Genomic DNA, 68,490 nt, shown 5'->3' with positions numbered 1-68,490 from the left:
TCTCTGATCGGCACCCCTCGGCGTCCCTCTCTCCTGTCTTATCGGCACCCCTCCCTGATTGGCTTGGCATCCCTCTCTGATCCACCACTTGCCGGCCTCCATGGCTGATAGGAATTGGTGCAGGGCGGCATGCAGCGGTGCAGGGCGGCAGGGCGGAGGGAGCAGGCCCTCCGCTAGGCGCAGGACAACAGCATGCACTCCACCTAGAAGATGAATGGGATCCATAGTTACCTGTGGCAGCGGCGGCCAGTTTTCCTCGTCGGCGATGGCGCGAACGAGGTCTCCTCGCGCGGCGCGAAGAAAGGCGGGAGAAGAGGCGGCGACGAAAAATCACCCGCGAGAAGCCGATCGGGAGTCACCGAGGAGTGCGTATCTTTACGCACAAAGATGGACAATATGCCAATTGTTAAGAGATGGGGAATTAGAATATGGAACTATTGGAGAGAGTTTTTTTCTTTTTTTCCAAAGAAATAAAGATGGGGAAGAGGGATAGGGAACTCTTGGAGATGCTTAGCTTTTTGGCCTCTTGAACCCCAAGTATTTGGCGCCACTTTGAACTAGGTGCTAACCTGACCAAGGCATGTTATGATCCATAGCTGTTTTGTCATTGGCTTTCTTTACTAAATCAGTAAATTGTTTAAGTGGTTAATAATCAATGAACTTACTGAATGTAAATGGAATTTTTCCAAGTAGGGACGTTGTCTGATGCATAATTTGTCACTGTTTCCGTTTTTCCTTCTTAAGTGTTCATGTGTATATAATACATCAAGGAAACCGATGGTCTCGGTCTCGTCACCAATACACTGGACGAGCCTCCTCTGCAGTATTGTAGGGGACTTGCCCCGCTAACATGTGACTCCAGCGCGGTGGGTCCCGTATATCAGTGGCACCGACCAACACAATCATCCTTCAAACAACTCTTCTAGCAGCTCCTCAAATTCAAGGGGAGTGCTCGTGTGGGGTCTGTTGCCCTTTTCTCTCGCCGTCCTCTCCGCCATGTACTTGTTGTAACCTGAGATGACTTTCTCAATGACGGCTTCGCGCAATCTCTTCCTAAGCTCAGGGTTTGCAACCTTCCACATCCTTTGCATGGCATATGTTCTCTTGAATTCCAATTCAAATCTTACTATTACTAATTGGAGGCTCCTCTGGAGCTTTCACATGAAGCCACCTAGGATCCTACGGGGACACTCTGAAAAAATAGAGAAATTCTATAAATTCTCAAAAAAATCAGAAACATCCAGCCATCAATCCAACTACTCTAATTATAATAAACATCGGATCCGTTATCTTTCCTAATAAATTACCCACCTCTGCCATTATGAAAATAGACTAAAATAATCCCCCTAAACATGTATCTAAATTACCCACCTCTGCCATTATAAAAACAATATAAAGTAACCCCTAATATTTGTGAAAATTATCCACATATACCATTATAAAAATAATACAAATACCACCCTAAATTTGCATATAAATTATCCAATTATATCATTATTATTACAAGTTTAATTACTCATAAATCTGAATCTAAATTATATAATTATAGTAATATATTAAAATGCATCAATATAAAATTCTAAAGTACTATTATATCATTATTAATATATTATTTTTGTTATTATTTATATAAAAATACTATCCACGATATATGTCACCATATATTCATGTATGATGGAAGAGATAAGAATATCAATTCACAAACAAATAGTTCAACTAAATATGTATTTGAATGCATATGGAGGTGTGATGCAAAGTGAAATCTATTGTGACTAGATAATGATAAATATATGTTTTAGAGTATGTGTTAGAATATTTAATAGATGAAAAGGGTGTGAGATAGATAATTATAATTATTGACTCTATTTTTATATTAATTATAATTAGCCCGTGCGGGAGCTCAGGTTGATAGACTAGTTTATCTAGTGCCCCGCCACATTTCAGGAAGCCGAGAGGGATGTCACGGTACAAGCAAGACATCACCGGCTCCCAAGAGGCATTGAGGTAAGCTTCTATGAAGCTATGGATCTTGATAAGGCCATCCAGGTTCGAATCCCTCTCTATTTTTGCCTGAATACTTTGATTAGGCTGACTAACACAATCCTCCATTGGGGGGAGTCTTTCCCCCTCCCTGGAACCTCTAGACCTCTTAATCTTGTAATCTTCAAACAACGGCAGGAGCAAGGATGAAACCTTCTCTGAAATGAAGCTGCAATTGTTCATCAAGAATATGTACCGCAATCCGGGGTCGGAGATGAAATTGGACGCCTTCTCGAGCTGCTTCTCCGAGGATGAGATCATGTTCTTGATGAGGTCGGCAACCGAGCTTGAACTTGAGCAGTAATCATCATGTTCTGACAAGAACATTCTGAAGCGCTGCTGCTGGTCCTGGAGGACCAAATTGAGCGCTCCTTCGTTTCGCCATAGCAGCATCACGTAGTTCATCATCAGCCTGGTGAGAAAATTGTAAAAATGGGACTCGAAACAATGCGCTTCGCAAATTTGCTATTCTAAACATCATCATCGTAAAAATAGGACTCCAAACATCAACCACTTGATTATACTGCCATTTGATGTATTTTCTCCCTTTTCTTTTTCTTTTTCATGTATTTGGAGTGTATAATGTCATTTTTACCCTTCACTCATTCATGGATTAAAACTTTTCTCCTGCTGCCTTGCTGCCTTGACGGGCAGGCTTGGCTGGCTGCCGCCGCCGCCCTGGCAGGCAGGCAGGCAGGCTGGCTGGTGCCACCGCCGACTGGGCGTGCAGGCAGGCCGCCGCCCCGGCCTCGGCAGGCAGGCTAGCTAGCGCTGCAGTTGCCTGGGCAGGCAGGCCGCCGCCCAGGAGCTCGCTCAGCCCGGGGCTAAGGCCGGCCACGACTGCGGCGCAAGAGGCAGGGGGGCGGTGCAGGCTTCTCGGGCCGGGGCTCCTCCATGGCGCCGGCCCTAGCTCGCAGGCGATAGAAGACGACACACAGGAGATAGAGATGTGATCGGGAAAAGAAACGAACTGACGTGTGTTGCAGCAAAAAAACTGAGGGGCAAAAGGGATAATACACACCTCAAATACATGAAAAAGAAAAAAGAAAAGAGAGAAAATACACCAAATGGCAGTATAATCAAACGGTTGATGTTTGGAGTCCTATTTTTACGATGATGATGTTTGGAATGACAAATTTGCGAAGCGCATTGTTTCAAGTTCCATTTTTACAATTTTCTCCAGCCTGGTGCCCTCGTGGACGCCACCCGCCTCAGCCGGCGAGACTCTCCAGCAGTCGTCCGCCATGAAGGAAGGTCTGACCTTCTCCACCATGCTCCACACGGCGTCGCTCAGCTTGCTCCTCTTCCGCAGGAAGACGCCGTTCATGTCGTCGAACATGGATGTGGTGCCGAGCGCCTCTTTGAACAGGGCCAGGACGGCCGGCGAGTCATCCACGACGCAGGTGTACACCTGCAGCATCCCCGGGAGCATCTCCGCCGCCGCCTGGTCGTCGTTTAGAGCAGCGTCGGCGACGGCGTCCACGAAGTCAAGCATCCTGAGGACGCTCGCCTCCGCGAACCGCACGAGCTGGGCCGCCTCCTGCTCGCGCTCCGCCGCTTTCCCTGTGGCCAGCAGGAGGAAGTACCTGACGGCCTTCCTGACGCCGCCGGCGGCGGCCGGCCACTTGGTGCGTAGCTCCAGCTGCGTGATGCAGAGCACCTGCACCATGGTCTTGAGAGCTTTGATCCAGCTCTCCATCAGATCGAGGAGGGAGGCGCAGCCATCCTCCATGTGCGGCCGCAGCTTGTCTCCTTCCCTGGCGTGGAGAACCCACTCCACGTCCAGCTCCGAGAACCAGCTCCCCAGAAGGAGCTCGACGGGGCCGGGGCCATGGCCTCCGCAGTGCGCCGACGACGAGCCGCCGGTGGCGCCGAACGCTCGGACGAGGCCCTTCATGTAACCGTCGTGGACCATCCGCAGCGCGATGGCGCGGAGCTCCTCGGCTCCATCGAGGCCATCGGGGCAGCCGGAGAAGCACAGGTCGCCGTCAGAGGAGAAGGACAAGGACACGGGCGAGCAGCGAGCCGACTCATCCAAGGCCGGACTGGAGGCCGAGCTAGCGCTCGACGACCAGCAGTAGGCCCCTTCTCCCGCCGCAGCGTCGCTGCTCGCGGGGAAGAACCGCAGCGCCGGCCTGCACCGGCCGCCGGGGACGGAGGCTGTCCGGATCGAATCACGGTAGGTGCGCAGGTGCCGGGAGACAACCGGCGAGAGCATGCTAGCCGTGCCGCCGCCACCACCGCGCTGCGTCATCTGCGATTCGATCGGTGTGCGGTGAGCAGAGCTCGATGCCTCGATGACTCGAGTGATGACTTGGCTCTAGGTCCCGTTTGGTTCCTTGATTCCGAACCAGAAAGCCGAGAAGAGAATCTTGATACATGAAGTACTAGATAAATTCTATTTGCAAAACTTCTTCACAGATGGATATAACTTTTCGCGATGAATCTAATGACGATAATTGATTGATTATTGGCTATAGTGATACTACAGCAACCATCCTCTAATTATATTTTTTATAATTTATTCCAGACGACGCCAATCTTCCCTTTCCGAGAGGTCAAAAGCAATCGCGTTCCGCGGATTAATCTCCCCGCATCGATCGACAAAAGCCAACCTCAAGCTAGCACGTATGGTTCGACGAAGCTTCGTGGGCTCGTGGCCACTGGCCAGGCCGGGGGACAGTCCAGGCATCCATGCATCGAGCCATCAACGTCTGAGGCGAGTGCAGCATCGACGACAGCGACGATGATGGCGTCGGGGAAAAGCGTGGCGATTCAGTTCTCTAACTTCGCTAGGTGATGACCGATCCTGCTGCGCTAGTTACAAGTAGAATCAGACATGCACAGAGTCAGATGTTGCTACAGCGGCCAGATGGATGTTGGATTTGGAACAATGAATATACTGTATAATTTTAACCCAATTCTATAGTGTGCTGCTGCAGCGGGTTAGAGTGGTATTGTATTACCAACGACAAGTCTACAACATGCACCTCTAAAGGTCCATAAAAAATTCTGCTAAAACAACAGATGCACCTAGAGCATGCTGCTAACGTGACATATTGTAAAATATAGAGAAAAAATCAATTTACACCTTCGAACTATCGCAAAAATTCTATAAAATTGGATAACAAGGACCATCTAAATATCAAAACCGGGCAAATTTAATCTTTAGGGTGATTTTTAAGATAGTTTTATATTTTAAAAAAATTAAAAAATCTAATTAGATTTACAAATTAAAACTAATTTATTTTAAATTAAATCAAAAAAATATGATATTAGTTCCAATATTTTTTAAAAATTATAATATAAAACTAATAGGTATAGCTATAAGCCATTCGTAAGGCACGATCCATTTGGCCATTTATACTACAAATTGTTTTATGCATAACTATTCATGATGGTTGGTCTAAGTATCGGATACATATTAGTACCCATGAGTTAATTTGTAGAGATTTATATAATCGAGTCGTGGATGGAGAGGATTAGTCCAACTCGTATACGAGATGGACTACGGCCCATCTATCAATAAAAAAATTTAGATGGAAATCTTACTCGTTTTAGTAATAAAAGTATAGATATAGATATAGATTAAACAACAAGAACAAAGAAGGAACCAATGTTCAAGGTTGCATCTAACATCTTCCGATCCATTGATCCCTGCTCCATCGATGTACAATTTCTGCTGAACAGCTTGACGCAAACAAAAACGGCAGTGTAACGCAACTAAAAACTCATGCAAACAATCTTGAGAACTACATCGATCTTGCATATGTCCCACGTGTTAACCGCCTGCAGCTAGTTAATCGATCTTGCATATGTCCCACGTTAACCGCCTGCATGCAGCTAGTAATAACTGGTGCTAGTAATAACTGGTGCTAGCTAGTGCGATGGAGGATCAGAAATCGTCGTCGTCGTCGCAGCTCCGGCGGCGGCGGGTGTCGACGCCCTCGTTGACGCTCTCGCAGGCGTCGATCCACTCGCTGTAGACGTCGATGGGCTCCGTGAGCGCGTTGGCGGAGGTGGAGTAGGACTCCTTGCAGATGCCGCACGAGACCACGGCGATCAGGTGCTTGAGGTCGATGGTGCACTCCACGCTGGCCCTGTTGTTGCAGAAGGGGCAGTCGAACGCCGTGTCCAGCTTCGAAGCCTTCTTCGGCGGCGCCGCCTTCGCCTTCCGCGACTTCCTCTTCGCCATCCCGCCGACGAGACGACGGCGACGGCGATGCCGCCCTAGCAGCGGAGGCGGCGAGCAGATGGACGTGACCGTGAGTAGAAAGAGCTGTACGGTATCACGCTGCGCGATGGCGTGATGATCGGCCTGGGGGGCCTTATAAAGGGGTCGAGGAGGGCCCACGTGTCGGTGGTCTAGTCACCGACCTTCGCGTCCTGACCCGACTGGGATTCAGAGTTGGAAATACTCCCTCCAACTCTAAAATAATTGCAATTATAGGGTTCAAATTTTGTTTCATAAAAATATTAACTTTGACCTACCTACCACAAAAGATAAGATAATTTTTAGAACATTTTTATAAAAGACAATTAACACCTCATCTACTCATCACAAAAAATGTATTTTTGTAATTTTACACATAACATTGGTTTGCATACTCGGTTCTAGAATTGCATTTATTTTAGGACGAATGGAGTATTAATACGGCCTGTTCCGAAGTCTGATCTAGTATTAATACGGCCTGTTCCGAAGTTTGATCTGTACGCGCGGTATGCCATCCTGTTGTCCTGAACGGACGTACTCCCTCCGTCCCAAAATAAATACATTTCTAAGATCGAACACAGAAACTAATGTATGATGTGAAATTACCAAAATACCCTTTATTTTTTGTGAGAAGAGTCCGAATATTGTCTTGTCTTTTCTATAAGAAGATTCCGGATACTCTTGTCTTTTATGGAAGATGAGTTAAAGTAGCAATTTTTATGGGACAAATTTCAAACTCTAGATGTGCAATTATTTTGGGACGGAAGGAGTACGAGATTTTTTCGGAAGAACTTTATATTTTTTTGAAATGAAAGGAAAACGGACGGTCGATATTGGCTCAGTAACTCGGACTTGGACCTGGGTGGCTGGGTGCGTGCCCTCGGCGCCTCGGCGGCGCCCCTCATGCTGCACCGCCCCGCCCGCGCGCCTCGAGCTCGAAGTTGTACCAGCCGCCGCAGCACGCCGGGACGGCGCAGCGGCAGAAGCCGAAACCGCGCCGGCCTGCGCACCATCCACCCGACGTGGGCTTCGGCCAGCCGCGCTCGCGCAGGCGCCGCTGCTGCCGTGCTGCGCCGGTTTCCGGGCTTCGCCGGGGAAGCAGGTAGGCAGGTAGCTCCGCGCGGCCCGCGAGGGTGCGCGTTTTTTTTTATTTTTTTATTTTTTATTTCCGTTTTTTACAAAAATATATTTTCGATTTCCGGCCGCCCCGCTGCCGCGGGCGGCGGCCGGGACCTGGCCGCCCGGCTGCCAGGCGGTAGGGGCTTATCTAAAAAAAGAGAAAAAAATTGCGGACAGGTCCCTGGGAACCGGCCGCCCGGCCGCCGGCCTGGCTGGGGGGGGGGGGGCGGCCGGCCCCCTCTATATAAGAGTGTTGGCTGCCCCTCCCCCCTCATTTGCCTTGCTAAAAATTCAGAAATAAGAAAAGAGAGGGATGGAGGGAGAGGAGGGGTGAGGGAGAGGCAAAGCGGCGAAGCCCTGTCGGATTTTCACGCCGGCGACTTTAGGTAACTAAAATTTTCCACATTTTATAAATAGATTATGTTGTAATTATTTTTTTGAAACAGTAGATTACCAATCAGTTCAATTATTGTTAGGAGTGATTAGTGGTACATTTAGGTGCATTTACTTATAGTGATTAGCATTGATATAGTACATTAAGTGTTAGATTTAGTATTAGAAAATACTAGAAAATTGTTAGAGAAGTATTAGAAAATACAAGATAATATTAGAAAATTGTAGAAAATGTTAGAAAATTGTAGAAAATATTAGAAAATTGTAGAGAATGTTAGAAAATTATAAAAAATTATAGAAACTATTTTGTTTAAATAGTAGATTAGCAATCATTTTAATTATTATTAGGATTGATTAGTGGTACATTTAGGTGTAGTTAATTATAGTGATTAGCGTTGATATAGTACATTAGCAATCTAATTAATTAATCTTAAAAATTGCAAGATAATATTAGAAAATTTCTAAAATGTTACAAAATATTAGAAATTATTATTAATGGTTAGAAAATCTTATAAATTATTTAGGAAATATAAGGAAATATTAGAAATATTTAGATGTGTGTGATTGTATTGTATTGTTTTGATCTTACGTGGTGGTATGGCCGGGGTTACTCCTGCGTTGCTGGACCCAACAATAGACTCGGGTCACCAGTCCTTCCTTACGAAGGTTCAGCACCAAGAACTAAACGTACTGCTTCCACGTCCACCTGCAGAGTTGGTTGCTGTAGACCCACGATGGGTGCCCAGGTGATATGTCGCATATTTTCTGTTTTTATCCGTTATACATTTCGTTATATAATGTATTAACATTTGAGCACTGTATGATGCAGGCTGAGCGAGGCAGGTCTTCTCACAGTGGCTCGTCTTGCTGAGAGTGCTTTGGTGAAGCTAGACAGGTCTCTACTTTCAGCTCTCATTGACAGATGGAGACCTGAGACACACACGTGGGGGTACGGCTACTAGGACTACCTATTGCTAGTCACATGCTGTATCGTTGTGTTTGTTGTGTTTTTCTAAATTAACTAAGACATGTTAGCTTAGTTCAGAATCTGTTTACCGTAGTTGCAATGGGTTCTGCCATGCCACTGCATGTCTGATGTGTGTTTCATTAATGTTGTATTATGATATAATTCCTATGGCTTATATTGTGTAATGCAGTTTTTAGTTCTTAATTCTTACCGTTATATTTGATGTGTAGTTCACATTATTCTAGTCTCCTTAAAATGTCCGAAAATATTAAAGGCAAGTTCGAAGATTCACTAAATTACTTGTGCGTGCGTGGCACCTCGGCGCTGTGATCTGTGGCGCCAAGACGTGTTATCTCGGCGCCACATATTACAGCGCCCACCCCCAGGGTCTATTTCTGCAAAAAGTTACAAAAAAGACACATATGCGAAATTATTTCGCGAAAAAGGCTAAATTGCAAAAAAAAAAAATCCGGCCGCCCCGCAGCCGGGCGGCCTCGGAGGCTGGCCGCCCAATTGCCGGGCGGCCGGTTCCCAGGGACCTGTCTGCAATTTGTTTTCCTCTTTTTTTTTTGCAGGTAAGCCCCTGCCGCCCGGCAGCCGGGCGGCCAGGTCCCGGTCGCCCGGCAGCGGGGCGGCAGGGTATATTTCTGTAAATTTCCAAATCGAAAATATATTTTTTGTAAAAAACGGAAATAAAAAATAAAAAAATAAAAAAAATGCCGAGGGGGCGGCCCGAGTTTGTCGCTGTTGTTTCGCGCGCTGAGCTGGGCCTCGTCGGTGGGACATGACAGAAGAGGCCCGTTCCTTGGGGGGCGGCCGTGCGCCCCGCATGGGGGCCCGGCGGTGGGTGTGAGTGCGCGTGCGCGTGCGCGTGCGGGAGGCCCACCACTGCTCATCGGCTGTGCCGCCCCACGGAGGAAAATATTTGGCAGTTGGGTAGCACCAACCTGGTCCAAGTATCCAACCTGGTCCAAGTGTCCAACTTCTCCACTCGAGAAGTACGGAAGGTGGGGGTGCCGTGTACTGGACCAGTGGGGATGAATCTCTTCTGCAGTACTACAGGGAGACTCTTCCACTGACCTGTGGCCTCCTGAACCATAGGGCCCGCAAGTCAGTGGCACCGAGTCTTTCTGCAGTATTGCAGAGGAACCGGTTCCGACCGGTGGACAGGGGCAAAGCACGCTTTCAAATTCAAAGCAAGGGCATGATCGCCGTTATTGCCGCCACATTTGGTCTGCCAGGACTCCTCATTTCAGTGAACATAGGGTGGTGCGTCACAACGTTGTAACCGGGAAATCTAGCAGTCTCCGCCAGTTTTTTTTTCTTTCCTGAACACGCAAAAACTTTGGGTATCTAGATTTTGTAGTGAAGTGGAAAGATGTGGGGGTTTTTTTCTAGTACGATTTGTGCACGTCATCGACACTCACGTCCCGAATTCCGGGCGAATTTACGAAATATAAAAATCCAACAACATAAATAGCCTCCAAATCGCACACTACGCATGTGGCAGTAGCATCGTTGTCACATGATGAACGCAAGCAAATATGCTTAATTGATTATTCTCCCGGATCATCTTCTTGTTTTCCAGCTAGAGAAACCAAACAATCAATCACCCCCCCGATCCCCCTCAACTTGAGGAGCCATGGCCATCCACCAAAGCAGAGCTCCCTCTAGGCCCCGATGGCCGGGTGGCAGTACGCCCCGCTGACCCACCCGTCGGCGATCTTCTTGTAGGCCGCCTCCGTGAGGTGGATGCCGTCCCAGCTGAGCGACGCCGCCGGGTTGCCGCACGCCGACGCGCCGGCCATCCCGCACCGCGCGCCGTTCTGGTAGTTGTACTTGCCGCCGCCGGCGCCGCAGCAGGCCTGGAGGTTGGTGCTGAAGCCGTAGCTGCCGGGGCTCCGGACCATGTCGTAGACGTGGCTGTAGAAGTCGGCGTACATGATCCGGGCGCCGGGGTACCGGCCCTGCAGGCTCGTCACCTTGCTCTGGAGCAGCTGGTTGTGTTGGGCGGACAGCGCGTTGAAGCGCTTGAGGCAGCCGTACTGGTCGTAGTCGCCGGCGTTGGAGGTCTGGTACAGCGTCAGGTAGATGGGGAAGCACCCCACGGGGAGGACCCCCGGGACCACCACGTTCGCGGCGCCCAGGGCGATGAGCTGCTCCACGCCCTTGCCGATGGCGTCCACGATGGTGCCGCTCTGCCCGCTTGCCTGCTCCGGGGAGTAGCCGCCGAAGGTCATGGCGTTGTAGTCGTTGCCGCCGAACTCGCCGAGCACGAACAGGGACTTGGACAGGTACGACTTGCAGGCTGCCAATCCAAGGCAGGGACAAGTTATTAGATTGTTCATCGTTAATGGCTGGCCTGGCGGCCTGGCCGGCCGGCCGGCCACCTCATCGTCGCCCTCCCTGGAAGGGTGGATGGACCACGCATTCACGCAGGGGGGGTTAAACGGCGAGGAGCAGAGGGCGGCGGCGGCGTTGATGGCGTACCCTGTGTGGAGCCGCAGATGGAGGGCATGAGCTGCTTGAACCACTGGATCTGGGTGTTGAGGGGCCCGTTGTTCCAGATCTTGTCGGCGATGCCCAGCGACTGGAAGAAGCCCGAGTCCATGGTCGTCGCGCCGATGATCGCCATGTTCGCGCCCTTCTTGAAGTCGGCGCCGCCCTGCTTCGACGGCTTCAGCAGCGGCAGCCCGTACTTCTCGGCTGCACGGCAACAGCAAGCAACAACACCGGATCAGCATGTGACGTCACGTTTGCCGATCTCCACTGACAGAGGAGGAGGTCAGGAGCAGAGCAAGGTGCTCTGTTTTTTTTTGGAGGGAAACGATGGTTTTGAAAAAAGGTGGACATGTCAAAATTAAAGGCCGACGAAGCAGTACCGAGGAAGTCGACGACGAGGCGGCCGTCGGAGCAGCGGCAGGTGGCGCGGCCGAAGAAGGTCTCGCCGTAGGGCGGCTGGGTGAGGGTCAGGCCGGCGGGGGCCCCGTTCACGCAGAGGTTGCCGGTGTCGGACATGGAGTCGCCGAAGCTGAAGATGGCGTTGAACTTCTGGCCGGACACGGCCAGGAAGGCGGAGGAGACGGCGAGGAACGCGACGACGAGCCGAGCCGCCGCCATTGCTGGTGTCTAGGCGAGTGCTCTGAGCTCTGCGATCGCTCGGCTGATGAGGAGGCTCGCAGGGCTCCGCTGCTTATATAGAGGGCGGCCATGGCGTGGGTTGGGATGTAGCTGTTGCGCCATTAGACCACCTCGTGTCAGTCTCCCTCGGCGGGCTTAACAACTACCACTCTACTGCTACCACTCGGTTGTTGTGCCTGCGGGCATGGCCTGCTTTTCTACTTTTTTTTTCTTTTTTTTTCTTCTTGGAGGAAACTTGTGCTGCTTTTCTTCTCTCTTTTTCTTTTTTTTCTTCCTTATGTTAAATCATATCAAACGTCAAATTCTGCTCTGCTTTTGGTAACTGCTCTCATGTGTTTTGAGATGTATCTTTTGTTGACAAGAGAAGTTTGTACACTCATGACACTAGATGTTGAGATGAGATGGCCCAAGTGGTTGGAGCTCTTGTCGTACGCCCGCCGAAACACCACCCGGGTTTGAGTCATTTTCGGCTTGGCAGGAGGATATCTTGTTCTTCCCCTATCATTCTATCAAATATCATACATTTTTTATTAAACCTTTATTAAAATAAACAAACTTGCAAATTTCATATATTTTCCATGGCCAGCTGCGATGGATGGGTGCTACAAGAAAGACTAGTCCACTGTGCATGAAAATGTGGGTTAGATATTTTCCTCCTGTCCCTAATCCTAATATGTTGCCCAATGAAAGCTAAATGATTAGTGCATGGGCGCGCGCACAGTGTATTGTTCGAGTTGGACCAGCCGGGTTTGATGCTTGTCTAGCTAGTAGGGGCGTTTCATTATTGAGACTAACACCTTTGGCTTTACCCTAATGATCTTCCACTAACTTTCTATAATCTATGCAACTGACACCTCATACAACTTGGTTCAACTTTGCTGTGAACCTTGATTCTGGACTTCTTTTCAAATAAAGCATACTACACAGCTTGGGAATCATCCTTTTTACAAATATCATCATAAACTCTGAAATGAAAACTGTAACCTCCCTGTTCTTCCTGGGCATTCATTCCCCCCCCCCCCCCCCCCCCCCCCAACAATGCCAAAAACAGTTACTAGCTACTCACAAATGGTGTGGCTCTTTCTGTTGTTTTAACGCAACTGACAGCCTGATTTTCCGATACCTTGATTAGGTAACCGTAGTCTGCCATGGAGATAGCATCGTCGTGTTCGTATTTCACGGTTTCATACCATTTCCCTATAGCCAAAGCAGTAGTTGTTAGGGTTTATGGCCAAAAAAGTTGTGCTTGTTATAGAGGAGGAAAAAAAAGCAGAGTTGGCTAGCGACTACTGCTACAACTACGTCCATCAAGCCAGCTGAACAGCACCGGGGTCTGCCCGTGCTCGTGCTTGTGTTGTGTCAACCAGACGTTACCCTTGTTGCTTTCTCATCCGGCTTTCCCGGTTCAGGCAACAAGTAGCAGGTCAAGCAGCGTTGTCAGCAACAGGGAGGTGGCCAGCATCTTGGGCAGCACAGCATGCATCTGCCAACACTACTACATGATGCATTTGATATGACTTTACAGTTAAGAAAAAAAACCATTGAAATCGTTGGTTACATTTGTGGTAGTGCCTGATCAATCTCCGTGACACCTACACCCGAACGTCAAAAGCTAGGGCTCACCAACTCCAACAGCATGGAGGAGGGAAGCGACACGCACTAGCCACTGCTCGTAGCGGCCGGCCTGGGCGGATGCCATGTCAATTCGTCAGCGAACTTGGCACCAGGCAGGCCACGCCGATGCGGTTGCAGTTGCGAGTCCGTTATTATCCAGAGAGAGTGAGAGAAAGCTGAAGCTTAACTGTAACCAAATTAACGGATTATTTAGCACATCGTTGTCATCAGAAGACTGTTTGATTCTTCAGAGAATTTCAGTATGAACCACCATCTTCAGTCATCAGTCATCAGTCACAGACTCACAGTGCTGTGACTTCTCTGTCAGCCTCACGAATCTTCAAATAAATGAAAATGGAGAGCATGATCTGTATCCAGATTTAGTCTCGGCAACTACCAGATAGGAGTATCTTTTACAATAAATTCAGCAACTTGGAGTTTGCTTTTAACAAGATTATCCGCATGGCTGACTGGCTCATCATCCGTGCAGAGAGTCAGAGACCGACGTCAAAGCACACGTCTTTTAAGTTTGACAGCTCGATCAGGTTCCGTGCTAGCTCCTTCCTTCATCCGCCGCGCACATTCCAAGAAAGAAAGCTTTGCATGCACATCATCGCAGGATCCACATCTACTCCTAAACAATCGCCTACTGTACTTGATTTAATCGGTTGCAACCTCTGGCATCGATAATTGGAGGCTGTACGTGCATTTGCGCACCAATCAAGTCACCAAACGATCAAGAACCCTCCCCAACAACTCGAGCTAGCCGCCGCTGCAGGGCACGGAGCAGGTGGCATTTCCTCCTCCTCCTCCTCCTCCTCCTCCCCTCCATGATTTGCAAGAGGACAGGGCGCTCAGGTAGGACCCTGCGTGGACTAACGCGCGAACGCCGAAGGAGCCTCCGGCGGTCGTTGTCGACTAGCGGCGACGTGACGCCGTGACGGCGATGCTGTGTCTTGCAAGCGAGAACGCGAGCGAACCTTCCAACGCAAACTCCGGCGAGCCGCGAGCTAACGCCCGGATTCGTTTCGCTTTCTCTTCTAACGCGCGCCCGGATTATTCGAGCTGGCCTTGGAGTGTCCGGGAAGCAACCTCGCCTGTTTGGTGTGCGAGCTGTGTGGCGAATGATTTTTTCTGGTTCGTGATTTAACGGGGTTTAACTTCTGAATTGTTGTTCAGAGTACCTAATGGCTAATGCTTTGCTTGCCGCAATAATTCAGTTTAAATGCTGTGGTAGTTCAGTAAGCATGTCGGTCCTCTATCTTGTTTTTTTTTTCGAGCAGTTGTCCTGTATCTTTAGTTGCATCAAATTCTTCAGGTAAATTATTACTGAAAATCTTTGTTCATTAAAACTGTATGTAGTTCTGAAGATTCAGCGCTACAACACCTCAGTCAGATAGCATCAGACTATCAGATGCCTGTTTCTAATATTCTTTCTTAAAAGGACACGTCAGGTGTTGCCGACCCATTTTTCGCACCAAACATGCACGAACACGAGGAGCCAGTTTTGTACATTTTTTTTTCTCCACACGTGTATCATTGGCTAATCCTATCGGTTAACCTGTTGGCGTCATGAAAACATTGGCACTTGATTGCGCGCAACCGATGACCAAGAGTCCAAGACTGCAGGGCGGGAGGCTACTACTACTGGCTGCAACCTGAATCGTGGGAGATCCAGCTTCTGAATGTGCCATCAGAACAAACAAAAACAGTTACAACGAGTACGATATAGAAGAAGATGCCGGGAGACGGTTTGCACGTCAGCTCAGGCCTCAGGGCTTTGCTGTTTGACTGCAAGCCTACAACCAACACTTAATCTACCAATAAACAACTAGCTGGACTGCTGGAGTGCTGGTGATTTGTGTCAGCTTCAACGCTGATCGACCCGGCCGTACAGCACTGACGTCGAGCGCTTGCGATTACACGCGCTTTTTTCATGTGGAGATCAGCTTGGACTCGAATATAGAGTATTGGTCTCGGTCACGGAAAGCTCCCTTTCCCAACGGCCCTTCTTCTCGGTCTGTTCTTATCCGTAGCCGTTGCTGAATGGCTGCGTGTGCCTAATCCCACGTCGGCGTCGGCGTGCGGAAACGTGCCCTCGTCAGAGAAAACCAAACGTATATCCCCTTCCTCTCACAAGATACTCTCGGTCTCCGTGCTCCGTGGAGCAACGTTTCGGGACGGGATGTTGCCGACGGGAAAGGGGAGCTCGTGAGTGGTCAACGGCACGTCAACACCTGCCGCGTCAGCCTAACTTTCCTGATTTGAATGGACACCCTCGCCCACACAAATTGACACTGAACAGTAAACCTTTTTTTTGCGGGTACTGAACAGTAAACTTTCTTATTTCTTTCTTCATCTGAATCGGAGAAGCATGTCATTAACCAAAAATGACTAGACCCAATTAGTTGTTACTCCCTCCGTTCTTAAATATATGACACTATTGATTTTTTTTTAATTATTCGTCTTTTCTACAAATATTTATGCAAATAGCCAAATCTTCAAGTTAGATTCAAGAGAGTACTCTTGATAATAGATGTAAATGTACTCATTTCACTTCATTTAACTAACTGATTATTTAAATAATATTAGTCAAAGTTGAAGAAAAAAAATTAATGATGTCATATAAAAAAGAACGGAGGGAGTACTGACGACTAGCCCCAGTTTCGGACAGCAGTTGGAAGTTGGAACCCGCCGGATCAGCGCGCGGCGAGATCAGCGGTCCTGACGTCGCCGGTCTTCACCGTACCCTGGCCGTCCGATCCCGCATCCCACGGCTCCGCGCCGTCATAAAGGCGCCGCCTCCGAAGCAGCTCTCCGCTCGTCTCCGTGTAGCGAAGCTCAGCCAGGTGGCTCGCCGGCCGTGCTCCCTGGCCTCTGCTGCCGGGCGTTGTAGTTCAGTCCTGCTCCTTCGCTCCAAGTCCACGCGAATTCAACCGGAGCTCGAAATGCTGCCCACGACTACTCGCAACGCAAGCCATCCACAACCCTGCCCACGAATACGCGATCTTTGTACAGAGCAGTGAGCAGGGTGCGACTCCTTTGGGTGCTCCGAACTCTGAAGCCTGTTCCTGAACGTCTGAACCTCCAGGGTCTGCGTTGCGTTGGGTGGCAATGCCACCCATCATCATTGGCATGCAAGGTTAGTGCAAGCTGAGACTCGACCCGTACGTCATTGGCTTGTCTTCAGGTCAGCAGTCGGTCATCTGGTGGGAAGGTAGCCCACGGTGTCGTTTATGCAAGTAATATTTTTTTTCAAAGCGAGGGAATGACCCATTTCCATTTCAGGCAAAACGGAAATACCAGAGTGCATACAAGCAGCGGCGGAGCCAAGGGCGTTCTGGAGGTACTCCAGCCCCCCTACTCCTATGCAACCCATGGAGCTCCTCCAAAATCTCATTTACAATTTTCAACCATGAATCAAGAGGAGAAAGAGAAAAATGAGAAAGAAGAAGAAGAAGAAAAAGAGAGATGGAAGAAAGAAGAAGATGAAGATGAGCCATCCCTAAATCCAAATTATAGATTCGCCACTGCATACAAGATAGTGAAACAATTATGCAAGTAATATTGATGCGAGACACTTTCATTGTGTGATGTGATTTCCACTTTTGATCAGGTTACAGGCTAACAAAAACTAAATGGCTATGTATCTGCTCTGCTCGGATAATCCATTCCATTATCTTTAGAAGAAGAAAAAAACTGTGTCCGCCTGGTGCCAATCAATCATGTCCTCGTACTGTACCAGGACCAGGAGCGAGCCCGCACGCTCGCACGCTCTGAATCCACCGGCGATGTGGGTTGCGACTTGCGAGCGCGTAGGCGAGCTGGAGTTTTCCGCGGGGTGGTTAGCGGCGCGGCCCTTGCTTTTCCGTGCACACGTAGCCATCAGCTTTGTTGGTTCGTTTAGTTAGTTGTCTGGCTTCCTCTCCCTACGTGGGCGTGTCCATGACTTTACATGCATATCCTATTCCAGAGAAGTGGTATAAATATTTAAACTAAAAAAAATTGGAAATGCACATAAAAATTATCCACTTGTATCCATACGTGTATATTAGGGGTGCCAATTGGTAACTATTAGGTGCTCCAACAATCCTTTTTAGTTCAAAATTATGTACTAATTCTTCAAAACCATATCTCAATTTGAAAAACTAGTAAAAAATTTTGAACTAAAAAAGGTTGGAGGTGCACCTAAGAGTCACTCATTTACACACCTAGTGTATATATAAGCTTTTGATGTGCGTGATGTCCCTAGTCTCTTCTTGCTTGAGATGTCGAGCAGCCCCATGGCTCCTGTCGGATCAACTCGCGATATGCGCTCATATTGAACCGTTTTTTCAAAAAAAAATGGAACATATGACTATATGAGTTGAATACTCGATAGTGCAAAAATGTAAGACTTCCATATTGCATAATCTGTAGTACAGTATGGATATAGTAGGTACATTCTGCTTGTGCAAATACTTGTTTTTTCTTTCTAAAACTAGGGAATATGTATGTGCCACAAGCACGTATTTAATTTTTCTTCCATCAAGCAATGATGTTATTTTTCTTCTTTCCAAAAATAATACACATCTTTTTTTTTCTTCCATAAAACAATGATGTCAATTAATATCCTTCCAAAACCATCAAGCAATGATGCCATTTACTTCTAAAAATAATACACATCTTTTTTTCCTTTCATAAACAATGATGCCAATTATTATCATTCCAAAAGAAATAATGACGTGAATTATGGGTTAATATATGTGCAAAGAAAAGTATGTGTATACTAAAGAAAAGTAATACGTTAATACACGTCTTTCTTTTTCTTCCATAAACAATGATGTCAATTATTATCCTTCCAAAAAAATGATGTGAATTATGGGTCAATGAATATGCGAAGAAAAGTATGTGTGTGCTAAAGAAAAGTAATATGTGGGCACAAGAGGTGGGTATAAGAAATTACTGGTGCAAAAAGTAATAGGATTTTGGTGGAAAACATTGACGAAATCAATCTCCTCCTCCCTTTCGTCAAACCTTTTGGCCTGACAGGTGGGGCCACCGTGAGGGGTCCGGTAGGCCTTATCTTGGTGAGAATTATTTTCAATTATTTCAACTTTTATAATATAGAAAAAAGGTAAATCTTAGTCCCCTGATCACATTCCTCATCGTCACTAGTTGGGCTGCAGGCTTTCAACTTTTCCCACTACTCCCGCTCCGCCGACGTCGTCCTCCGCGGCTACAGCGGCTACAACACGCGCTGGGCCGCGCGGGTGGCGGGCCGCGCCGTGGCCACCGTCGCCGGCGCCGTCGCCGCCGTCACCGTCTGCTTCGGCGCCAACGACGCCGCGCTGCCCGACCGCGCCAGCGCGGCGCAGCACGTGCCCGTCGGCGAGTACAGGGACAACCTCCGCGCCATCTGCGCGATGCTGCAGCGGCGCTGGCCCGGGGTCGTCGTCATCCTCGTCACGCCGCCGCCCGTCGACGAGGACGGCCGCCGCCGGTGAGCTCTACCAGCCAGCCAATGCATTCGCAACGGGTATCGTCAAAACTCTCTGACGAATGACGACGCCACACGATCGGGACGGAACCGGTAATGCAGGTATCCGTACGCGCACGACTACTCCGGCCTGCCGGAGCGCACCAACGCGGCGGCGGGGGTGTACGCGCGGGCGTGCGTGGAGGTGGCGCGGCAGTGCGGGGTCAGGGCCATGCAGGGGCGTCCCGACCAAAATGGGGGCCCAATGCGAAATGCTAAGATGAGGCTCTAATGGTCTAGTAAAATCAAACAACAGTAATAAGTAACATATAAATAGGATATTTCAAAAATTATATCGTAGCTATTTTTCACTTGAAGAACTTTATTTTTCGGTAACTCTTTGAAATAAAATCTTCAATGATGCGCACAAGAATCATATTTGTTTCTTTTTACGCTTTTGATAGAATCATATTTCCTATGCTGTTTTGCTGACGACATGACTTGCATTTGCAATGGAAAGAACAAAATTAATAGATGTATTTTAATCATCAAGACATCAACATAATTAAACGAGGAATGAAGAAAATAACACTGAATTAAATCTTACTCTTGGGCTGGCCTTCCGCCTTGGCGAGTGCCTCTGCAGGTGCAGCCAATTGCAAATGCAAGCAACGATCAGGATGGAACACACCTGCGATGGAATTGGATTTGAATGTAGATGGGCGTTGGGCGGTTTGGGCTCTGGACGAGACACGAGTCCTACTCAGTACTCACTTGTCACCGACGCCGCCGGCCGCCATGTTGCTTGTCAGGGGTGATGCCTTCTGCGATGGCGATGCCGATGGGCGAGGAAGCCGAAGCTTTAGGGTTTCGCGTCGTGTGTGTCGAGAGAATTGGAGTGCTACCGATCGGTTCAACTTCTATCAATTTGGGTCTCGTTTCCTATAAAATGGACTGCAAACTCATAGAATTGAAGCCTCCTATACTACTATATACTAAGATGTACTTCATATTTTGGGGGTCCTTCAAATTTAGGGGCCCTGTGCGGTCGCACAGCCCGCACGGGCCCAAGGACGCCCTGGGGCCATCGACATCTGGTCCAGGATGCAGAAGTTCCCCGGCTGGGAGAAGTCCTTCCTCAGGTACGCGCCCGTGAACTCTGCTCTGTTCCGTCGCGTCCGGCCGGCCGGCGAGCCGAGCAGCCGGCAAACACGATGGAGAACTCAAATTCTTTTCCGCCATTTTTCTCCTGGGACGGCAGGGACGGGCTGCACCTGACTCCGCGCGGGAACCGGGTGCTGTTCGAGGAGGTGGTGTTCGCGCTCAAGGACGCCAACCTCAGCCTGGAGGCGCTGCCGGCCGACCTGCCGCTCTTCGGCGACATGGACCCCGACAACCCGGCCAAGTCGTTCGAGGACCAAGACGAGTCGGCCGAGAGCGCTGACGAGGAGATGGCAAACTGCAGTTTCGAGACTGGCAATTAGCGCGTCAGCACAATTAATGTTGGGAACAGGGTTCTTTTCTAATGTGGCGTGTCCTGTTGCTCCCGAGTGGCCGAGCTCAAGCAGGCGATGTCTAGAATCGTAATCCAATTCATGCAACTGTATTTTGTTGTAATAAGTTTTTTTTTCAGGTTCATTCTTTTAACCAAAAAAGATGTCCAATAAATGCCCACGGGTTTGTTCCTCGGATGATTCTTTTTTGATAAATCCTCTCAGTTAGTTGCTTGGTATGATCCATGAACTTTGTCAATACGTGGCAAAATTTTATTTGGCCTCTTTGTGCCAAAAAAAAAAGAAGAAACCAAAAATGAAATTGGGCTTCAGGAAGAAGAATCTGGAAGAGTAGCTCTTGCTTCCTGTGTCTGTGTGCCTCCATCCCAGCCACCAGGCCGGCCCATCCCATCCGCCTCTGTTCCAAACGGCCCAAACGTAAAGCTCCCTAGGCTGCTGATTCGCGCACGTGCCGCGCACCGGATGCCGAGTCTCCAAGATCGAACCCGAGCTCGTGACGTGCTCCCAGAATCGCGGCCTGTCTCTGCCGCCGAACGGGCGCTGTTGCTTGCACGCAACGCCCGCCATGGCCGTTCTCCGGTTGCTGCGGTCTAAAGACCACGCCCGACCTCAGTACGAGAATGGGTGAAAATACTTCAAAAAACTATATGATTTGCTTATCCTCAAAAGAAGACCACGCCCAACCTTAACACGATAATTTTCTAAGCACAAGAACTGTTTATTAGGATTTAATGCATTTATTCATAGTTAAAAATATAAGAGCAAGTTAGACAGAAACGAAATATCCCAAACTTTTTTCCATAGCATCTATGTGGCGATGTAACACTACAGTAAATGTTTGAAGCTCAGAATATTTGTAGAACATCATGTGAATAACTAACTAAGTGCATAAAGCAAGATCTAGCAATAACTACAGGTCCTGATGGATTTCCAGTTGAATTTTACCAAGTCTTCTGGAATGCCTTATGGCTCCCTTCTCAGATTTTCATAGAGAAGATTTAAACCTCTACAGTTTGAATTTTGAGATTATTACTCTAATTCCCAAAATCCAAGATGCTACCAAAATTCAGCAATACAGACCAATTTGTGTCCTTAATGTCAGCTTTACAATTTTTACCAAAGTTACCACGAATAGACTGAATAAAGTAGCTAAGATTGTGGTGAGTCCAACGCAGACTGCCTTTATGCCAGGCAGGAATATCATGGAAGGAGTAGTTATACTACACGAAACTATCCATGAGGTTACATACGAAAAAGCGAAATGGGGTCATTTTCAAAATTGATTTTGAAAAGGCCTATGGTAAAGTGAAATGGTCCTTCCTTCAGCAAACTCTACGCAAGAAAGGTTTTTCTCCGAAATAGTGCATATGGATTGAAGGAATGGTGACCGGTGGAAGTGTGGGGATCAAAGTTAATGATGAAATTTGGTCCTTACTTCCAAACTAAGCGAGAGCTCCGTCAGGGAGATCCTATGTCGCCTATCTTATTTAACATCATTGCTGATATGCTAGCTCTACTTATTAACAGAGCAAAAGCCGATGGTCAAATAAGAAGTGTCATCTCTCATCTTTTAGATGATGGTTTGTCAATTTTGCAATATGCGGATGACACCATTATCTTTCTTGACCATGACCTGGAACAAGCAAAGAATCTAAAACTTTTGCTTTGTGCTTTCCAGCAATTATCAGGGCTAAAGATCAATTTCCACAAGAGTGAAATCTTCTGCTATGGTGCGGCTAAGGAGATGGAGGAGTCCTATACCGATCTCTTTGGTTGTAATGCAAGTGAATACCTTTTTAGATATCTAGGGATTCCAATGCACCATAGGCAACTCCTTAATTCTGAATGGAGAAAAGTTGAAGAACGTTTTCAGAAAAAGCTCTCTTGCTGGAAAGCTAAGTACCTTTCTTATGGTGGACGTTATCTTTCTAAACTCGGTACTTAGCAGTCTACTCATGTTTATGATGTCCTTTTTTGAAATCCCTAAAGGGGTACTAAAAAATCTTGACCATTTTAAATCAAGATTTTTTTTGCAAGGATCTTCTGAGAAACATAAGTATAGACTTGCAAAATGGGACATTTTGTGTCGTCCTAAGGACCAAGGGGGACTAGGTATCTTAGATTTACAATTGCAAAATAAATGCTTATTGGCTAAGTGGTTGGTAGATTTGCTTAACACTGATGGCATGTGACAAACTTTACTAACAAATAAATATCTAAGGTCTAAGTCCCTCACTCAAGTAAAGGCCAAACCTTACGACTCCCATTTCTGGAGGGGTCTTATGCATATCAAAGATGAGGTGTTTGCCAAAGGTTCCTTCGATATTAAAGATGGGAGCAAAACTCGGTTCTGGAATGATACTTGGGTAGGGGATTTGTCTTTCAAAGTTAAATATCCATCCCTTTATAATATTGTGCGTGATCCTCATGCAACTGTGACAAGAGTAATGGCCACGAGTCCCCTCAATGTTCCTTTCAGGGGGCTTTGGTGGATAACAAACTTGTGGAATGGCATAATATAATCTGGTGGCACAGATTGCTTATGTTGAAATGGTGGAGGGTTCAGATACTTTTAGATGGAACTTAACCAAATCTGGGTTATATTTTGTTCAATCATTGTATTTGCATCTTATTGACACACAACCATCTTGTCAACATAAGATGATCTGGACGTTAAAGATTTCTCTAAAGATTAAGATTTTACTTTGGTATCTACAAAAGGGAGTTGTTTTAACTAAAGATAATCTCGCTAGGAAAAACTGGAAAGGAAGCCAAAAATGTTGTGGCTGTAATAGTGATGAGACTATCCAATATCTCTTCCTCGATTGTCTTTATGCGAGTATGGTTTGGAGGATTATATTTTTTTGCTACTGGTATGAATCCACCTAGATCAATAAGCCATATGTTTGGCACCTGGCTTACTAATCAACATAAAAAGACTAGAAATTTGATTTGGATTGGGGTCGCTGCTGAATGCTGGGCCATTTGGCGATGTCGAAATGATATTATTTTTAACAAAATCAAAGTTAATTCGATTTTGCAGGTTATCTTCAGGGGAATGTACTGGTTATGTTTCTGGGCGCAGCTACAGCGTGATGAGCAAGCCAAGAACACACTCTCCTTGATAAGCAAAAATATTGAGATGATTGCTTTGGAGCTGTCCAATGGAGGGTGGAAGCATATATATCGTTTGCTATAGTTCTTTTGTCTGTCTTAGAGTCTGGTCTTGCTCTTTTTGTGTTTTTGGCAAACTCTGTAATAATTGGCTGTGTACGTCTACGGTTGTAGAGGCCGGATGTTTCATCCTTTATCTAAAAAAACTACATATAGAGACTTGTTATAGCCTTTTTGGGCTTAAGATTTAGAGACATAAAGTTGCATAAGTAATATGAGTATGCTCTGGAGCTTGCCTTTTTAGGCAGAGCAGCCTTGGGCTCTTCTGAACTTTGATCCGGATCTTCAACAATTTCAGTTAGATTAATATTAGCTTTATGTTGCTCACTCTCGGACTCGGGGACTATCTTGTTCATTCCATCGGCGAGAGTAGTCGTGCCTATATGAGATGCACATGTATGGGTTGTAATCATGGAAAAATGCGGTAAATAGCACGTAACCTAAAGAGTTGCATGCTATTTCTTTGTTGAAATCGTGTCCTATCTTTGCTATGGTTATGATATTTGTTGTTTAACAAGCCGAGTCCACATTCTTAGGTTTCACTTGTTTTGGGTAGTAGGGGAGCATATGTACCCTTAGTGCATATCCACGTTGCCTCGACAATGGAGCTTGTAGAGAGGCAACAATGGAGCTTGTAGAGATTGATGCTAATTTCTACTCCCTCTGTTCCAAATTATAGATCGTTTGATTCTTCAATTCCAAGTTTGACCACTTGTGTTATTAAAAAATTTATGCAAAACATCATTTCTTTTGTTGTGACTTGCTTTATGAATACAAATTCTTCAAGAGTGACTTAAATTTGACTATGTTTTGGATAAAGTTTTGAATAAGATCGACGAGCGGTCAAACTTGGGATTGAAAAAGTCAAATGACCTACCTTTTGGAACGGATAGAGTAACTAATTAAGCTAGTATCTATTAGCTCATTTAATTAGAACTAATAAAAAAGGATAATCGCATCAATGGTGAATGCTATGGTTTTATTTCTGTTGGTGTACATCATGAACTATTAAACCCACGACTATTTTCAAGTTTATTTAGACCTCAGACACTGTCATCACCGCGACAATAGATCTCCGTTGACACTACAACAATAGATTGACTCATTCCAATCTCAATCACGGGATGACCCCAAGGGTCACTGCCGAGGATGCCTATTTAGTTCAGTTATCGGTGTTAGTTTTTAAAAATAAAGTCATAACCAAACCTCTGAATTTAGAAAAGTGGTACTATTAATTGAACTAAAGATGGTTGCTGATAGGTGCCACTGATTGGAACTTGGAAGGCATTGTTGGAGGCAGATTCACGCCTTTAGAGCAAGACTAATAGGTTTCGCCTGCTGCTGGCGGAGAGAAGGGCCATGTCATCCATCCATTCATTTTTTATTCTTCCACATGGTAGCCATTTAATGCTCTTTGGACTGTTGGGCCAATAGCAGCAGCAATATCTGTATTCGCCCACATGAAGCCGACATCCTACAAACCGCCCGCTCCATTCTCTCTCCTCTCTTCTCACTCCTCCATGTAGAATTTCGCCAACAACTCGCCTGCCATTATACCTGCTCTTACTTGCAATGTTTGTCCATAGGACACCATGATCAAGGAAATACTAGTTACATGTTAAGGTCAATGTCAAACGGCCATCAGTACCCCTAAATAGATAACATTTCCTTCATTTTTATCATACGATGCTTAGGACAAACTAATTAGTTTATAATTATCTTGTGCTAACCATTATATATTGTAAAACGGGGAGAGTATGATACAATCACATCTTTTCCTTTTGGAAGCATATGATTAGGAACAATGATAAAAAAATATTGTTAAAAACTACTTTCTTAATATTCTCAATGGATAAAACGTGAAACATTTTTTGGCGAGACAATAGACACGCTACAAACGGAGGGAGTATTATATCTCTTATAATATTACTCTACATTTTTATTTTAGCTGTCCAAAACGTAAATTATCATCGACCATAGGGATTAATACATGATTATTAATTACTCGGTGGACCTGTTGGGCAAAATGTCCGCACCGAACTGGAATCGGTTTACTATGCACGATGCGGCCGGTCCTGAACAAGCGGCGCGAGAGTGAGGGTTCAATGGTGCTGAGGGTCTGGCCCGCCGGGGCTCGACCTCTTCGACTCGGAGTACGCCGCTGCCGCCGCCGCCGCGCGAGTGAGCCGCGGCACTCCCACGTCAGCCCTTGTTGTCGCCGCCGCTGCGCTGCCGTTCCCGGCGACCAGCATTTTCCGGCCGGTGACGACGACGACGACGACCGCCGCCGGCCTGCTATCACCGGCCTCGCAACGGCCGTGCGAGACGGCGGTGGACAGGAGGAGCACGGCGCAGGCCAGCACCTTCAGCGCAGTACCCGAGCTGAACGCCATGGGACTGAAGGACCGAGAGCACTCACACTCCGGGGAGGTGTCGCCGTCGCGCGCGACCGAGGTCGTCGTCGTGGAATCCTAGCTTGGATTGCTTTGTGTGAAGCCGGCGGTGTGTGGCAGCTTGGATTGCTTGCTTTCTTGGCAGTTGCACGATACCGGTCGAGGATTTATAGCAGGCGCTCGCAACGATGCAGCGGTGGAGTGGAGCCTGTGGAGGGCCCCCTGTGCCGCACTGCGACGGCGGGTGATACCTGATACGACGAGCTCAGAAAAATCGCAACGGCTTTGCAAGCCATGTTGCTCGTAAAAAAGTCGAACTCTTTGCAAGTTTATTTGCTGCTGCTGCTGATGTTTTTTTTTGCGAAAGGTTTCTTTGTTTGTGTTGATGCTCATGGTGGACGACGCATGACCGGCTCGACCAGCTCGCCACCAGTGAGCCGTTCCAAGCGTGCAAAACCGTTACTGATCGCCAGGTTTCATTCGTCAATCGTCAGTAGGCCGTGACGTCACGCGGGCAGGCGGTTAAAAGCTCCGCGGTCGAGACTAGCTAGGCAGCTAATCTAGCTACATCACCTCGCACGAATCAGACCTGTCACAGGCCACGGGCTGATGGGCCGCCCCGGTTATTGTAGCAATGCTACTGTAGTGCCGCGGCATTCAACCTTCAGTCTTAAATTGGAAACGGTGAGGGAGTTGAACCAGTTTAAATAGTCAGTCTTTGAGAAGCTAGTAACTTCGGTTCAAATTTTTTGCGCGAAGCGAGGATGAAAACGCAAGAGAGTTATTTAGCAGGTGTGGTTTACTCAAAGTGTAGAGTAGATCTTAGCCGTTATCCCGGACCGGGTCGTTAAGAGGAGATTTTGCTCCTTTGTCCTGTATGGGTAAGCTGGTTCGACGAGAACGTCGAATCATAACGAGGGAGATTGTCACAGCCCACGGGCTGATGGGCCGCGCAGGTTACTATAGCACCGCGGCGCAGAACCATTAGTCCCAAACTAGAAACGGTGAGGGAGTTGAACCAGCTTAAATAGCCGGTCTCTGGAAAGTTAATAAGAGTTATTTAACAAGTGTGATTTACTTAAAGTATAAAATAGATCTTACACGTTATCTCGAATCGGGTTGTTACAAGACCGCCGCCGTAATATGGATCCGGATCTTCTCGCATCTTGCTTGTTGCCACATCCGCATGCATGCATGCATCTGAACTTTTGAGTTTGGCATTGCCTTCCAAGCTCCTTTTTTGGGAAAAAAAAGGCACCAGAAGTTCCCGCCGGCGTGCACCAATGGTGACGCAATAGCGAACGAAGCTAGTCGCCTATAGCTACCCCTCGGTCCAAAAAAAAAAAAAGCCTCTCTTCGCCCGTCCGTCCAAAAAAAAAGTTTTTTACGAGCCTCCCCCTAGTTGAGCCCTCCTCCTCATTCATACCCTTACTTCCTGAGACTCCTCAGTCCTGCCCTCCCACGCGTTGTGCTCATCAGTTTTGCCCTCCCGCGCCACTTGAGCCGCTTCCGTTAGCACAGCCGTGAGCTCCGTCCTGACACGCGGGTCCCGCGCCACGCGCTGACATGTGGGGCCCACACGCCCCCTTTCCCATCCATCCCATTCCAATCAGCCCGACGCCCCCGTGGGTGGCCGCCGCCAGCTCGTGCGCCTACCCGCCGCCGACCCAGCCATGGAGTCCATGCCCCGCCGCCACGCTTACCCCAACGCCGTCCAGGCCGGTGCGCCGCTCCTTGCCGGCGCTGCCATGGGTCTGGATGCCTCCCGCGAGGCGTTTGTCGGCGGGATCCGGGGCCCTGCCGGTGTGGTGGGGGCGCGGCCAAGGCACGACAGCATCCAGGCCGGTGCGCCGTTCCCCGACGCCGCAGCCATGGGTCCAGAGGCCTCCCGCGGCGCGTCTTTCGGCGGGATCCCGGGCCCTGCCGGTGTGGAGGGGGCGTGGCCAAGGCACGGCAGCCTCCAGACCGGTGCGCCGTTCCCCGCCGCCGCCGCCGCCATGGGTCTGGAGGCCTCCCGCGGCGCGTCTTTCGACGGGATCCCAAGACCTGCCGGTGTGGAGGGGGCGCGGCCAAGGCACAGCAGCCTCCACGCCGGTGTGCCGTTCAACCCCGCTGCCACCATGGGTCTCGAGGCGTTCCGCGGCACAGCTTTCGGTGGGATCCCGAGCCCTGCAACAGAGAAGGGGGCGCGTTCAAGCTTCATCGGCAGCGGAGTCCAGGCCGGTGCGTCCGACCCCGCCGTGCACGGCATGGCCGGCCGTCGCAGTAGCCTGGCTCGCCATATCGTTCATTGGGGCTCCGTTCCTGCAAATGCCGTAAGTCCTCATTGCTGTACTCTGGGAAAACCATCTGGATCAAATCAAGTACTACAAACTACATCCTGGCAGCTAGCTTGCCATGTTATGGAGCTAAATTTTCCAATGTTGGTTGCATATATGCAGAGTCCTGAGCTTATTCAGAAGAGAACAATGGGAGCCCTGGTTGCCTGTATTATGGAGATGCAGGACAACGCCGAACGGATGAGGAAGCTGATGTCACAGTACCAGGTGGTGCACGGGTTTGTTCCGCATCATGTGGTGAATGAGTTGTTTGTCAAGCTAGATGAAATGGCTGAGTCACTCGAATACACATCCCTGCAATGCCAAGAGGCTTTAGATGCCAATCCAAGGTCGCCATCGGAACCGGAGGACGAATTGCCATTTGATGGCTGTGATCAATGGGAGGAAGATGAGTACCTGCAGGACGATGCGTCATGGTGTGCTGAGAATGACATTGACTTTGAAGAAATTTTAGATCGTCGCATGAATTGATTGTGTAGTACTAGTTATCCAATGTTGTTAGTGGCTCTGGCTTGTTACATGTATTGAGATGCTTGTGTTGTTGTCATGTATTGAACAAGATTAACTGATGTATGTCATCCTTTTGTTCAGTTGTACTGATGTATGTCATGTTTGTCATGTTTGCCTCACTGCTTCTTTGTTTATTTCTCTACACTTATTCCTGCTGGACATTGATCTTAGGCTCTTTACAACAACTTGGGCATGCTTGTTGTGTGAATGTTAGTTTATGGACTTTGCAATGTTGGTTATCTTCTAGCAGTGCATATACTTGTTCAATCAATTGTATTTGCTCAAGAAATCTGTTGCACATTAAGGGAAGAGCACTGCATATTGGCCGAACTAGAGCTTTAGATTACCATACAAAAGACAACCTTGATACCCACACAGGGGTCACTTAGAGCTTACAAACTCCTTAGAGCTCAAAACACCCATGCAGGGGTCGCTTAAGATGATTGCCCTACAAATATTTAGACATTACCAGCATAGTCATTGGCAGAACTATCTAAGGTTTAGATTAACATACAAAAGATGGCCTATTCATATAAAGAGTTCCACATAGGCCTTTGGAGTTAAACTAGCTAATTTTGTTTGCAACATGTAATAGCTACTAATTCAATTCATCATCGCAAAACTCAGATGCTTCTTGAAGAATGTCGCGAAAAGTATCCATGGCACATGCAAATTCATCAGCTGTCTTGCTCTCCTTAGTGACATCATGCAGGTAGTTTGCCGCCCACTGCATCTTTTCCTTAGCATTTCTCACAGAACCCTGCAGCTTATCGATCTTCTTACAATGGTCGCTGATCTGCAATATGAAATTGTATTAAGCTAATTGGCAGATACAGTCCACAAAGGCGTGGAAAACAAGGTAGTAGTTTTTGGTGGCACCATTAAGCAGCATGATAGCCAGAGCCGTGGCATTTGTAATTGGGTACCCTTTGTAATTGAGATAGACAGCAAGAACCAACTAAGCAGCATTGAGATAGCCGTGGCACCATTAAGCAGCATGAAACCATGTATACTTGAGTTAATATGGATTTATAAATGTTGCCATTCGGAAATAGTATCAAGGTACTATCAGGCAAAGGAAAAATGTAAAGACTCAATACAGTACAACATAATGATCTCAGGACTTACGCATTCCATAACAAAACAAGAAAGCTTTAAGGATCCATTTGATGCTCTTATGGAGGCTCCAAATTCTGTTTTTGGGAGATTTTGCCGAGAAAAGTATCTGCTGGCTGTAGCCAGGAGTATGGAGGATTCTTTCTTGGGAAATTTGGATCACAGAGTATTTGTCGAGAGGAAGCAAAGTTTGGGCATTACTCACAGTTGCTCATTACTTGAAACCAAGAGCTTTACAGTAATGCCTGGCTTTAAGATTGGATGCACTGTCATCAGGTGCAAGGTCTATCTGTCCATGTTGGATGCACGGCATTTATAAACACATCATCATATAACTAAAGCATTAGGTAAGCACAATGCAATAGCTTTATAGTAGTTCTATCAAATAAGCTTACGATTGGAAGCTCCTCCTGTATTACGACGAGGAACATTAGCCAATATACATAACTGAAGAGCACTAACTTGTTGTAAAGTCTTATGCTACTATATGAAATATGTTCAGTGTTCTGATCTTTTATGAGTCATACCTATGTTACAAGAAAACTTCATATTTTCCCCAATTTGGGGCTGTGAGCGGCGTCGGTGGCGACGAAGGGAGCAAGGTGGCGGCTAGGGTGAGCGGCGTCGGTGGCGAAGGGAGCGGCGTAGGTGGCGGCGTGAGCGGCGTCGGTGGCGACGAAGGGAGCAAGGTGGCGGCAAGGGTGAGCGGCGTCGGTGGCGGCATGGGGAGCAAGGTGGCGGCTAGGGTTTAGTGGGGAGGAGCAGAGGCGGGTGTCTCTAGAGGGCGGGCCGCAGCGTTTAGTGGGGAGGAGCGTAGGCGGCCCGCGCGGTGGCCTTGCAAAAAATTGGATTTTGGGCGCGCGCTCGCGCCGGTCAGTGGGCGTGGATGCGGGGGCCTCCGGTCAGTGTGAATCCAGAGTTGCGTGGGGAGGCGACTCGGGCGTGCGTGCGGGGGGCCGACTCGGGCGTGCACGCGGGGGCCCCGCCGGTCAGTGGCCCGCCGGACAGAGAATGTCAATTACCTTATAACATGCAAAAAAATTAATATATAGCAAACGTGCTCCAAAAATTATGAAATTTTGCATGGAGTCATATTAGCATCAGAAGAGTTTATGAAAAAAATTTGAAATGATTTCATGATTGTTGATGTGCACTTTCTTAACAAATATAATCATCCACCATGAAGGTACCTACTCATCCACAATGAAGTTAACAAATGGAATCATCCACCACGAATTTTATTATGAAATTTTGTATGGAGTCATATTAGCATCAGAAGAGTTTATGAAAAAAAATTGGAATGATTTCATGATTGTTGATGTGCACTTTGTTAACAAATATAATCATCCACCATGAAGGTACCTACTCATCCACAATGAAGTTAACAAATGGAATCATCCACCACGAATTTTATTATGAAATTTTGCATGGAGTCATATTAGCATCAGAAGAGTTAATGAAAAAAAATTGGAATGATTTCATGATTGTTGATGTGCACTTTGTTAACAAATATAATCATCCACCATGAAGGTACCTACTCATCCACAATGAAGTTAACAAATGGAATCATCCACCACGAATTTTATTATGAAATTTTGCATGGAGTCATATTAGCATCAGAAGAGTTTATGAAAAAAATTGGAAATGATTTCATGATTGTTGATGTGCCCATTTTTTTGGAATTTCGGCAGCATGTACCAATTTTTTTGGAATTTCAGCAATTTCAATATGACAATAATCCACTACACAACTTCAAATAACATAAGTAACACGTCAAGTCCAAAGTTCTTCGTCGCACAAGTCCACAACATAAATTGTTGAAGTCCAAAGTTCACATCATGAAACTACAACATCAAAGTCCTACAAGTCCAGAACAAGTTTCTTCTTGATCACTCGCTTGGTCCTCCTTGCCACCACCTCTTTTTCTTTCTTTCTCTTCTTCTCTTTTACCACATCCTGGTCCTCACTTGTAGCCGCCACCTCTTTTCCTTTCTTTCTTTTCTTCTCTTTTGCCACAACCTGGTCCTCACTTGTACCCGCCACCTCTTTTACTTTCTTCATTTTCTTCATAACAGAGGCAGCAGTGGAGGGCACCATAGAGGAACAGAGGACGACACCATAGAGGAGGAAGGCATAACAGAGGCAGCAGTGGAGGGCACCGTAGTGGAGGGATCTAGTGGCCCATCTGCATTTTCTACACCCCAATACTCATCCTCTCCGAAAGCTGGATCTACTGTATTTTTACAATTTCTTGCAATATGTCCTAATCCTCCACATCTTCTGCATTTTCGCTTCCTTGGTCCAAGTCCACTGTTGTGGCAACCCCGCCCAAATTAATCCGGCTTAAGTGCGCTAACCATTACCGAAACAGTAACTAGGGTTAACACGCACTTAAAACGGAGTAATCCGGCAGTGCTGTCGGGTAAAATCCCGATTAAACCACTTGAACAGGATCGACAAAGCAATCCAGAGAATGCAACATTCCACAAATTTTACAGCATAGAATATGAAATTAAATTATTATTACAAACCAAGTTTGAATTCATAAAAAGACAATAGAGTTTAAGTGCGGCGGAGAAATGAAAGATATTCTACCGACGAATCAAGACGTCATGATGAAGCCCGTACATGACGTCAACCACATCCTCAGATGTACCACCTGAAAAACAAAGCCACAAGCAAGGCTGAGTATTCTAATACTCAGCAAGGCTTACCCGACTGAGGGTATACTTAGCCCTTTATCTAGACATGCAAGGCTTTTGGCTGGAGGGGTTTGTTTTGCCGAAAAGCAGTAAAGAGTGGATCCTTAATTATAGGTTTTAGTTTTCAGGTTCTAGTTCAAATAACCATTCTAGGTGAGCATCTATCCAATAGCATCCATGGTGAAAACAATTATCTTTTACCATCCAATCAACCATATTCATCGTTCTCAACTTTCACTTCTTACTCTATGTGGCAAAAGGGTTAAGCAGTCCCAAACCGTGAGAAGCGGACGATTCGAATCGAATTTGTTAACCTTGCAAGGCAGACCTAAACACACGTCACGTGGTTACTCGCAGAGTCACACGTGCAACATTTCCCCTTTCTTTCCGGGTTGTGGATCAGGGTCACCGTCCTCGACTACAGAGTACGACGACTCTGCACCCGCATGTGCTCGCATGAGAAACGACGTTCAAAGAAGGTGAAAGTAAAGTCCACTTGCCGGTCCAATCAGGTACTTAAGCTTACCGATTACCATATTCTCGGCATGTGTCTAGTACGTTCAAACGCTTAAACACCACTACCACACACTGCGGCCTTATCCATTTTCACTAAACAGACGGGGTATCACAAGTACCACAACCCCACCCGTGAGCCTTATAGTTGCAGTATATAGTAGACATTCAACTCCTATAGTTCTCGCGAGTGACAGGAAATCACTCGACTTCTACCGAACCATTAGCCTAGCCAACTAGCGACCTACACATACTAGTGTTCAAGCATAGGTACCTGGATCATGCAGCTAAGGTTCCAAGCAACTCCTGTAAACTTAAATGCGCAAGTAGATAGAAACGGTAATAAGTTGCAAAAATTTAAAAATAGATAGGACATGCTCCGGGGCTTGCCTGGAATTAACACTAGGTTAGTGTTAGTTAGAGGAGAATTGCTCAACGAGCAGCTTCCTTCAGTCTTGTACATCGGGATCCACCCGTCCATCTTCTAGACGTGTCCACCATTCACCGTCTTCTGGCTCGGCTCCGATATCACGTCATTCACGCGATTCTTCTATCGTACCTAAATGAAATACGACAATGCATATGTATGAAATGTATATAATGCATTTATTTCTTGATATATATGGAGGTCAACTAAACTCAAGTTGGAAGGTGCTACTACTTTCTTTTTTAGCCTGTTGGGCAGTCATTTATAGAGTAGGAATTTTATCTATACTAACTCATAAAAGAGCTGGGTGTGTCGCTTTTCTTTTATATTAGTTCAGAAAAAATGCAGAAAAAGTGTTTTTCATCATATTAACACATGGAAAACAAGAGAAAACTATAACTAAAGCTAAAAACATAGAATGGTGCTGATATTGTTATGAGAGATGCTTTACTGGTTCACTAGTGCACAGTAAAATTTTCAGGTCATTTGATGTAACAAATAAATCATAAAAACTCATGAATCTATTACTACTAGTGTGCAAAAACAAATCTCTAGGGTAAAGAATGCAAGTTCTGGTATTGAAATTGTATCAGTAGGTTAGATTCCTTAAGATGAGCTTGTGGTAAAGTTTTCATAATTTATTGAGCTATACAGCAAGCATAGCAATTTAGATTCCTTTCCTAGGCATTTGTCTAACTACAAATCTACAAAGTAAACTACTTAGTTTTAGTGCCTAAAATTGTACAGGCATGATCATATTTTGAAAACCAAGCTCTAATAAAAATATGAGATTTTTCTAATGAAGGAAACTAGGGTTTTTGATTTACAAAGTTTATTCATGAATAAAACAAAAGGACTAGTGATACATTACTAAAAATTCCCAAAAATTTTCCATAGCATCTAGAAACTAAATTAAGGATCCTGTAAAAATTTCAGCTCATGAAAACTAAAATAGAACCCTGTGTATTTAATTATATTTAACATAGGCATAAACCAAGATCTAATGAAACATATAGCTAGATTTGTCAAAATGTCATCAAATTTTTACAGTAAGCTACTCATCTAGGTTATAGCACACTGTCCAAAAACTAGCCATAGTTCAGGACTACAACAGGAGATACATACAAAGGTATATAAAACTAATATTTAATATAGAGATAAAACTATTGGTTAAATGCAAAACTGGATGTAACAAAAGTTGTAGGTATTGTTGCAAGGATTCCAAAACATTTGGATTTGTATTTTTCTGATTTTTCTACGATTTTCTAGGTATTTTCAAAGTTCGCTGTTTTGAGTTCATGGCGTTTTTGCGCTTGGCCCCCTGGACTTCTGTTTCTTCTCAGCGCGGGTCCTTGGACGGGGAAGGAACAGAGGAGGTAGGGCGCAGCTTTTCCCGGCGAGGAGAGGCTCCGGCGGTGGGGGCCCCACTGGGGAAAAGCGAGTGGGGCACAAGAGCTACATTTGGAGGGGCTTGGGGCTCGAGATGGTGGCCTGTGGTGGCCTCGCCGCGGAGAGGGGCGGCCGGCGGTGGACTGGTCCGCGGCGGCGGCGTTCCCGGCGGGCTTGGGCGGCGGCGAGCAGGTCGGGGAGCACCAGCAGAGGCCAAGGGAGCTTGCTACGGGGTCCGTTTGGCGCGGGAAAGGGTGGAGGGGTGAGCTCCACGGTGAGCTAGGGGGCGGCGGCGCTGATGGCGGCGGCGGCGGCCGTTCCCGGCAACAGGGGCTCGCGGGGCGTGGGGCTCGCGCTCAGGAAGGAAGGAGGGGAGGGTGAGGACGGCTCGGAGCTCGCGGAAATGGTCCAGGCGAGTCAAGGCGAGGGGGGAGGGCGTGACGCGGTCGGCCGGAGCGATACGGCGTCGCCGTGGCGCTTCGATGGCGGTCCTCGGCGTGCGCGCACGGGATGGCGCCGCGTGGCGATGTCGCGAAGCTTCAGGGAAACACCAGAGGCGCGGAGAGGGCTGGGGCGCGGCGCGTGGACGACGGCGAGGCGACGGCGTTCGACGGCGAACGGCGTCACTGCAGGAACAGAGAAGGGAAATGGAGCGAGGGCAAAATCGTAAATAAAGCGAAGTTCAAAACTCTCGTTTGTAAATTCAATTTTTCTCCTTTCTCCCGAGGTCAAACGAAAAACTTTTGAATACCAAACTTGCTTAAAATTTTGAGATCTACAACTTTCGTTTTAGGCACTTTTTCATTTGAGACTTCGTTTCAAAGATAAAAATTGAAACTTGAGTGCATTTGAAAATATCCAATATACTTTGAAATTCAAATTTTTCTCCCACTTTTGTGTAGCAACTCGAAAAACTTTGAACACGAAAGTTGTTCGTCTTTTGAAAACCTATAACTTTGGTTTTGGACAAAAATTTATTTGAACTATATTTTAGAAATTATTTTCAAAGCAGATTAGTTTGAAATTTAACAGATAAATTAAATCTTTGAACACTACAGTTCAAAGGACCTGTCATTTTATGTTTAAACTTTTATTTTCTCTCTTTGATTCAACAAGACTTTGATTTACATGTTTTTAGAGAGACGCCTATTTGTTTTCATATGTATACTTACATTAGTTTAAAAATTATTTACGGTTTCTGACATATGCTACACATACACATGCATGCACACATAAATGTATTCGATTCCATTTTCTTGGTTGATTATGCATGATATCATATTTAATATTTCTTGCTTAGCATTTTAAAACTCTGGGATGTTACAACTGTCCTCAGAACTTGATCTTATTCTAACTTTCCTGGGCCTTCCTGGTGCCCTTCCCTGAACTGGAGGCTGGAGCACGAATCCAGGATCAACAAAGTCCCATTGATGTTTGGACTCTATAGCAGGCACATTGTCCACATATGTAGCATTAAACCGGGCAACTGAGTAGTAATCATGTACATATTGATCAATTTCTCTAGCCCGACCACTAAGGGATGTAATGAAAAAGAGGGCATGGACACACGGCACTCCAGTAATCTGCCACTGTCTACAAGAGCACGTCATCCTCTCCAAGTGAACCACATATTTCCATTCCCTCTTCTCCCTGTCCAATGCAGTCACTTCAGCCTCATAGGGGTTGCGCCGAACGAGTGACATTTTCAAACCTCTTGTTTTATCATGCAACCTTGTCATCACCACTGGAATTATCTTGTGACCTGCAAATCTTTCCCTTGCAATTCTTTAGCGCAACTCAAACTTGGCCATAATCATCACTCTAATTCTATCCAACAAATCCACCACATGAAGGTCCTTGATTTTCCTAACCCATGCATTAAAAGACTCCGCCAAGTTGTTGTTCACATAATCTACCTTACATAATTCATTGAACTTGCTTCTCATCCATATCTTTGTGTGTGTCTCATCCATGTAGGGCTTCACTTTTGGCTTCCTGTACATTTGGCTCACATGGTAGTTATGTTTCTTGAGACTATATGTCAATGATGCCGGCCATAAATTATCGTCAAACAACTTTCCCTTGAATCTTTTGCCAAAGTTTGCAGCAAGATGGCGCATGCACTCCCTATGTTCCACTCCAGGGAACACCAAGTCTACTGCAATTTCTAATCCCTTGCAAGCATCTGTATGGATAACCAATCCTTCCGGAAAGCCCATAGCCTGTTTCAAATTCTGAAGCCACCATGTCCAGCTCTCGGTTGATTCAGTCTCTAGCACACCATAAGCAACTGGAAAAAGCCAGTTATGTGCATCAATTGCAGAAGCTGCAACTAGCTGCCCTCTGAACCTTCCATTTAGAGCAGTTGCGTCCACTGCTAGATAAGGCCTGCATCCAGCCCTAAACCCTCTCCAACAAGCCTCGAAAGAAACAAAAAACCTCCTGAAACATTCCTTTTTCATTGTCTTGCCTTTCACTCTATATGACACTGTTTGGTGGTCAATCTCAAGAACACTTCCTGGAGATGCCTTCTCCACTTCAGCTTTGTATGTGTACAATAGGTTGAAACTATCCTTCCACGGACCATAAATCTTGTCGAGGGCCATTTCCTTGCCATAAAACACTCTCATATAAGGCACCCTCACATTATACTTCTCATGGAGCCTCTTTATCGGTTCAGATGGACCAATGCTTGGGTTCTGTCTCACCCATTCCAACATTGCATCGGCACACCATCTGCTTTTAGCTGCCTTTTGTGCATCTCTTGATCTTACACACGTATGAGGAAATGGGTTCACTTTGACTTGAACAATTGTGCTATTCCGCATACAGGAAGCATGCATCCGCCACTGGCACCTCCTGTCTGGACAGTGAACAGTCAATCTAGTGGGCTCACTCTTATCAATCACAAAATCACATTTATTTACTATGCAATAAGTGGCAAGTGCATTCCTGCAATCCATCATTGATTCGAATGTGACACCTTCTGTGAGAGAAGGATTATCTATGTCATACTCAATTCTCAATCTATCCGGAACCTCTTCATTCTCATCCACCCCCATCTCATTATTCTCCTGATTCTCTTCTTCACCAATGGGTTCAAATTGTGCTGATATGACAACATCTCTCTCAGATTCCACATTATCAACATGTCCCCATAATTCAGGGTACTCCCTCTCATCCTCATCAACTGGTGCAACAACCTCTATTGGATCACCAAGGTTTGGCAAATCATCAGGGATATTTGCATCCATCGTAATAGCAGCTGCAAATATTATAAATTGTTTTGATTAATAGGGATGCAAGAAGAGGGATACCATGATAACAATTCTAATTTAACATGCTAGATAGCTGCCCAATTCTAATTTAAATGCTAACATGCCGCTGAATGCCACTGGGAACAATGCCGCTAACATGCCGCTGGAATGCTACTAAGGACAATCATATAACTGAGCACAATGCCGCTGAATGTCGCAAAGAAAAGTTGCAATAATGCTGTTATAATTTACCTTAGGGAGGCCTTCACCATAGCACAATTGCTGCACTGGCCGCAATGATGCTGGCCAGGACGTCGCGGCTGGGGCAACCACACAGCACTGGTCGGAGGGCGCAGAGATCAGGGCAGGGCGACCACTCAGCACTGGCCAAAAGCAGGGCGCAGAGAGCAGGACAAGGCGACCACCCGAAGCTGGCCGGAGGGCGCAAAGAGCAGGACAGGGCGACTACCCGGCGCTGGCCGCAGGGCGCAGAGAGCAGGGCGTCGCTGGCCGGAGGAAGCAGGGAGCAGGGCCTCGCTGGCCGGAGGGCGCAGAGAGCAGGGCGCTGGCAGGAGTCCCACAGCAGCGTGGAACGGCGTCGTGGCCGGCGTGGATGGAAGCAGACCAAGTCCAACGGCCGCGGAGGGGAGCAGCGTGTCGCGGAGCGCGGAGGAACGGCGTCGGGGCCGGCGCGGATGGAAGCGGAGCGGATCCGCCCGCCGCAGATGGGGAGCAACGCGTCGCGGCCGCCACGAATGGATGCGGTCCGGAGCCTCCGGCCGCGGATGGCGGAACAGCGTCGCGGAGGGGGTGCGGCGCGGATGGGGAGCACCGCGTATCGGCCGCCACGAATGCAAGCGGACCGGAGCCTCCGCCGCGGATGGGGGAACGGCGTCGCGGAGGGGGTGCGGTGCGGAAGGGCCGAGCGGCCGCAGCCGGGAAGGAGGTGATGGGCGGCGGGTAGGCGCACGAACTGGCAGCGGCCACCCACAGGGGCATCTGGCCGATTGGAATGGGATGGATGGGAAAGTGGGCGTGTGGGCCCCACATGTCAGCGCGTGGCGCGGGACCCGCGTGTCAGGACAGAGCTCACGGCTGTGCTAACGGAAGCGGCTCAAGCGGCGCGGGAGGGCAAAACTGATGAGCACAACGCGTGGGAGGGCAGGACCGAGGAGTCTCAGGAAGTAAGGGTATGAATGAGGAGGAGGGCTCAACTAGGGGGAGGCTTGTAAAAAACCAAAAAAGGAAAATACAACTCTCTTTACCTAAAGAGTCAAACAATTCTAAAGTTTAAACAAAATAGAATAATATTTATATTATAAAATGAGTAGAATAAGACTAATTATGTATAATATTTTTGTATTAAATCTATCTGGAGATATAAATATTATTAATTTTTGTTATATATTTAACTTCATGGAAAATGAGAGTTGCGTTCTTTTGAGGACCGATAGAGTACAATAGCATCCCTGGTAGGTGACTAGGCGAGTACAATAGTTGTACATACGCCTACGATTGGGCTCCTCTGCCTTTCAAGTTTTGGAAAATTCAATTCGTGCCACCACAACTCCGTGAAATTGGGTGTCACGTTCAAAATCATGCCACTCAATGGCATGGATTTCAACATGAAATCCAACTTCAAAAAATTGTAGTGGCATGGATCAAAATGACCCACTGCAAAGTTTCGACCTTTTCGTACCCGATTCGTTCGTGCACGCACGACGAGCACGACGGCTTGTTTAGGCCGGGATCCATGTCAATCCCCACTGGCACGCCGGCCCGTTCTATACGCCCAGCAGAGCAATGGCGGCGGGGCCTGAGAGGCCTCTTCGTGCGTGGCCTCCATGGTCACCTGCCTTAGCTCAACTACCAGCAGCTCCGCCTCCGCCCCCGATGCGTCCCACCAACGTCGCCGGCCATTGGCGGCTTTTGCTCCGGCGGCCTTGTAGGCCACGCGAGCGCGTCATCGCTCGTACGGCGGGGCGTCGTCGGCCCCCGAGGGCGGCCAGCGGCCGGACGCGGCGGCCGGGAGCTAGGGAGGAGCCGAGGAGCGCCACCCTGGGCGGCTGGCCCCCGCTCGAAGGGCGCCTGGCTTCGAACTGACGATGATGTCTGGATGCAGCCAGGAGTCAAAGGGCATCTACCAGGGAGTATTCTAACTTTTGTAGTATAGAATCGGACGTGGCGGGCCCCACAAAAATGCTGTACTATGTTTTTCTTTTTTGAGCAAAAAAAATTCTGCACGATGTAAATGGGCCCGGTGCAAGATGGACCTACCTACCTTGTTTCCGTACTAAATTAGAATGGATGCTTTAGCTCTAGTAGCACGTAAAAAAGGGGAATCGGAAGGAGATGCATGACAGCATGAGGATGACTGTACCGTCACCAGCTCGGGAAGACGTACGTGGAACAACGGTCTCAACGTTTTCGGGTTCTGAATTTCTGATTCGCAGCAGATTCAGTACGCGTAGAGCAGCACTCGTATCAACAACTTTTCGTAAACACAAAGTGCTTTCCTTTTTTTTTATCTGAACAAAAGGTGATTTCTGATGAAAGTTACACCGAAATGAGGGGGATGAATATACAGCCAGGTGAAACGGAAAGAGCCAGCCAACGAACCGTAAAGAATGCTCTGCTCTACTCGGGGAGGAAAGGTAGCCTGGTGATGCCGTCCTGGTGGGTATGATCCGGGTCGTCGGGGCTCCCAGGATCTGCGAGCCCGGTGGCCGCGGTTTCTTGCTCGGCGCCGGTGGCTTCCGCGGCCGTGAAGTGTGGGAGGATCCTCACGCGGGAGATCGGCTCCTGGCCCACGACCTCCCACTTGAGGCTGAAGCTCTCGACGAGATCCACTTGGGAGGAGATGATGCTTGCTGGTCTCGGCAGCAGCTGCACGCTCTCGCCCTTGGGGATCACTACTTGCTCGATAGCCAGCCTCGCCTCCTGACATGACATCAGGGCACAATTGTTGAAACTTGAAAGGGCTGGAAATGTTGCAGTGAAGGCGGTCAGAACGTGCAGGGATGGTAAGGTTACCTCCAGAGCATCAGTTTCCTCTGATGATCTTGCTTCTTCCTTATCACCGTAATCTATCAGCTCGTCCATGTGATCGTCAACGAGGGCGCGAAGCGCCCTAGTGATTTGGGACAGGGAGTTTGTCTGTGAAGAACAGTGGACCAATATAAGAAAGAAAGGAGAGAAAACATCCTGGAGCTTCAAAAATAAAAGTGCCCTGTAAATGAAAAATGCAAAGGTAAAACCTTCACGAAGAAAACTGGTATATCTTGAGATTTCACCACAGCCTGAATCTGAGAATTCTTCTTGAGCTTGGAATGTAACGCGATCACCGCATCAGCTTCACTGATATTGTAAGTTAAAGTAACAATGTCCTCCAGCTCCAGCTGTTTAATGGCTTGCAAGGCAGTTGACTCGGAGATCTAGAACAGCCTATCCAATAAGTTACAAACTAAGTACTGAAAAATTAATGAAAAGCTTTAGAATGGAACACATGACCAAAAGTTATACCGCTACTGTTGCCGTGACAGGAGGGGGTATTCAAATCAAACAAAATAAAGGCAGCCAAGTTACTGAACTAGGTTTTTGCAATTCTGTGTACCGAGTGAGAAGAATCACAAATTGGAAATGCAGGCATGCAGCCTTCAGATACACTTTACAGAAAAAGATCATCAGGGATGATTGATATCATAGAGGCTTACGGCAACTGACAAGCTCGGCATCCTTTTCAATGGTGCATACCTACCCTACCCTAATAGGGTTACTATATATAACCAAATAAAGATCGTTATCATAGAGGCTTAGAAGTAACTGACCAGATAAGCACTTTTGATGGTACATACCTACTATACTCTAATAGTTCTAGTTTATATAACCAACATACCTACCGCACTCTAATAGTTCATATCAAATACCACAACTATACAAAATGCAGAGCGTAGCCACACCCTGCATACGAAACAATTATGCAAAGGAACTACCGACTGGTGTAAAGGGGAGCACTGATCATAAAACCAGATCATCAAAAGACTGAACTATTGAAGAAAGCCATACCCCATAAGCATATAGATTCAAGCTTGACTCAGCTTCATCTGACCTCTCTGTATGTCCTTCGGCAGAATCAAGATTAAATGCAGAGTCCAAGCTTCTTCTGGCATTCCTTAGAGAATCACCGTCAAATGGAGTTGCATCTTCATAAATAGCAATATGTGATTGTTCCTTTTGCACAGAAACTTCCTGCACCAATCCCTTTGTACCCAACTTCCGAATTTCAACATTAGGCGGCTTGCCTGCACCAACAAAAGCACAACACTAATCATGATGACAACAGAGTTACATATTTTCATGCCTAATGTCATAAATAGTAGCATCAAATTTAACATGATAATGCAGCTAAATAATAAAAAAATCATTGAGGACCTGCAAGTAGAGCATCTACTGTGGCTTCCAAACTACGATGGACACGTAACTCAGTTTTGGAGACGATCTCTGCAGCACATGTAAATGTTGATGGGCCCTTGCGCTCTAGGACAGTTTTCTGAACCCCTCTCCGGTTAGCTTCTTCATCGCCAAGTGTGACACTCTTTCAAACAGATAATTGTACATCGTGTAAGAGATCTACTTTATTTTGACAAAAAGCGCAACATATACAGACAGAAAAAGAAAAGAATTTAGTGCTTCTGTGCCTTCTGAGAAGAAAGCTGAGCATCTGCTATAACAATTAGTTTCTAGACTGCACTTATCATTAGAATTGACTATTTTTTGAACTAAAGTCTTGTGTGAAAAGCATAGAAACACCCTTCAGCAAGCAAACTGTAAGAACCGAACACTAGCTTGAATACTCGGACACATATGGATAAATCACTAATTGTCCTATGTGCCTATGTTACTGATCAATAATGCGTGCACCAGGTTTAAAAGTTGTTTTATAAATAGTCATTTTTCTGAAGTAATATACTCATTAATAACAATCTTACCATGTATCGCCTCTTATATTGGAACATGAGATGGTTATTGAGTTTGAAACTTTGAAGTTCGAACACAAAATTTGATGTGTTGCATTTCAAGTGGCAAGCACCAAAAAGAGAGTGAAATTACAGACAGGAACAGCAGAAAATCATACAGGACACTGAATGAAGTGCAGAATGTCCTTACCTGTATTCCTCCCACAAGCATCTCTAGTGATGGATTCATGATCAGATTCTCTATTGTTACACCATGGGCAGTTGCAACAAGCTGTATTCCCCTTTGTGCAATGGTGCTAGCAGCCATAGCCTCTAATTTAGTTCCAATTTCATCAATAACAATCGCCTGAGGCATATGGTTTTCTACGGCTTCTATAAGCACCTGATTAGTGCCGAATAAACAAATTAGCATATGCAGTAACAGTAAGTTTTGTATTCAAAAGAACATCAGTATCCAATGCACATATAAGTTGGTCCAGTGGCCTTCTTAAGAAGTAAACTGAGTGTTGATTAGTATAGAAGCAAATGGGATGTAGAAGTACCGAGGCTCCAAGTTCCTCCCAAAAACACACAAAGAAACTTGACCTTGATCAGTGATCCAACCAGGAATTTGGGAAAGTTTTTCAAATCGATCATTATAGAACCCTTTATGCAAGAGGGACAACAGACTTATGGATTACATTGTGGCATAGACAATAAATTTGCAGAACTACTTGACCGGAAGGATGGTTCAGAAGAGTACTGAACTGTATTCCTTATGCACGAAGTCTAAGAACTTACTCATATTTCAGAAAGCAAAGGGTTATTTTAAGGCAACAAACCTTATGCTGCACGTCTTGGTTAGGCACTTGCAACCTACGGGCACTGCCTATTCCTGGGTGAGGAATATCACCATCCCCACCAATCTCATTAGATGTGTCAACAATCATCACACGCTTCTTGTAATCATCAGCCAGCATTCGGGCTATTTCTCTGCACGCCAAGACAACAAGTCGATGCTAAATTTGGTACATACTCTAGAACATACGTGTTTGTGATTCTAATTGGTACAAATATTTCTCAATGAAACAACTACTAAGTCTACATCTTAATAATCAAGGCCATCAATCCAATCCTACCTTATGACAGTAGTCTTCCCTACCCCCGGTGGACCGATGAGCAGCAATGACCCACCATCCTTAACCAAATCCTGAAGCAAATTGGCGCTCCCTGGCACCGCCCTCCCAACACGGCAAGTGAGGCCTACAATGACGCCCTTCCGGTTCCGAATCGCGCTGATCCGGTGCAGCGTCCGGCTGATTCCGGCTCGGTTGTCAGCTCCAAAGTCCCCAACCTACCAGAAGGCATAGCAGACCATAAGCAAGCAAGCTAACTAGCCACGTGTAAGAAATTGAACGCGGTGGCTTGGCCCGGACCTGGGAGGTGGCGTGTTTGAGGTCGTCGAAGGAGATGGGTCGGTGCGAGAGGAGGAAGTCTCCGGACGGGAAGCGCGCGAGCGGGGGCCGGCCGAGGTCCATGACCACCTCCACGAGCGCCGGGAGCTCCGGGTGGGTCTCCACCCGCCGCCGCAGCTCCCCCGGGAGCAGCTCCAGCAGCCGCCGCAGCTCCTCCTCGGACCCATCCGGCCACACGCCGACCTGGGCCTCGCCCTGCGCGGCGCGAAGGGGCAGCGGCCCACCGCGGCGGAGAGAGACGGGGCAAAAGGCGATCGGGCGCGACGCGACGCACGGGGAGTGGGAGGCGCGGCGGCGGGAGGGGCGGGAGGCTGTGGGGCGGGTGGAGGGAGAGGCGGAGGCAGAGGTGGAGCGGCGGCGGCGGCGGCATGGGGGGCGCAGCCGGAGCCCGGAGGGTCACCAGTGGTCGAGTGGAGGGAAAGAGTTTGCGGGGTGGGGTAACGCGGTTGTTTCGGTTTGCTAAATCCTGGCTCTTCCAACAGGAGACACTCGATCTGCTGACTGAACGGCTCAGATCACCCTGGCGCGGATCAATTGGATGCCAGTTTCTCCTGCTACAGTACAAAGAATAAATGACTTTGTATCAGTAAAAATAGCAAAGGGCGCTAAAACCCAGCTTCCAACAGATCTTCTAAAATCCTCCACTGGCTTTCTCCTCCTCCATCCCGTGAAAGCCGGTAGCCATGTTTGCCCCTCCCCCACCGCTCGCCATCGGAGCTTCCCGCGCGCGTACTCCCGTTCCCGCGCGCGCTCGCCCTCCTGCGCACCCATTTTGGCGGCTCCCTCCCGCGCTGACCCCTCTCGCTCGTCCACAAATCGGCATGCGCCGCCCCGCCATCTATCGAGCCGCCCTGCTAGTAGTTCTTGCCTCGCCAGCACCGACCCCTCTCCCGGCTTCCTCCCTGTCGCGCGGCCGCCGCCCTCTCTCGCTGCTCCCGCCTCCTCGCGCCGCCACCGCTCGTTGTCGCATGTACAAGCGGCCGCGCCCTGCCGTAGACGCGCCGATGAGCCGCTTGTGTCCCCTTCCACTGGTGCCGCTCCCGCGCCCTGCTGCCCTCACGGCGGAGCTGCTCCCACGCGCTGCCCTCTTCGCGCCGGCGCCGCTCGTCTCGACGCCTCTAGAGGAACCCGGGTTTGCTTATCCGCTATCGAACTTCAGTGGCCAGATGCGTGAGGATCTGCTCAATGGTGAGCAATTCGTACGGGATGGCTCCAGTGGTGAGATTTCAACTTTATCCTTGTTGTGCCCGTGTACCTGATGCTTGTTCTGTGCAAACTGCCATATATTCTTAGCTTATTAGCATATGAATGGTATGGTTAAAATACTGGATTCGATAGCCTATGAGTATTCAATATCTATTGGAGATTGTTTGAAACACTCACTGTTTTTATCATCTGGATGCCTTGAATACTTTTGTTTGCGAGCTAAGGGTGTAACTATTTTGTTCCGGTGAAGGTTTGCCGCTACTTGAATCATATGTTGATCCTGTGTGCACTCTTTCTGTCAAAAGTGAACCTGTATCCATGTGTTTCTGCTCAAGAAAAGAATGTGTGCATGTGTGGTTTCTGATGGTACTGTTTGGTGAAAACACAACCTGTGCACATGTGTGGCTGGTGAAAAATGAATCTGGTTATGGGAGAAACAAATTCTATTGCTGAATTTTTTTTATATGGCAATGTGGCAAACTCAAGAGGGTATAAGTCACGTTACTGTGCTAGCGTGTGATCGTAGAAAATTGAACCTGGTGATGGGAGAAACAAGTTCGATTTGCTAATTAATTAAATCACCAGCATTGTTGGAAAAAAAAGAGACATTGACGGAAAAGGTATCGTTGGACAAAATAATACTAATTAATTAAATCAGCAGCACATATAAGGCATCGTTGGACAAAATAATACTTCATCATGCTATAGTTATCAAAATGAAATATAAAATTTGAAGAAAAAGCACACTGATTAAGTAAGAGATTAACTGCAGCTAACACACTTTTGTCATTTACACAACTAATTATTTCGCTATAGAAAACTCTGCAGTTCAAACGATATTCAACCTTGTCTAATTAATCAAGGGAGTATAAATCTGGGTGGTAATTCCATAGGTGCTCGATCAAATATGTCTGAAGCCGAGTGTGGGTTTCCTTATTCTTGATGTTTTTGTAATTCTGAATGAAAACTTCTAGTTCTGGCGCTTCATTATGGGATACTGTCACTTTTGCTTCCATGTCGTCATAGTCGCAATCATATTCATCAGTGTACTCATCTCTCTCATCTTCAACAATCATGTTATGCATTATGATGCAAGTCCTCATAATATTTCCTAGCGACTCTTCATCCCACAAGCGAGCCGGCCCACGAACAATAGCAAACCGAGATTGTAGGACCCCAAATGCCCGTTCAACATCCTTTCTACAAGCTTCTTGTGCCTTTGCAAAATATTTCTTTTTATTACCTTGAGGCTCTGGCAATAGTCTTCACAAAAGTGGCCCATGATGGATATATGCCACCTGTAAGATAATAACTCATAGAATAATCATTGCCATTGATGTTGAAATTAACTTGTGGACCTTCTCCCTTAGCAAGCCTATCAAATATAGGAGACCTTTGAAGCACATTGATATCATTGTGTGAACCAGGCATAGCAAAGAATGAATGCCATATCCAGAGATCTTTAGAAGCAACTGTTTCAAGTATAATTGTTGGCTCATTTTTATGTCCATGGTACATACCGTGCCATGCAGTAGGATAATTTTTCCAGCTCCAGTGCATACAATCTATGGACCCAAGCATACCAGGGAAACCTCGGCTTGCTCCAATTGCCAGTAATCTAGCAGTATCCTCTTCATTAGGCAATCTCATGTACTCCTGTCCAAAAATTTCAACAACAGCCACAATAAACTTTCTCAAAGCTTCTAAAGCGGTACACTCACCAATACGAATATACTCGTCCAAAGCATCGGCCGCGACGCCATAAGCTAGCAGTCGAAATGCTACCACAACCTTCTGCAGACAAGATAGTTCTAAGGTACCAGCCGCGTTCCTCTTCTGCACAAAATATTCATCATGCTCCTCAACAACATTCATTATGCGCATGAATATATGTCGTTTCATCCGAAACCTATGTCATGACACAATTTAAAAATTAGCTCCATTTATAAAGCAAACTATTAAAAAGTAACGATAGAAATTGTAGGCACAAATACTAACCTGCGTCTAAAAGTCTTTACTCTGAAAGTAGATTTTTCTGAGAAATAGTCTTTGTAAAGAAGATCATGGTGTAGTAGTCTTTCATGATCCACAACATCATGCCCCTCGACGGAACCAATTCGACCCGGATGATTAAGCGTATCCTCAACTATCAAGTGCGCGTGTCGGGTACCATGATTAGGGGCACCCTAACAAGGGGACAAAATCGCCCTCAAAACGCAAAACATAAGTTAAACAATCGGGCCCACGAAGGCTTGCGGTCCCCTTCCGTTCTGAAGGAAAGGAAAGGACTCAAAGAAGCCCAATCCTCGCTTGGCCCACGACCCAGCTCCGCAGTACAGCCCATTCGAACCCCCCTCGAACCCGCGGAAGCAATCTCCGCTTCGCTCGAGGCTCCCCCGCCGGAACCCTCGACAGCACCCCGTGCTTCCGCCTCCGCTCAGTGGTTGTGACCGAAATCCCATCCGCCAACTCCGGTCACAGCTCAACCATCCCCGGCACTGTGGCGCCACTGTGCGAGCCTGAAGCGCCCTGTGCGAGACGTGCCCGGCACTGTTATCACCACTGTGCCGCCAACTCCCCGTACCTTCCTCATTCTTTCCCCACCGCGGAACCCTCGATCAGCATGGGCGCAACCCCCGAACGCGGCCTAGGCCTTGACCGGAGCAAGACTCCCGCCTGCAGGACCCTCGAGACACCGCCACGTCGAGCACAGAGGACGGTACCATCCACAGCAACCAACATGATGCCCGCTGGAGCCGCAAGGATGCCGACGCGATCTCCGCAAGGCCAGGACGCCACCCAGGACAACCGCACGCCCGGCGCCATGATCTCCAGAGCCGCACAGTGTACTTTCTATAGTAGTTGTTCACTGTGCGCCCCCGATTCGGGGAGAAACGACGACTTCTACCCCCTCCCGTACGTGTACTCCGCCCCTCCTTGTGTCTATAAAAGGGGGAGGCGGGCTCTATCTCCTCCATTCTCATCTTCTCTCGCTCTCTCAACACACACAGGGCTCTCGCTCACTCCCTCTGATATGTGCACTTGCCTCAATCATCTAGCGGAGACTTGGAAGCCTCCCTCCCTCTCTTGCTTCGCTTGTACCCCCTACTGCAAGCACCCCCGGTGAAAGATAGTACAGTGCACTCGCACACCATTTTGCTGGACGTACGACCCCGTGGCCGAAACCAGGATAAACTCGTGTGTTCCTGTGTTACCTCTTGCATCAACCATCCAGGGTGAGGGATCACACAACATCTTACTAGTTGGTGCCGGACTGCCGGGTCAGGACACTGACAGTTGGCGCGCCAGGTAGGAGAGCGTTGCGTGACTTTTGTTTTCGTTCTCTCTTGTTTCCTGGATGGCGGACGAGCCACGCCTACTTTCGGCGGGCACGGTGCTTCGGTTCGGGAGCCTCGACTTCGTCGCAAACCAGCAATGGTTACGATATGGAGCTCCTCCCGGCCGGGGCCAACCCCGATACTCCGACTCCACCGCCCCAGCACAGGAGGCGCTCGGGCCAGCGCGCGCGACAAGCGCTCATGGAGCGGCGCAGGGCGGCTCGCCTCAGCTCCCCCTCGTGGGTCGAAGCTGGTGTGTCGCAGCCCGGTGTCACGGCGAATGGCGTCACCACTTCTTCACCACCACCGAGTGCAGCCCCGGAGCCTCCCAAGGAGGGCGCGACAGCACCGTCGCCCTTTCCCTTCCGGATGCGCAACGCGGCTACGACCTACGCCTCATCGGTCAGCACCAACCTGAGCACATATGAGGATCTGCCGGGTCATCATCTCGTCTCGATCCGCAACCTCATCGCGTCGTCACCCGATGATTCCTACCCCGACATGGCCGATGACATCAACTTGTTCATGGACAACCTCATGGCCTCAGAGTGGGACTACTCTGGGGTCCGTGACCTCGATGCTTTCTGGTCGTTTCAGCTTGCCGCGAGCTATTGCCTCATCTACTCCGAGGACTCCAGCGAGGCGGATTACGATCCCACTCGGGAGTGCTTCATGGTCGAGCTGGCGGATGGGGTGGTCGATGAAGCACCGAGCGACGACGGAAACAACGAGGAGCCCCCACCAGCAAACCAAGCAGTGGTACCGGTCGCAACGCCAGCTGCTTCAGCAGGCTCGGCGGCGCGGCGGGCACAGCTGGCGCAACTCATGGAGCTTGAAAAAAGGCTCGAAGAGGAGCAACGGCAGACACGACTGCTGTGTACCGCGCTCGAGCAGGAGCGCACAACGCGCGGTGCGCGAGCTCAAGCGGCGGGGCGCGTCGCCCGGGAGCAGATCCTAGCCGACGACAACATCGACAACCGGCTGGACTTGAAAAGGGCCGGCCAGAAGCTTGTCGCGGTAGCTTACCTACTTCAGGCCATGCCCGAGCCCTCTACAACCAAGGGTCGCAACTTGCGCAACGAGGCACGGGTGCTCATCGAGCAGGCTGCGGTGCAGCAGGCTGAGAGCTCCGCATCTCGAATGCGCTCAGCGGCATCGGCAAAGCCCGATGGGATTGCACGGCAGGACCACGAGGCCTCGGTGCACGTTCCACCAGGAGGAAAGGGCAAGGCAGCCGCGGCAGACGACGCGAAGGCACTCTCGGTGCATGATCGCATCAGGAGGCCTCCTGTGAAGGAGCGCCTTCACGACGCGCGCGGGCGCGCCGATGACAGCGACGTCCGCAACATCATCAACGGGAGAAAGTACACTCCTCGACGTGGGGGCGGATCAACCCCGAGCACGACAGGGGCATGTCACCGGAGCCTCCGGGCACCCGTGTGTTCAGTCGGGAGATTCGCACTGCTCCCTTCCCCCACGCTTTCGACAGCCCACCACCCTCGTCAAGTATTCGGGAGAGACCGATCACGCGGTCTGGCTCAACGACTACCGCCTGGCATGCCAGTTGGGCAGTGCGACGGACGACGCTGTGATCATCCGCAACCTTCCTCTTCACCTCGCCGACTCCACACAAACGTGGCTCGAGTATATGCCCACGGATCGGATCCACGACTGGGCCGACTTAGTCAAGATCTTCGTGGGCAACTTCCAGGGCACTTACATGGGCCCTGGGAACTCCTGGGATCTCCGAGGGTGTCAACAGAAGCCCGACGAATCCCTACGCGACTACGTGTGACGCTTCTCCAAGCAATGCACCGAGCTCCCCAGCGTCACCAACATCGAGGTCATCAATGCCTTCCTCGAAGGCACGACGTGCAGGAACCTGGTGCACGAGCTTGCGCGAAGCCGTCCCACCAGCACCAACGAGTTGTTCGATGCCGCCACCAACTTCGCTTCCGACGAGGAGGCAGTCAGTGCCATTTTCGACAACAAGATGAGCAAGCGCAAGGAAGATGCGCCCGCAGAGGGCAGCAGCAGCAAGGCCATGACCCCCGCCAAGAAGCAGAAGCGGGGGAAGAAAGGCAAGAAGCCGGTCCCACTGAACTAGCGCGGACAGGGGCAAGCGGAGGACTCCGGCGAGGCCTTCGTCGCTTCCCCAGACCGCAAGCGCCCTCAAGGCCCCCCTCAAGGCAGTGGCGGCCTATTCGACGACGTGCTCAAGAAGTCGTGCCCTTACCACAAGGGCTTGGTCAATCACACCCTCGAACAGTGCGAGATGCTCCGCAAGTACTACAACCACGTCGTGTATCGCGACGAGTACAAGAAGAAGGATGCGGGCGACAAGGGTGGAGACGGCGAGTTCCCCTCAGTGGAGAACGCCTTCTTCATCTTCGGAAGGCCGACGGCGAACATGACCTCTCGGCAGCGCAAGCGCGAGCGCCGGGAAGTCTTTTCCGTCACCAAGGCCACGCCATCTTATCTCGATTGGTCGGAGGACACCATCTCCTTCGGCCGCGAGGACCACCCCGACTACGTACCGAACCCAGGACAATATCCACTTGTTGTGGATCCCACCATCGACAACACTCGCTTCTCCAAGGTGCTCATGGACGGAGGCAGCAGCCTCAACATCATGTACGCGTACACCTTGGAGCTCATGGGGATCGGCTTGGACAAGCTCCGCCCCAGCAAGTCGCTGTTTCACGGCGTTGCGCCGGGGAGGCGAGTCCAACCCCTCGGCCAGATTGACCTGCCTGTCTGCTTCGGCACGGCGGCCAACTTCCTCAAGGAGGTGCTCACCTTCGAGGTTGTGGGGTTCCGGGGGGGCATACCACGCCATCCTTGGGCGTCCATGCTATGCCAAGTTCATGCCGATCCCCAACTACATCTACCTCAAGATGAAGATGCCGGGCCCAAAGGGTGTCATCACCATCGGCTCCTCGTTCGAGCACGCTTATGAGTGCGACGTCGAGTGCGTCGAGCACGCCGAGGCTCTGGCGCTCGACGAAGCCCTCGCCGCGCAGCAGCAGGAGATGGCCGAGGAGGCCATGGACTCCAAGCAGCGGCACGCGGGCAACTTCGAGCCTGCCGAGGGCACCAAGGATGATCCCCTCAACCCAAAGACCCCCGACGGCAAGGCGCTGAAGATCAGTGCTACCCTCGATAGCAGATAGGAAGTGGTGCTCGCCGACTTCGTCCGCGCCAACGCTGACATCTGTAGAGCGACATTGGGGTGATCACCCCACCCAATCAACAATGCAGAGCGACATTTATAGCCCTTGGACGAGAGCAACACTCCTCCAAGGCCTCGGGTGCTACACCTGCGGGTGCGTTGACGCGCCCCCATGGAAGAAACTTCACACGTTCGCGGATCGGAATCCACCGCAAGCATCCAACCTCCTCCTCACTTCTATCTGGCTCCGCAACCCAGCTCGGACCTCCCCGACAGTGCAGCGGCAACGCCATGGTGCCTGAGGCGACTATGATCTGCATAGACAACTCAGAGTTGCCTTACCGCCGTTTCTCTATCAACGAACTCCGATCTTGAACTAATCTCCTCCAGCAACACCCGCAGGGGCGCTGATGCGCCCCCGCGGGGCAAACTAAACCCACGGTCAGCACCCGAGTCACGCCCTCGAGGGATCAAGCCTCTGCAGGGCTGATGCTGACCCCAACAAAGGCTCGGGGGCTACTGTCGGGTACCAGGATTAGGGGCACCCTAACAAGGGGACTAAATTGCCCTCAAAACACAAAACATGAGTTAAACAATCGGGCCCACGAAGGCTTGCGGTCCCCTTCCAATCTGAAGGAAAGGAAAGGACTCATAGAAGCTCAATCCTCGCTCGGCCCACGGCCCAGCTCCGCAGTACAGCCCATTCAAACCCCCTCGAACCCACGGAAGCAATCTCCGCTTCGCTCGAGGCTCCCCCACCGGAACCCTCGACAGCACCCCGCGCTTCCGCTTCGCTCGAGGGTAGCGAACCTACCCTCGGGAGAGCAAACCAACTCCGCCTCGCTCGAGGGTAGCGAATCTATCCTCGGGAGAGCGGATCAACTCCGCTTCGCTTGAGGTCACCCCTTGGCAGAAGGAACTTGTGACCCGTCTGCTCACCCGCCCGTTGTACGGAAGCATTAAATGCCAACAACTCCACCACAACACCCAGGATAGACGGCGTCAGGCCACCACTCCGCTCAGTGGCTGTGACCGAAATCCCATCCGCCTACTCCGGTCACAGCTCAGCCATCCCCGGAACTATGGTGCCACTGTGGGGAGCCTGCGGCGCCCTGTGCGAGACATGCCCGACACTGTTATCACCACTGTGCTGCCAACTCCCCATACCTCCCTCGTACTTTCCCCACCGCGGAACCCTCGATCGGCATGGGCGCAGCCCCCGAACGCGGCCCAGGCCTTGACCGGAGCAAGACTCCCGCCTGCAGGACCCTCGAGACACCGCCACGTCGAGAACAGAGGACGGTACCATCCACAGCAACTACCACGATGCCCGCTGGAGCCGCAAGGATGCCGGCGCGATCTCCGCAAGGCTAGGACGCCACCCAGGACAACCGCACGCCTGGCGCCATGATCTCCAGAGCCCCATAGTGTACTTCCTATAGTAGATGTTCACTGTGCGCCCCTGATTCGGGGAGAAACAACGACTTCTACCCCCTCCCGTACGTGTACTTCGCCCCTCCTTGTGTCTATAAAAGGGGGAGGCGGGCTCTATCTCCTCCATTCTCATCTTCTCTCGCTCTCTCAACACACAGGGCTCTCGCTCACTCCCTCTGATATTGGCACTTGCCTCAATCATCTAGCGGAGACTTGGGAGCCTCCCTCCCTCCCTCTCTCGCTTCAATTGTACCCCCTACTACAGGCAGCCCGGTGCAAGATAGTACAGTACACTCGCACACCCCTTTGCTGGACGTATGGCCCCGCGGCCGGAACCAGGATAAACCCGTGCGTTCCTATGTTACCTCTTGCATCAACCATTCAGGGTGAGGGATCACGCAACATCTTACTAGTTGGTGCCGAACCGCCGGGTCAGGACACCGATAGCGCGACACCAAGAATAGCAGCTTTCCTCTCATCATCCCAAGAGGAGGAATCAATGATTTCATCCATTACAAATTGATTGAATTCATCATCCGAATTCATACTCTGCGACGTTGTTGTCCAAGCAAGATTAAAGACCGAATCAAAACATAGCTGATCAAAAAAATCGCTTCAATGCAGTATAGAATGAAAAGGGACTACGTTGAATCGATCAAGTCACGATACCTCAAATCGATTTGATCCAACTTCCAGCGTTGCCGAGCATCCAAGTCCAGGGGCCGTCACCGATGGTCTTGCCCTCCACGTCCAGACAATGCAACTTGCAGCTCACGTCCAGGGGCTGCTGCTCACGTACAGGGGCCGAGCAGCACTCGGGTACAGGGGTGGCGGCGGCGGCAAGACTCAGGGGGCGGCGGCGCTCACGTCACGCCATCCTGATCGATCTCGGTGGAATCGGAAGAGATAGAATTGGTTGGTGTGGACCCACTTTTAAATATTGCAATTATATTTTATCTAGTCTCTTAGACTACTCCATATAATTAGGTGTTTTCTATTTTTAGTAATGGCCTACAATCTCTAAATTTAGCTAACAAAATAAAAAAGCTCTTGGAGATGCTCTTAGACCATCACAACCCTCCTATTAGAATGATGTCCATAGCATTAATGATAATACTACATAAGCAATTTGATAACCTAGCAAGAGAGTTAATAAGGGAAAAAATAGATATGGTTTCTCATACAAGACATCATGTCTACACAAGAACCAAGAAATGGAGAAGAGTGATAGGTAAGGCAATGAGAGAGAAGAGAGAGGATTAGATGAATTTATCATAGAAACTATATATGTATTTGGGAGTTAGTGTCTATGAGTAGTTTTTATTTTCTTTTTTCTTGAACACCATCTATAGACACCATGGACTGAGGATGGCCTTAAATTAACTATGTAATATATTTTTATATTAAATTTATTTAAAGATATAAATGTTAGTAATTTTTATAAAATTTAGGTAATTTTAAATTGTTTGATTTTACGAAAAGGGATAATTGTATTTTTTAGACTGAGGGAATATATTTAAAATTGTGAATTGCATGCGATCGAAAAGCATTTTGCTCGCTCTGTTCAATGGCTTGTTAGCCAGCCAGCCAACAGTGATTTTCTCTCACACTAAATCAGCACCAGCTAGTAGCCAGACAGCAGTATTTTTCTCTGATAATAAATCAGCACCAGATACCGGCTAAAGTCAGCCGAACAAAACGATTTGGATTTGTTGTCAGAACTTGTCTGGAAGGTTTTGGGGCTCTTGGCAAGTAGGAGGACGTGCCTGTAGTTGACCATCCGGGTAACTCGTGGGAAGCTGTCAAGGTTGGAGACTAGGAGGAGCTCCCGTTATCTAGGCTGTTCTCAAAAAGTTATACACAATACTCGTCACATCAAATTTTCAGACACATACATGAAACATTAAATGCAATTGAAAAAATAATTAATTACACAGTCTAACTGATTAGCACGAGCTGAATCTTTTAAATATAATTAATCCATAATTAGATATTATTTATTAAGTAACAACGAAATATGATAGAGTACCAAAATCTAAACATTTTCACCAACTAAACACACCCTAGTTGCTGAGAATTCCGCTAGTCCTCCAGTACTCCAGTCTACAGTCCGCTACGAGCTTCAACGCCACGGCCGCTAGCGACGGCGACACGGACGTCCCTGGACTACTGGTGCCTGTGCTCCCACGTCGCCGCTCCCCTGAAACCACAGAACATTCCGCCAACCCCCTCGCCCAGCTCGATCTGCCCCGCCATTCCACCTACTTCCTCAAAAGTTTTGACAGCTTTTAAACCGGGCAAGCTCGCTGCTCGCCGCCGTGGTCTGCATTGCCGCGGCGCGCGATCCAACTCGCGCGCGGCCGAACCGTACGGCAACCGCGGCGGTCGCTCCTCCCATGGAGCCGCAGCGGCTGCGAGTCCTGGACACCGTGGGCCTGCCGCCACCCGCCGCGGCGGAGCACGCCGTGGCGCCGCTCCCGCTCTCGGGGCTCGACGCCGACCGCAACATGCTCGACGTCACCTTCCGCACGCTCCGCTTCTTCCCGCCTCCGCCGCCGTCCGCCGACCCCCTCGCGGTCCTCCCGCGCGCGTTCGCCGCCGCGCTGGGCCTCTTCCCCGCGCTCGCGGGTCGCATCCGCGACGGCCACGTCGTCGTCGGCGCCGGCGCGGCCGTCCCCCTCGTTCTCGCGGCGTCCGAGCTGTCCGTGGCCGACGTCGACACCGACGCGCCGGGCTCGCCCCTGCTGGATGGCCTCGCGCCGGGCGACGTCGCGGATGGCCCGGCGCTCGCGCTCCAGGCCACGCGGTTCGCGTGCGGCGGCGTCGCGCTGGGGATGCGGGTGGCGCACGCGCTCTGCGACGGCGCGGGCGCCACCAGGTTCCTCGCCGCCGCGGCGCGGTTCTCGCGCGGGCAGGGGCCTCCCGACGTGGCGCCGGTGTGGGAGCGCCGGGAGCTGCTGGGGCCGAGGCAGCCGCCTCGCGTGGCCAGTGGCGGAGCCACCACTAGGGCGAGCTAGGGCAGCCGCCCTAGGTCCCTGTGGGCGAGCTCCACATCATATCCTGAACTCCAGCGAGCAGACGGCGAGAGCGAATGGCGGCGCGGCGGCGCCCTCGCACACGAGAAGACTCCGGCGTCGGCAAGACTGGGATTGGGGGCGACTCAGCGAGCGTGGGCCTCGTGGGCCGCCTGGCCTGGTGCCCTGGTGGGCTGCCTGCAACTACGGCCCAGCAGCGCACGGGTCTTCTTCCTCTTCCTGTCTTCCAACGGGCGCAGGCATCACCAGCAGAACTCCATCCACCTGCCGTCCTGCCCCTGCATCGCTGAGCCCTGCCCCCCCTCCACCGCCTCCGGCCCTCGGCAGTCGGCCGCGCCGGCCGCCGACGGATCCCGCGCGCTCGGCGCCGCCGCCCACCTCCGCGGGGACTGCAGCCCGCCTCCACCGCCTCGGCCCTCGCCCCTCGGCAGTCGGCACCCGCTGGCCGCCGGTGGATCCCGCGCGGCGCGCGCCGCCGCCGCGGGCGCCTGCACTGTAGGGTGCAGTCCGCCCCGCCTCGGCTCCTTGCCCTATTTCAACCGGTTATGTGCTTTGTTTCTCCATTCCAACATGTATCATCGATAAAAGGTAACATCTTGCTTCTTCTTATTGGTTGTTTTACAAATTTTGCTCAAAACATGTATGGTGTCATTGTTAGCCAAAATTTAGTCGCAGAAGTCCGCCCTAGGTCAATTTTTGGGCTGGCTTCGCCACTGCGCGTGGCGACGCCGGTGTTCGACCGCGTCCTCGCGCTCAACGACGACGTCGCGCAGTGCGGGCCGTACGGCGCCGCGGGGGAATGGCACAAGCAGCAGAAGCTCACGAGGGAAGCTTTCCACGTGAGCGAAGCGCGCGTGGAGGCGCTCAGAGCGCGGCTCGCCGACGAGGCCTGCCTCCGGCTCACGACCTTCGAGGTCGCCGCCGCGTTCATCTGGCGCGCCAAGTAAGCACTCCACTCCACCACCTGTCCGAGAATTGAGATCACAGCAGCTCTATAGTCTGTATACATACTCACCGTGCTCATCGTGGGTCGGCGAGCAGGGTCAAGGCCAACGGGACCAGCTCCGGCGAGGTGGTGAAGATGGTGTACTCCATGAACATCAGCAAGCTCGTCGACCCGCCGCTCCCCGACGGGTACTGGGGCAACGTGTGCGTCCCGGTGTACGTCGCTCTGGCCTCCGGCGACCTCATCGCCCAGCCACTGGCGGCGACGGCCGCCCTGATCAAGAAGAGCAAGCAGGCCGTGGACGACGAGTACGTGCGGTCCTACATCGACTTCCAGGAGCTGCACCGCGGCGAGGGAATCACGGCGGGCGCCGTGAGCGCGTTCACGGACTGGCGGCGGCTCAGCCACGGCGAGGTGGACTTCGGGTGGGGCGGCCCCGACGCCGTGCTGCCACTCTCGTGGAGGATCCTCGGGAGCACGGAGCCGTGCTTCCTGCTGCCGTACGGCGCCGGCGACGAGAGGCGGCGCCGAGGGTTCAAGGTGTTCGTTGCGCTGCGGCGCGCGGCGGTGGCTGCCTTCAGGGAGGAAATGCAGGAGCTGCTGTTGCAGCAGCAGCAGCAGAGTTCAGTGGGAAAGCTGTGAATTGTTAGAGAAATTTGAAAATAGAATCATCCGCTTGAAAATTTAACTGAATGTTCAAGAAAATAATTTAACTGAATTGCCAGCCTCGTGCCATTCATTCAAAAAGAAGAATATATGATTGATTTACCATTTGAATTTTGATCCTAATGTTATTGGCATAACGAACTTGCAATTTTGTTCCAACAAGACCTTCCATTGAAGCAGATAGCCAGGCAAGTCTTATTACAACAGCACAACAATGAATAGCAGATATCCTACTCCTAACCAAAACCACTCTCATCAGATATGTCATATACTCATATGTGCATAATCGCTCAAACCAAGCACATTCTACATTGGCACTCGTTCCATATCAGTATATAACCGTAATGAGAAGACAAAAATGAAAAAGAAAAACAAACAACAAACTGTGAAAAACACGACGACTTCACATGATGTATCGTACAATGATCAGTAACCATTTCCGCGGCCGCTATCTTCATGCGCTGACTGAAGGAACCACTTGCTGCTGTTGCAGCTGCTTTTCTTGTCTCCCTTTCATTTCCTTGGCCTTCGGTTTCGTCGGAGTGCCTGCCGCCTTTGCTCTCTGTTCCTTCGGTGCTGCTTTCTTCTGATCGCTTGAAGGTGATGGTGATGGCTTCTTCTGATCTGTAGGTGACGGTGACGACTTTTTCTGATCAGTAGATGACGGTGTTGGCTTCTTCTTAGGGACTTTCCGGTCATTGATGTTGTTGCTTAGACTGATGGAGCCTTGCAGCTTCAGAGCCGATGGGTTCGTGTTGCTGTTCTCCTTCTTTGCCTGTGCTTTCTTCAGGTTCTCGGGGTGGACCAGGGACCGCGGCTCCCATGGCCGTGCGGCGATCCAGCGGTCCATCCAGCTCCAACCCCAGCCACCCTTCCCAACTTCATAGCTGAAGTTTCCTAGACTTGTGGCAGACCTTGCTCTCCACTGCAAAGGATTATACATTGTTATTTTGACACTGCTGAAATACATTCAGAATTCTGCTATATATTCCCTTGAACAAATTATAATTGGCATGGTTTAGAGTTAAGGCGTGTGTCTAGATTTTATAATAAAGTTTTTGTCTATTGTAAATTGACTTCAATCGTAGAATGGATTTCTGTAATATAATTGAGTTGCGACATCAGAATTAACAGTTAGTATAAACCTGATGGTTGAACGCGTAGGCCATGGCTCGCTCACGCTTTACTGCTGCTTCTTCCCTTTGTTGTATCCTAGCAAGTATCTCATCCATAGTATCCGAACCTCCATTCCATTCAACCTAATAAAAGATGAAAACAAACAACAAAACAATGCAATGTCATTAGTAAAGTTATTACTTTCTCGGGTAGAGTTCTTTGACCGGTGAGTGAGTAAAATAATTTATGAGGAACATAACTCTTTGGGGATTAAAAATCACCTGCAAGCTATGGAGTTTTGCCTCAAGTTTCATTTGATTCTCCTGCTGCTTCTTCCTGTTGCGCCCTTCAGTGACCATGAAAGCACGCCGGTTTCTTATCTCTGACTGCAACTTGTTCCAAGACTGTATGTAGCTCAGTGTTGCAGCAGTCTGCTTCTTAACTGGATTGGCCTGACCAACGATACGCAATCTTTTGACTCCCCTGAGACAACGGAGGGTTTTCCTTGCCTGTAGGTGGTAAGTGATGGGCAGCGTTAAAAAAGGGTAACAATCCGTTTGTAAAATGTCTGAATTCAGTAGTCTATGCCATGGTAGTGCAATATATCATCCATAATTCATGTCACCTTGTATTTCCGAAATGCGTTCTGAATCCGTGTAGCAGCCCATTCCTCTAGTGCTGCATTGTCTTCGTGGTCACTACTGGAAGAAGGGCCATTCGACTTCTGATTTGTCTGGTTGCCTCCATTTTGTACTTGACCAGCGACCTTCATTGGCAAAGGAAATAGGTGAGAAGGAAGGTGATGGTCATTTGTATAATATTCATCAGTTAGTTTCTCTAAGATGCATAGGATTCTGAGGTACTTCAAAACCCCAGCAACAAAAAGTACACTATCGATGTCAACTAGTAGGATAGTAGAGCAAAAGTTTCATTAGGCCAACTGATCTCTAAACACTGATGTAAGAGAAAAAAATCACCAAGGATCAAATAAGTTGTCAAATTACTTTGTCTGGCCAGTTCATTTCTAAAAATCAGAGTTGAACATAACAAATATCATTGAATTTTGGTGACTGGATCAAACAAAAACTGTTGTGAAATGCCTACCGGATAATAAATGCAGGTTCTTATAGGATGTCATGCAAACCACAGCAATAGAGAAGAAAACAAGCAAGCGTGGGATATCAAGTAAAGACTCAACTATACTAAATAGATATTTAGCATGTTCAATTAGCCATTGCCCAAGCAACTAATTTCGGCTTTACTGCTTCAGTATGGCCCAGTTAGCAGTGGCCACAGATGTTCCAGATATGCAGAAAGTCTTATCCTGATGGTAGCATTTAACTCTAACTCACAAAGTTCTAGAAGTCAGTATCATGTAACCTCCCATTGTTGCTACCAACAAATCAAGTTCAAAAGTGATACTTGAAACATAACACGGTTTACTGAATTAAGTATCTGAATCAAACAAAAACGTGAGATATGACTACTCAATGATAAATGCAGGTTCTTGGAGGGCTCCACGCAGATCACATCCTAAAGCAACACTGACAAAAACAAGCAACCGTGGCACTGCCTAGTAAGCAATTCAACTACTCAAGAAAAAGAAACCTTTGATATTTAGATGGGCCCAGTTAGCAGTAGCCAAGGACATTCCAGACGCGCAGAAAGTTCTTATCCTGAAGGTAGCACCTAACTCTAACGCACCCGCAGATACACTCTTCTATAAGTCAACATCAGTAACCTTCTATTATTGCTACCAACAAACCAAACTTTCCTTACAGCCAATTCTCTAATTATGATTAGCACAAGCACAGCAACAGCACACCAAGTTGGCTCAGATGATTGGATGCCCACTTGTCCCGGCCATTCTTAATGATGAAACAGAATGAATAGCATCCCTTTTCAGGTTGCTTGGAAGGCATGCAAGGCAAGCTGGTGTACAGGACATCCATGAGGGACTTCGAAATTGGGGTAGAAAGGCTATCCTTTTTTCCTCTCGAGGATGGGAAAGAAAGAAAAAATGGTGATGATGGGGTACCTTTGCGTGCTTTGACTTTGCCCGTTTTGATTTTTTCTTGCTGATGATCGTCTTGAACCAGTCCCCGGACCCCATGGCTTCAACTGGGGTGCACAGCAGAGATCAATTTGTGTTCAGGTCCTCTTGCTTAGATCACAAGAAAATGATGGGGAATAGATTAGCTAGGATGCGTAATTTAAAAAACTGCAAAAGAACAATGACTTCACGTGATGGTGCAACATGCGTTGATCACGGCGCGGAAAATACTATTACAGATGAACCAAGTTTAGAGCCTCGATTTGAATATCTCTAATACTATGCCTTGACTAAAAAAGCGAAAACTTCTTGAAGTAAACAAACAGCCATCGTACTTCTGAACATCAACAAGAAATTTTTTACTTACAAGCATGAGAAATGAACTTTTTTGGGGTGAAAGTTTCTAGACCAGGAAATGAACATCAGACAGACACTTTGTCAAATTGACCAGGAATGGTAACTCAAGTTCAATCGAGCAAGATGAGTAATAAAACTGAACTTAAGAACCCACTGAAATTTTTCAGAACTGGCGAGGTCCCTGCAAGAAAGGTTGGGGCTTTCTCCTTCTAACCTGACCAAGAAGACCAAACCCCTGGGAACCAAGCCCATGGCTCATCGAACTCTCTGTTCATCCATCAGAGCACAAAGAAAGGGGCACCCCTCGTAAACCCAGAGCAGAACCAGGCCAAGAAGGGCAAAGCCCAAGACCAGAGAGCAGAGGAGCAGGGAGCAGAAACTAAGTACCTGAGCTTCAGAGGAGGGCGGTGGCCTAGCCTGAATCCGATCAGGAGTTGCTGTCAGGTCGGGGGATATGGCAGAGGTCGGAGGTCAGGGACGGGAGGCAGCCATCGGAAGCAATGGATCTCCTTCCCCTCCAGCTTTCGCAGATGGGGTGAGAGAGAGGTGGGAGGGAAGGTGGAAAGGTGCAGGGTTGGAGTTAGATATAGGTCCAGATCAAGTCCCTTGCCAAATTGCTCCCCCGTTGCTTTCTTTACTCGCACCTCCCTCGGCCACTGACCACTGACTTACAGACTTTCGCTTACTGCGTAATTGCGGTGTTAGTGGTGACTTTTGACAGTAAAAAAGTGGGGCAGCAGGCAGCTTCACCTTGACTTCTCCTTAATGACCCACTTGGGCAGAGCATGGCCTGCTTTGTAGAATGCAGACTGCATTTTTTTACTACTACTACCTCAGAAACTGTCTACAGTTAAAACTTAAAAGGAACTGTGAGCAAATAATAGAGGTACTAATTGGCAGGTAATGGTCCTAGTAGTACTTCTCCAGTTTGGTGCATGGTGAGCAGCAAACTCTAGGCCAGTGGTGACTTGTCACCAGTGGGCAATCTGGAAGCCCTTCCTGGCTTATGACTCCAATAACGTAACGCAAAATGAGGCATTCGAGAGTTTGCATCGCGCACAGTGTTTGCATCGCCGCAAAAAAAAATCCGATCTCCAGCAGTGCGGACGCAAAATCCAGCCCCTCCGGCTATCTCCAGCACGAACCCAAACCGAGACCCATTTCGGGATTTAACTATTTAACTATTTTTGCATCCAAATTTAAACATCCTGCTACCCTTTTCCATGAGAGTAAATGGTACCTTTGCAAAGCCTAAACATCCAAGTTTCCATTTTGCAGCTTTGTGGTTAAAGGTTATACTGCTAACTGAAACTGATTGACCGATTTGTCATGTCAATTGACCGACGCATTCAAGCTCCGTTTTGCTGCCCCTTTTCCATGAGAGTAAATGGTACCTTTGCGAAGCCTAAACATCCAAGTTTCCATTTTGCAGCTTTGTGGTTAAAGCTTATATGCAAAAATCTTTACGAACAACTCGCAAAGAGGGCTAACTGAAAAGTCAATACTTGACCGATTTGTCCGGTCCTCTTCCAGCGCTCTCCTCCGCCGGAGCTCCCCGGACCCCTCTCCTCCGCTCCCCTCCCGCCGGCGGCAGTGCCCTCTCCTCCGCTCCCCTCTCGCCGGCGGCGGCGCATCGAGCGGCTTGGCGAACGCCGGACCAGGCCGGCGGAGCTCAACCTGCGTGCCGCCGCCCCCGCCTCCATCTATTTGCATTTGAGGAGAGAGGGAGTGTATATTTGCACCGTCTCTCTCCAGCGACGGCAGTTTGCCTTCGCTTTTGCCTCGCTTGTTGGAGAAGGTGCAGGACATGCACAGTACCGACCGGAGATGCATTTTGATTTTGCCTCGCGTGTTGCCTCGCCTGTTGGGGTCAGTTTAGGAAGCTCATTTGCATTGCTGGTCCACTCAAGACTCACGCTGTACCATCTCCAGAGGTAACGCTAACAGGTCTGCAGCAGCATATGTTTTTTGTGTTCTAGAGTAGAGGGTGGAGCATTTTTGCATATTGCTTGTTCCAAACTTGCAACACTAATTGTTGGCCTCATGGAGCAGAAAATGGAAATGGAGCATCTTCTTTCCCCTGTTCTGAATCTGCAGTGGCCTAGGCAACAATACAACGCTGCCGTTTTCCCCTGAAGACCATTGCTGTCTGCGGTGACTTGACCGTCTCTGCTGAAGTGCTGATCAATCCATGGCAGAATCGATTCCCTTAACCCACGGAACACGGTGACCAGCTGACTGAGCGCTGCAGAAACCTCCGGGATTGTCGCTTTCTCATTAGGTTGTGTGCGTCCTTGTAATGCAGAGGTAGGGAACGTTCAAGATTTTTATATCAATATCAACTTGATGTAAAAACCTTAAATTAAATAAACTTTCCCTCATCAAAAAAAGGGAAAAGTCTGGTTTATACCCTCCAACTATCGCAAAAGTCCGATTTTTAACTTTCAACTACGAAACCGGATAACATAGGACATCCATAGGACATCCAACTTCAAAACCGGGCAAATTTAGCCCCTAGGGTGGTTTTGACTAGGTTGGTTTTGAAGGTGGTTTTCTATTTTGTGAGAATTAAAAATATTCAATTTTATACTAAAAAATTTATAAGTAATTTATTTTAAGTCAAAAAATTATGAAATGGGTATCAAAAGTTTTCTAAAAAATGTGACATATCTATTGTCACATGACTTGTGAGTCATTCAGATCTAATTTTTTTTATATTCATAATATTTGGCTACTTGCAATTATACCTATTGTTTTTAATAAATAAGATTCAAATGGAGCAATAATAGATAGGTTACATTTTTACAAAAAAATTGGTACTAGTTTCATATTTTTCTGATTTAAAGTGAATTAGTTTTGATTTTTTAAATCTAATTAGATTTATTTAATTTTTTTAGAAAATACAAAACCACCTTCAAAACCATCCTAAGAGCCAAATTCGTCCGGTTTTAACAGTTGGATGGCCTATATTGTCCGATTTCGTAGTTGAAGGTTGGAAATCAGATTTTTGCGATAGTTCGAGGGTGAAAATTGGACTTTTCCCAAAAAAGAAGCCATCCAGATTGTGGCTTTCTCTTTAAGCTGTGTGTGTTTTTGCAATGCAGAGGTCGGGAATGTTCAAGATTTTTGTATCCACTCGATGTAAAAACTTTGAATTAAATAAACTTTCCCTTATCCGGAAAAAAAAAAGAAGCCGCCGGGAAAAAGAAGGGGATGCGACGAGCACGTTGGTTTGGCTAGTTTCCAATCCCAACGGTTGGTGCGCTGGTGTTGTTATTCCCTTCCCCGCCTCACAGCCCACGCCAACAGCGACGAGGGAGCTGATCCCTGACCGGACACCCGGGTTCCATTCGTTCCCCGGCGCCTGGCGCGCCGGTGATTGGCCGCACGTCTGCCGGATGCCATCGCCTAGCCGCGGTCTACACGTTCCCTGCAGTAAACCACCCCCATTTCTTCCCCAGACAATAGGTGCCCCAGGTTTATCTGCTAAACTGAAGGTCTGAATCTGTCAAAAACTGCAGGTCGGAACCCAGCGATGAAATGTAGAGGTGAAGATCTTAGGTTGCTGCTGCTGCTGTTAGTGTACTGTCGGGGAGAGACCGGACGTCGGGATCGGCGTGTCTTTGTACAATTATGGTGGTGATGAGTGCAGTGCAAGGTAATGTGACTGTCCTTGCTTGGTTGATGTGCCATCAGCCCATCAGTAGCTTCAGAAAAATGATACCTCACAGCTGAAAAGCCCGGGTACATATGAATGCAACTCGTGCAATGCATTAGTTAGGTCAGTCTTAGTGGAAATGTCATAGTAGTATCATGAGCATTGTTGGGGACACCACCTTCGATCCGGTCGCCGAAGGTGCGCGAAGACAGGGCAGCAAGAACATTGAAGCCAACGGGAGTGAACACAGAAGATTCCCGCCTTCGCTCGTCTTCGGGTCGGAAGACGAATACTCGCGGGGACCGGTCAACGGGAGCGTCACGGCGAGGATTAAATAACGGGCCACGTAGCCTTCGCTTGTCTTCGGGTCGGAAGCCGAAGACCCGCGAAGACCAGACGATGCGAGCATCAGCGAGGAGTAAGCAACATGCCGCGTAGTCTTCGTGGAGAAGGCCGAAGAGGATTATTTGCAGTTGTGGGTCCATCTGAGCTGTAGCGCACTGAGTTTGTATTAGGGAAATTACGTGTACGTCCAGGAATATTTCAGGAATATGGCCGTTGTAAGAGTGTAGAAGAGTAAATGTACGTGGGAGGTGTAACGTCACCTATAAATATCTCTTGTAATGTTCATTGATGGGACATTGAATAGAGAGAGAGAATATTTACTACTTGAATCGTGTGCTTGTCCCTTACTGTTGTAGTGTCCGTTCGTTCCGGAGACACTCTCCACCAATAGTTTGGCGCCCACCCGTCGGTTCGATACACCACATGGCGGTGACGAAGAAGAAGGGAACTAACGGAGCCACTTCGGAGGATACGATGACGGCCACGGCAACACCTTCGTAGGGCGAACCAGCGGCAACACAGGCGAATGGGACCAGCAGCGACGGCGTCTCCGTCGATGCCCTCGTAGACGGCCAGCTTGAAGTCAACCTTCTGGACATCGGCGTCTCAGCCGAAGACATTGCGGCGATGCGTCGTATCGACGCCCGCATCGAAGAGCTCAGCAGCAGGCCTTGGAAGCAGAGCCTTCGGAGAGACAAATGGTAACAAGAGCGAAGGGGAAGGAGACCATGCTCACAGAAGCAGAGCATCAAGAGCTGTACAACAAGTTGAGGGAGGAGGAGCTTCGCTGCAAGGTGCTGCAGGAGAAGTTCCGTGCACAGCGGCTGCAGCTCGAGAAATTGCAGGCACCACCACCACCACCACCACCACCGCAGAAGGAGATGATTGTGGTCAACCCGCGGCAGCATGAACCACCAAGGCTCTGCCCAAAGTTCGTGCCGGTCGAAGAGATCTCTGACCATTCTGAGTCAGACGGCGAAGAGCACTACCGTAGAAGGCATCAAAGAATATCACCATTGTCCGAAGAGCTGGAGGAGGTGCAGTGGCCTCATCGCCTCAACCCAGGCAATATTGCTGCAGTTCGATGGGGAGTCACATCCCGAAGAGTTCCTCCTCAAATACGAAGTCACCATAGAAGCATCAGGAGGAGGTACCGCGTGTAAAGCGAAGGCGCTCGTCATCGCATTGAAGGGCTTGGCACAGCGGTGATACGCAAACATTCCACCAGGAACCATTTTGTCTTGGAAGGAGCTTCGCTTCGAGTTGTGTGCAAGTTTCTGCGCTGTGAGGCCCGATGAAGTCGCATCCTGTGATTTTCACGACCTCAGGCAAGGAAGCATGACCTTGCAAGAATATCTTCAGAGTGTCATGAAGCTTCGCGCAAGAGCACCAAATGTCGCCGACCAAAGCATCATCGATTCGGTGGTAAAGGGGATCAACATAGGACCATGTGGAGAATACATATCCCGGCGCAAGCCGAAGACAGTAACGAAGCTGTTCGAGATAATGCAAGAATATTGCATATCCGATCGTGCGAAGAGAAGAAGGCTCGAGGAGAAGAGCGAGCAGAAGAAGTCACGAAACATCAAGAGGTCCCACTAAAAACCGTGGCACACAGATGAGCCGAAGCACAAAAGAACGGTGAACAATATCTCCGAAGACGAACCCCGTGAGCCCAGACACCATCACCGGGCGAAAGGCGAGAGGGATCGCCACGAGGAAAGGACCAACTGCAATGATCGTCACCATCGCGAGGAACGACACAACAAAAGCTGAAGAGGCAGCAGCGGTCGAAGGGAGAAAATTCCGTTCTGTTTTTTCCATGGCAAAGACAAAGGCCATTGGACAAATGAATGCTCCTTCGCCATTGAAAGAAAAGAAGAGTTTGATCGGCAGAATTCCCAGCCAGCGAAGCCAGTCAATCATACCTCGCAGTTGCCACCATAGTCTTCGGCGACGGCAACCACTTGGGCTCCTACGCCAAATTGGCTGGTGTCATCTTCAACTACAATCCGCTACCGTATGCGCCACCTTCGCAAAAATCAGTACCGATGCTACCACCTTCGCAGTACAGTCAGATATGGTCGAGGAGCTCCACGCCACAGTCTTACGCCCCGACAAGTTTACCCCCACCTCCGAAGCTCGAGCCGAGGCAGATACCAGAGCGAGCAAGCGACGCGCCCTCCGGCAGTAGGGTTAACATCATCAACGCCATCTCCGGAGGGTCAAACGAACCAGTGTTGGAGACGAAGAGGCAACACAAAGAATACTTCAGAAATGTCTCTCATATGAGTGAAGGCAGATGCTTCCGAACAACTTGGTCACATGTCCCAATATCTTTCACGTAGGCAGACCTTCGGCTGCCACACTACCCACATAATGACCCCCTCGTCATAAGGGCAAACATCGGCAAGAATTCAGTGCACTTCGTAGGAAATGATGTAGGGAGAATCTT

The 68,490-nt window shown here is 48.8% G+C and overlaps 8 protein-coding genes and 2 pseudogenes across 15 annotated transcripts; 2 read left to right on the top strand and 8 right to left on the bottom strand.

Moving 5' to 3' along the window:
* Positions 1-703: 703 nt before the first annotated feature.
* LOC120670489 lies at positions 704-4,491 on the bottom strand. Its single transcript, XM_039950595.1, has 4 exons — positions 3,153-4,491; positions 3,016-3,034; positions 1,861-2,478; positions 704-1,154 (listed from the first exon to the last, which is right to left on the bottom strand). The coding sequence occupies exons 1-4, from the start codon at positions 4,292-4,294 to the stop codon at positions 903-905; spliced, it is 2,031 nt and encodes a 676-aa protein (XP_039806529.1). The 5' UTR covers positions 4,295-4,491; the 3' UTR covers positions 704-902.
* Positions 4,492-5,935: 1,444 nt separating this feature from the next.
* On the bottom strand, positions 5,936-6,249 carry LOC120670488 (transcription elongation factor 1 homolog). The gene has a single exon (XM_039950594.1). It carries the CDS (start codon positions 6,233-6,235, stop codon positions 5,936-5,938), a length of 300 nt encoding a protein of 99 aa, XP_039806528.1. The 5' UTR covers positions 6,236-6,249.
* Positions 6,250-10,187: 3,938 nt separating this feature from the next.
* LOC120670092 (GDSL esterase/lipase At5g45910-like) lies at positions 10,188-12,045 on the bottom strand. Its single transcript, XM_039950081.1, has 3 exons — positions 11,615-12,045; positions 11,223-11,438; positions 10,188-11,040 (listed from the first exon to the last, which is right to left on the bottom strand). The coding sequence occupies exons 1-3, from the start codon at positions 11,850-11,852 to the stop codon at positions 10,403-10,405; spliced, it is 1,092 nt and encodes a 363-aa protein (XP_039806015.1). The 5' UTR covers positions 11,853-12,045; the 3' UTR covers positions 10,188-10,402.
* A 4,556-nt stretch (positions 12,046-16,601) lies between these two features.
* LOC120670486 (GDSL esterase/lipase At5g45920-like) lies at positions 16,602-20,632 on the top strand. Its single transcript, XM_039950593.1, has 5 exons — positions 16,602-16,629; positions 18,645-18,969; positions 19,069-19,187; positions 20,018-20,087; positions 20,207-20,632. Exons 1-5 carry the CDS (start codon positions 16,602-16,604, stop codon positions 20,427-20,429), a joined length of 765 nt encoding a protein of 254 aa, XP_039806527.1. The 3' UTR covers positions 20,430-20,632.
* Positions 20,633-25,358: 4,726 nt separating this feature from the next.
* Positions 25,359-26,150, bottom strand: LOC120671295. The gene has a single exon (XM_039951594.1). It carries the CDS (start codon positions 26,024-26,026, stop codon positions 25,736-25,738), a length of 291 nt encoding a protein of 96 aa, XP_039807528.1. The 5' UTR covers positions 26,027-26,150; the 3' UTR covers positions 25,359-25,735.
* A 10,659-nt stretch (positions 26,151-36,809) lies between these two features.
* LOC120670483 lies at positions 36,810-38,276 on the bottom strand. The gene has a single exon (XM_039950581.1). The coding sequence runs from the start codon at positions 38,274-38,276 to the stop codon at positions 36,810-36,812; it is 1,467 nt and encodes a 488-aa protein (XP_039806515.1).
* A 2,495-nt stretch (positions 38,277-40,771) lies between these two features.
* Positions 40,772-45,112, bottom strand: LOC120670119 (annotated as a pseudogene).
* Positions 45,113-46,769: 1,657 nt separating this feature from the next.
* On the bottom strand, positions 46,770-48,013 carry LOC120670481 (annotated as a pseudogene).
* An 8,085-nt stretch (positions 48,014-56,098) lies between these two features.
* On the top strand, positions 56,099-58,611 carry LOC120669748 (3'-N-debenzoyl-2'-deoxytaxol N-benzoyltransferase-like). Of its 2 annotated transcripts, none has more exons than XM_039949585.1 (3): positions 56,099-56,845; positions 57,619-57,837; positions 57,936-58,611. In XM_039949585.1, the coding sequence occupies exons 1-3, from the start codon at positions 56,256-56,258 to the stop codon at positions 58,480-58,482; spliced, it is 1,356 nt and encodes a 451-aa protein (XP_039805519.1). In that variant the 5' UTR covers positions 56,099-56,255; the 3' UTR covers positions 58,483-58,611. The 2 variants fall into 2 exon arrangements, with proteins under 2 accessions (XP_039805519.1, XP_039805518.1); XM_039949584.1 differs by having other exon boundaries at positions 56,100-56,837; positions 57,611-57,837.
* Positions 58,612-58,654: 43 nt separating this feature from the next.
* On the bottom strand, positions 58,655-62,906 carry LOC120669749 (protein IQ-DOMAIN 1-like). 7 transcript variants are annotated; one of them, XM_039949589.1, is made up of 7 exons: positions 62,420-62,610; positions 62,247-62,299; positions 61,661-61,786; positions 60,248-60,388; positions 59,904-60,131; positions 59,652-59,765; positions 58,655-59,431 (listed from the first exon to the last, which is right to left on the bottom strand). In XM_039949589.1, exons 3-7 carry the CDS (start codon positions 61,733-61,735, stop codon positions 58,961-58,963), a joined length of 1,029 nt encoding a protein of 342 aa, XP_039805523.1. In that variant the 5' UTR covers positions 61,736-61,786; positions 62,247-62,299; positions 62,420-62,610; the 3' UTR covers positions 58,655-58,960. The 7 variants fall into 7 exon arrangements, with proteins under 7 accessions (XP_039805523.1, XP_039805526.1, XP_039805528.1 ...); XM_039949592.1 differs by having other exon boundaries at positions 61,661-61,782; XM_039949594.1 differs by having other exon boundaries at positions 61,661-61,743.
* Between the last annotated feature and the right edge of the window lie 5,584 nt (positions 62,907-68,490).

Source organism: Panicum virgatum, chromosome 4N (genome assembly GCF_016808335.1).
Source record: "Panicum virgatum strain AP13 chromosome 4N, P.virgatum_v5, whole genome shotgun sequence".
In the NCBI taxonomy this organism is placed as follows: domain Eukaryota; kingdom Viridiplantae; phylum Streptophyta; class Magnoliopsida; order Poales; family Poaceae; genus Panicum; species Panicum virgatum.
The sequence above is the reverse complement of the archived record's forward strand: the minus strand, read 5'-3'. Positions and strand labels throughout refer to the sequence as shown.

What these genes read in the sequence shown, in the direction of transcription:
- LOC120671295 (XM_039951594.1), bottom strand. Translation starts at nt 26,026, where the DNA reads ATGGCGTTCAGCTCGGGTACTGCGCTGAAGGTGCTGGCCTGCGCCGTG.
- LOC120669749 (XM_039949586.1), bottom strand. Translation starts at nt 61,735, where the DNA reads ATGGGGTCCGGGGACTGGTTCAAGACGATCATCAGCAAGAAAAAATCA. An exon ending in CAAAGTCAAAGCACGCAAAG is followed by an intron (nt 60,389 to 61,660) that starts GTACCCCATCAT and finishes TTGCCAATGAAG; the next exon opens with GTCGCTGGTCAAGTACAAAA. An exon ending in ACGCATTTCGGAAATACAAG is followed by an intron (nt 60,132 to 60,247) that starts GTGACATGAATT and finishes TACCACCTACAG; the next exon opens with GCAAGGAAAACCCTCCGTTG.
- LOC120670489 (XM_039950595.1), bottom strand. Translation starts at nt 4,294, where the DNA reads ATGACGCAGCGCGGTGGTGGCGGCGGCACGGCTAGCATGCTCTCGCCG. An exon ending in TAATTAATATAAAAATAGAG is followed by an intron (nt 1,155 to 1,860) that starts TCAATAATTATA and finishes TTCATGTGAAAG; the next exon opens with CTCCAGAGGAGCCTCCAATT.
- LOC120670488 (XM_039950594.1), bottom strand. Translation starts at nt 6,235, where the DNA reads ATGGCGAAGAGGAAGTCGCGGAAGGCGAAGGCGGCGCCGCCGAAGAAG.
- LOC120670483 (XM_039950581.1), bottom strand. Translation starts at nt 38,276, where the DNA reads ATGGATGCAAATATCCCTGATGATTTGCCAAACCTTGGTGATCCAATA.
- LOC120670486 (XM_039950593.1), top strand. Translation starts at nt 16,602, where the DNA reads ATGCCACCCATCATCATTGGCATGCAAG. An exon ending in CATCATCATTGGCATGCAAG is followed by an intron (nt 16,630 to 18,644) that starts GTTAGTGCAAGC and finishes CATCGTCACTAG; the next exon opens with TTGGGCTGCAGGCTTTCAAC. An exon ending in GACGAGGACGGCCGCCGCCG is followed by an intron (nt 18,970 to 19,068) that starts GTGAGCTCTACC and finishes CCGGTAATGCAG; the next exon opens with GTATCCGTACGCGCACGACT.
- LOC120669748 (XM_039949585.1), top strand. Translation starts at nt 56,256, where the DNA reads ATGGAGCCGCAGCGGCTGCGAGTCCTGGACACCGTGGGCCTGCCGCCA. An exon ending in AGGCAGCCGCCTCGCGTGGC is followed by an intron (nt 56,846 to 57,618) that starts CAGTGGCGGAGC and finishes ACTGCGCGTGGC; the next exon opens with GACGCCGGTGTTCGACCGCG. An exon ending in GCGTTCATCTGGCGCGCCAA is followed by an intron (nt 57,838 to 57,935) that starts GTAAGCACTCCA and finishes GTCGGCGAGCAG; the next exon opens with GGTCAAGGCCAACGGGACCA.
- LOC120670092 (XM_039950081.1), bottom strand. Translation starts at nt 11,852, where the DNA reads ATGGCGGCGGCTCGGCTCGTCGTCGCGTTCCTCGCCGTCTCCTCCGCC. An exon ending in CCTCGTCGTCGACTTCCTCG is followed by an intron (nt 11,439 to 11,614) that starts GTACTGCTTCGT and finishes GTTGCCGTGCAG; the next exon opens with CCGAGAAGTACGGGCTGCCG. An exon ending in CATCTGCGGCTCCACACAGG is followed by an intron (nt 11,041 to 11,222) that starts GTACGCCATCAA and finishes TTGGATTGGCAG; the next exon opens with CCTGCAAGTCGTACCTGTCC.